Source organism: Gossypium arboreum, chromosome 1 (assembly GCF_025698485.1).
Source record: "Gossypium arboreum isolate Shixiya-1 chromosome 1, ASM2569848v2, whole genome shotgun sequence".
NCBI lineage: Eukaryota > Viridiplantae > Streptophyta > Magnoliopsida > Malvales > Malvaceae > Gossypium > Gossypium arboreum.
The window spans coordinates 117,654,146-117,726,234 of record NC_069070.1 but is presented as its reverse complement, the minus strand read 5'-3'; the positions used below and the strand labels follow the sequence as shown (position 1 = coordinate 117,726,234).

The window sequence follows — 72,089 nt, the reverse complement described above, 5'->3', positions numbered from 1 at the left end:
TAACACTCCACGATTCTTGACCTTGCTTTGCTCGGTTAACGATAAATTAAGGCAAAGCCTCGATGCGTGGACAAGCCACTTTCAGTACTTCCTCGTCAATATCCCGGTCCCATGCATCAGATAATCACAACATGGCATGCGATAAATAACAACAATCAAATATGCATTTAGGTCAATTTAACCCTAGGGGTATTTCGGTAATTTATCTACTAGGGTAAAGCGTAAATTTTCCACTTTTAAAGGTATTTCAGTAATTTATCTATTTTAGGGTTTTTCATGCATATTCCTACTTTTCACGTACTAACGAATCACGTCGAGGTTCTTACCGAATTGGGCAGATTGGCCCATCATTCCAATTTTGGCCCATTAAGCCCAAAAATATCGAGGCACGAAATCATGCACTTTGCGGTCCAAACATTGCAGCTTACCAAAAACATTAATCGATTTACCTCACGAGCATTCGCACACTCGCAAATCTACAAAATACCGGTTTTCGGTATTTGACTTTTCGACTTTTGCCGATCTAGACTAAGAAAGAGGGTGTTAGTTACACACATTTGCGACGATATCTTGTGAGATCCACACACGAACGCCTACAATTGGATTACTAACACGTTAATCTAACTATTCAAATACGAAATACGTATTAACCCCTTACAATATTCGGCCAACCACACCTACAGATCATAGTAAGCTTATAAGAAAACAATAAGCAACTCATTAACAATTTTTTGTCAATGTTTACCACATAATCATAATTTCACTGCAAGCTATCTTCCTGAGCAACAGTCACTAAATCATTTATAACTGGAGCTACGAAACTCCAAATCAAGTTCCGTTAATTTTCTTTGAAAATAGACTCATATATCTTCTATCCATAAAATTTGCAGAATTTTTGGTTTAGCCAATCAATACCAGATTTTTCTCAAAGTTTCCCATGTTTCACTATTTGACTAATCTGACCACTCTTCATTACGAATCAAATTTCTCATTGTACAGAATTCAAAATATGTTCTAGTTTATTCCATTTGAATCTAGACTCATTAAGCTTTAATTACATAATTTATACAGCTTCTAACTCATCTTCCACAATTTATGGTGATTTTCCAAAGTCACGTTACTGCTGTTGTCCCAAGCAGATTTATTACCAAATCACTCTTTCACACATACCTTGCATGCTTGTTATTTAAACATGTATATCACCAATCAATCATCACATATCTATGATTTTACTTAAGTATAATCTCCATTTCATCATTTTAAAGCACAACATGTTAGCTGATTTTTCCTTTAACATCTAAGGCACATGCATGCTTATTTGTTTGGCTCAACTTCACCTATCTTCCATTTTCATCAAAAGAACATGAAACAACAACCATTTCCTTCATTTTAATTCATGACTAAATGCTCACAACACAACTAAAAATCAAAATATACTTCAAGAGTTAAGGTAGAATCAAGAAGAACTCATGAACATCAAGATAGAAGCAAACTACCATGAACTTACCTTCAATTTTCTTCCCCAAGTGACCGAACATTCAAGAGCTTTCTCCTCTCCTTTCTCTTCTCTAACTTTAGGCTATGATGAACAAAGATGGACAAAAATTTGTTCTTTTCACCCCATTTTTTTTAATAAAATTTCATATTTCATCCATTTAATTCTTTAATACAAAAGACATGAAATTCTCATCATGGAACATTTACCTAACCCATTATCATGGAACATTTACCTAACCCATTATCATGAAACATTTACCTAACCCATTATCAATTTGTATCAATTTATACCATAAATTATGGATATCAAGTGCACATTTTGTCTACAACAACATGATGGCTGGCCACTTCATGTAAAATGGGAGGTTTGTCATGCAAATCCTCCTATTTTGCACTCCTATTTATTTGGCCACTTCAATTTAGCCTATAGCATTTTCAAACATTTTCACATAGGTCCTATTTCATAATTTCACTCACAAATGACAAAATCAAAGCATGAAATTTTGCCAACATTCACAGAATTCCCGAAAATTAGAGCGTTACACCCGAACTCGTTCTTTTGATTTCGTAGACCAAAACCGATAACTTTAAAATAAAATTGTATTAAAGGTGATCCAATCACACCTAAAAAGATTGGTGGCGACTCCCGTTTTCGTTTTTCTTAAAGTCGATTCCCATTTCTAAAACTCGATTTGAAAATGGTCTCGACATCCAACACAGGCAATCCTCCTTTCTAAGTCTGCAAATATAGCTCGTTTCGACCAAGGTCTCCTTGTTTTATCTAGAACCCAGTTAAAAACCAACCTCGAGCCCATTTCAACAATTAAAGAGCCTCCCTTCCAATCTAACTCAGAAAAAAATGTCCAATGCTGTAATGACAGCTCCTAATTCAGATGTGACAGCATCACAAGCGTCACAAGGGCCTAAGAATATAGCTCTAACACTACCTACCGCGTCCCTCATCACGTCTCCACAGCCCGAAGCACCCTCAGAAGCAGTTCCACTAACATTAAATAACAACCACCTATGTGGAGGAGAACACCAACCTCTCGAGCCAGATTTAGAGAGTATGCACTTAACTGGACAAAACCACCATAATCTCTCTTGAAACATAAACTCATCGAAAGCAGCTCTTACCCATAATAAAGCCCTCATCTTGGTATGAAAGATCAGCGTAGCTATCGACAACACTTTATTTTCAAACACAATCTCATTCCTCTCAAGCCAAATAGACCAACAAGAAGCCACCATTGCAATCAGCCACAAACTCTTGGAAGAACCAAAAAACTTCACTTTAAAGCATAACGAATAAAATTCTTTGAAGTTGTTCACCTGTTTCCACCCAACGTCCCATCAATTAAAAATCCTCCTCCAAAATCTAGCAATAAAATTACACATAAAAAACAAATGGTCCGCCCTCTCCAGCTCCCTATTACACTAAAGACACGCATTCATAATGGCTTGTATTTTCACCCCTCTCTTTATTAAAAAATCCTTCGTAGGAACTCGATCAATGGCTAGCAACCAAAGAAAGTTACGCACCCTAGGCGGGACTTTTAATTTCCATAATTTATCAAAGGCAAAAATAGAATCATCCCCTTCGCCCTCAAGCAGAAGTTTAGACAATAGCTTCACCGAGAACTCACATTTAGAATCATGCGCCCATAATAATTGATCCTCTACCTCCGGAACCAAGATCACACTACTCACCCTTACAATGAGGTGACCAAGAATCTCCATTTCCCTATCCAATAGAGGCCTTACAAATAACACATCCCATTTAACATTACAAAAACCATTATTGAACGAGTAATCAAAAACAGAACTGTTTTTTGATTTAGCTAAACGAAAAAGCCTAGGGAAATCCTGTTTCAAGATACCATTACCACACCATTTATCCACCCAAAATAACGTGGTCTTTCCATTCCCTAGCTTCCAACTAAAATCTTTATCTCCCATCCATTTAGCCACTCTAACATCCATCGAATTCTCCACTATCCCTCTCCAAACCGTCGACATTTCTTTCAAATTGCTCGCACTAAACCTTCATTATTTCACATTTGAGCCATACTTTGCTAAAATCACTTTTCTCCACAATGCCCTTCTATCAACCATGATACACCATCTCCATGTTCCTAACAGGGCTTTGTTTTTTATCAACAGATTAACCACTCCAGCTCCACCTTTTTCCTTTGGCCTACAAACATGTTCCCAACTAACTTTTGCCATTTTTCGTTTACCATCAAAGCTACCTCATAGGAAGTTTCTCCTTATTTTATCTAATTTTTTAATAACAGACACCAGAGCCTGAAAAAGTGACGTGAAGTAAATGGGCAAATTCAAAAAACACAGCATTAATCAATACAATCCTAGCAGCCCATGACAAAGTTCTACACTTCCATCCCAACAATTTCTTTCTAAATCTCTCAACCACGACCTCCCAAGTAGCAATTCTCCTCGGATTCGCTCCTAACGGTATACCCAAGTAACAGATAGGTAGCTTCCCTATTTTGCATTTGCATAAAGCTGCCAAACGAAACAAAAACTCCTCATTCACTCCAAACCCCACAATACATGATTTTTTGAAGTTTATGCTCAAACCCGAGAAAATCTCAAAGCAACGAAGTATATATTTCATATTTACCACCACCTATTCCTCAGCCTTTAAAAACAGAATCGTATCATCCGCAAATTGTAGAAGCGAAATTCTTTGATCTGGAATGACACCTTGAACACCAGCAATAAGCCTCAACATCTCTACTTTTTCTAACAACAAGTGAAGGACCTCTGTAACTAGAATAAAAAGGAATAGTGAAATAGGATCTCCTTGGCGTAACCTTCTGCCAAACTTAAATTCATTTGTAGACGAACCATTTACGAGTACAGCAGCTCTCGCTGTAGAAACACACTCCATCATCCATCCAATCCATCAATCCCCAAACCCCATCAGACGTAACACTAATTCTAAAAAATCCCAACGAACGCAATCATACGCCTTGGAGAAATCTAGTTTGAAAATCAAATGTCCCCCAATTCCTTCTATTTTTTTAATCGAATGTATCACTTCATTAGCAATTACGATACCATCAAAAATCTGCCTCCCACTAATAAAGGCCCATTAAGTCTCACTCACCAATTCTCCAATAACCACTCTTAATCTTCGAGAGAGAATTTTTGTAACAATTTTATAAAGAGAACTAACCAGACAGATTGGCCGAAAATCAGCTTTTTCGCTCGAATTTTCCATTTTAGGAATTAAAGCAATGAACAAACAATTGATGGATCTTTCGAGCTTGCCAGACCAATAGAAGTCTGTCATCATTCTAAACAGATCCTCTTTAATGGTGTTCCAACAATTTCTGAAAAAGCACATGTTAAACCCATCCGGACCAGGAGCCTTCGATTCCTCACTGTAGAAGCCCAAATTGCCCGGGCCCGATTACATCAAAACTCAACCAAACCTCTAAACCCACTAAAACCCTTAACCCATTACCCATTTACATCTACCCAAACCCATTACAAAACCCAAATATTAAACCCAATTCAAAAGCCCATTAAGCCCCCCCTAAAAAAAAACCTAACCCAAAAAAAAAAAAAAAGAAAAACCTAACCCAAAAAAAAAACTAAGAAACCCTAGCCACCTAGCCACTTTCCCACTTGCCCCATTTTTCCTCCCATTTTTGATATCCATTGTCTACCACCACCACCTACAAAATAGAAAAAGAAATAATAGAAAATCATGTAAAGATGGCTATAAAAGCCATTCAAAAATCATGTAAGGGAGGGAGGATTTTTACAAAGATTGAAAAGGAGACAAACATAAAATCCTTCAAATTTTGAACACAAAAGAAACATCAATAAAAGGTTGCATCTTTTCTTTTTCCTCTTCTTTCGAATCTTTTTTCTTTCTTTTTTTATGTTGTTTTTTTCTTTCTTTATATATACATATATTGTTAAAAAATTTATCTTTTCCGCCACCGTGGTAGTAGCCATGACTGACAGGCGCCGATGATCGACCGGTGACCGCCCCCTTGGCCGATTTCCTTTCCCCCTCCTTCTCTCTTCTTTCCCCTTCTTTTTTTAAGTATTTTATATATATTATGTATATATTTTTAATGTCATTAGTTATATATTTCTTATGTATATATTCTTAAATATTATTATATATACATATATATATATATATATTTTAAATACCATATTGTGTATATATTATTATTACAAATTATTACTATTGCTAGTATTATTATAACTATTATTATATTAGTGTATATTTTATGTACATATGTATATATATATATATATATATATTTTGTACATATCATTATTTTATATTATTGTTGTAAATTTTTTATATACGTTTCCTAATATTTTCTTTTATTGTAGATATTATTATTATTATTATTACATACTTTTATTATATGCATATATATATATATATATATATGTATTTGTATGTACATATTATTATTTTATATTATTATTACCAAATATATCATTTTTCCTATTTTATTATTAGTACATGATTTGTTTTTATTTTGTAAATATCATTATTATTGTTATTCTAATATTCTAGTATTCCATGTTAATATTTTTCATTAATTATTTTTTATTTTTTTATGTTCTTTATCTATTTTAATTTCTCACTTTAGAAATATTTTTCTCATGTTTTAATTAATTTCAAAAATAAGGCAATGTACCAATTTAATATTAAGCCATCGATTTCATCGCTATGTTGGGTGAAATTTGTCGGCTTGTGTTAAAAACAGGACACCCTTTCTAAAAAAATCGAAAACTAAAATTCTCATTTTCAGTCGGATCACGATTAAATATTATATTGAACTCGTATTTTTGAAAATCAAGTCAACACATGTTTATGAGATACCAATTTTGGGCGTCGCGAGGGTGCTAATACCTTCCTCGCGCGTAACTGACTCTCGAACCCCAATTTTTCTCTGGACTTTCACGTAGACCTAAATTTGGCCTTCTTTTTGTTTTAAAATAATTAGGTGTTCGATCACACCTATAAAAAAGGATCGGTGGCGACTCCCTTTGTTAATAAAATTGAAAGTTGGTTTTCAAATGTTTAATAAATCGCCACAATTAGCGACCAAGCGAAACTAAAATTTTTTTTACGTCGCTACAGCTGGCGACTCCACTGGGAACCTCCATTTTTGAGAGTCGAGTTGAATTAAACGCGTGTTGTCAAAATTTTCAAATTTCCGTGTTCAAATTAATATTTAATCATGATCCTTAAGTTTTGTTTTCGAAAAAATCATACATACGTATCTCCTAATTTGTTTTATCTTTCGTTTTAGTTTTGTAGTTTTAAAATAAATGGAAGGATTGCAAGTTTCTCTCACACACGTGCACTTGCATTTTGCATAACATAAGCTCTCTACCCGGCTCGTCTGTTTAAGTGAAAGTAAACGCTATGCCTTCGTGAGTTAACTCGTCCCTCCGCACAAAGCTAGTGAATACTTTCGGTTACATATGACTTATACTTTCGTGAGTTAACTTGTCCCTCCGCATAGGCATAAGTAAATGTAATCCATCGAATTGAACTCGTGAGCCTGTGATGGGTTATGACCGAGGCTTCGTGCTAATCTTAGCAGATGATAGTACGAGCAATTCGAGTATTGTCTAGAACCAAAGCGCATATAGTGAACCATACGAGCCACCCAACTAGAGCCATGCCGAACCTCCGCTCGTTTAGTAGTCACCGAAATAAGTACACGGGAAAAGCACATCTTACCTTCTATTTCTTTTACATTTGTGCTTTCTAAGCAAGGGAATCGAGTCCATTGGACCAAGTAGCTTAATTTGTTAGATTTTCCACAGTTTTTCTTTGTTTATATGTGTTGCGCTAACCAAGGTCGTTTGTCTGTATTTTTATTTTTCATCATGCATCGAAGGCATCTTGTTAGGAATGTGTTGATTAGAGATTGGTTGCCAAAAACGGGTTTCTAATGGAGGAGTCAATTATACGAGTGACCAAAATGTTGTGTAATACTCCTTTGATTAAGGAAATGCCTAAATAGGGGCTATCTTGAAATTAACACCAAATTTTTGCATATTCATTCATGACTGACATTCATTTGACATTCATGCATTCATTCATGCATTCATTCATACATTGCATATCCCATACTCAGTTGCTGAAGATAAAATATATAATTCGCAGTTGTAATACCACAAGACTGGAACCACGTCATCCGTATAAAACACGCCGACAAGCTAGAATAATGGAGGCTGAATTCAATGAGAGAATTGAAAGGATGGAAATGGCTCAAAAGGAATTACAAGACCAACTGGACAAATCGCAACAAGAAACGAGAGACCTAATGGTGAGATCTCGAGAGGAATCACTCGAGCAAAGAGATCAGATGGCCAAAATGATGGAGATGATGACAATTTTGGTCAAAGGAAAAGGACCCATGCAGAACCCCGATGTTATGGAACCTCAGTCAAGAATTCACCACAATCAGGATCCACTCTATCCCCGGATTCACTCCACCACCGCATATACAACACAAAGAGGGTATACTCAAGGGAACCCAGGTCTTGGAACAACGACCTATGCCACTGCTCCACCCACTAACTGGGCAAGGAATATTAAATGTCGAACCCGGGGCAAGCCCTGGCGATCCACTAGTTCCAGATCTGGACGACCCAAGAGAGGTAGCCAAGTTGAAATTGGATAATCATGATGAAAAATATAGAAGTCTAGAGGAAAGACTCAAAGCAATAGAAGGCACTGAAGTCTTCTCCGCACTAGGTGCCAAAGAACTCAGTTTGGTACCTGATTTAATCTTGCCTCCGAAATTCAAAGCACCTGATTTTGAAAAGTATGATGGGACAAGGTGCCTAAAAGTACATCTCATCATGTTCTGTCAAAAAATGACCGGTTATGTGAACGAGGATAAGCTACTTATACATTGCTTTCAAGATAGTCTAACAGGGTCAGCTCTTCGGTGGTACAACCAACTCAGTAGAGAAAAGATTCAATCCTGGAAGGACTTGGCGTCAGCATTTTGCGAGCAATACAAGCATGTGTCGGATATGGTGCCAGACCGGATGACCTTGCAAATGATGGAGAAAAAGCCATCAAAAACCTTCAGACAGTATGCGCAGAGATGGAGAGACGTCTCGGCCCAAGTGAAACCCCCACTAACAAAAACGGAGATAACCGTTCTCTTTATCAACACCTTAAAGGCTTCATTTTATGACAAATTAGTGGGAAGTGCCACGAAAGAGTTTGCGGATATTGTAATATCTGGTGAGCTCATAGAGAATGCCGTCAAGAGAGGTAGAATGGAAGGCTCAGAAGGTTCAAAAAGGGCAGCACCTATGAAGAAGAAAGAACCAGAAGCCCACATGGTGGGAATGGGAAGCCGTTATGCCTCTAATCCATATCGAACCAACCCCGACCTCGAAATTATCCACCCCCGAATTTCTATTATCCCCCTCAAACCCCTTACTACCAAGCACCACATCCGTCCTACCCCGTATACGCCACGAACAACCAAAGACCCATCACCACTTTCCCACAAAACACGGTACCCGCCTAAAGCCAACCCAGAAACGAACCAAGACCAGCAAGGCATAATCCCGAGAGACCGCAATTTATCCCCATCCCTGTGTCGTATGGGGAATTGTACCCAAAACTTTTGGAGAAACAATTGATATCTCCCCATTACATGGCCCCCCTTAAACCTCCATACCCGAAGTGGTACGATCCAAACGCTAGTTGTGCATACCATGCGGGGAACTAGGGGCATTTTACTGAGAACTGTCTTGCTTTCAAAAGGAGAGTTCAAGGGCTTATCGATGCGGGCATTTTGCGATTTGATGGTATTGCCAGTACGACCGGGAATCCATTCCCAAATCACACCGAAGGGAATGTGAGCGCAATAGGAGAGGAGGATAAACGAAAAAGTAGAAGATGGGTTTCTGAAGTAAGAACACCTCTGTAGAGAATCTGGGAGGTACTAAGTGAGAAGGGGTTACTTTGTCGTTTTAACGGAGTATCCAAAGGAAAAGATGCAAAAGGTCACAGTTTTTGCAAGCTCCATGGTATTGGGGAGCATAACATTCAGTCCTGTGAGGACTTCAGAAGTGTACTGCAAAGTATGATGGACAATAAGAAGATTGGGATTTTTTGTAAAGCCAAAGAGGCTGATAGTGGAGAAATATGTGCCTCTCATAATCAATCATCAGGTTTCCCATATAGCACCGACCGACCGTTAATAATCTATTATGACACGAAGAAGGAGCCGGTGAAACCAAAAATGATAATTGAAATACCATCTCCTTTCCTTATAAGGACAATAAAACAAGATCTGGTGGAAGTACGATGTCAACATCGTTACACGAAGGTGAAAAGCTTGAAGCCACTGGCCCGAAGACATTGGGGAAGTAGGTCATTTTACCCGTAGTGGACGGTGCTATTCTAAAGAAGTTGAACCGATAAAGAAAAGTAGCGACTTGAAGCAAAAAGGGAAAGCAGTGATGCACGAAGTCGAAGTCGAGCAAGAAATTCCACCCGTGCAAGAAACTAAAAAGCCTGTGAATGAGGAAGAAGCTCAAGAATTCTTGAAATTTATTAAGCACAGCGAGTATAGTGTGGTGGAACAATTGAGCAAGCAGCCAGCGTGAATCTCAGTTCTATCTCTACTGTTAAATTCAGAGCCATACCGGAATGCTTTATTGAAGGTGTTAAATTAAGCTTATGTGGCCAATAACATATCTGTCGAAAAGCTTGATAGGTGGGTAAACAATCTGAATGCGGACAATTTCATCTCTTTTAGTGACGATGAGATACCGCCAAATGGTAGAGGCTTGGTGAAAACGCTGCATATCACGACTCGTTGCAAGGGATACATAATACCAAATGTACTCATCGATAATGGGTCAGCGTTAAATGTCATGCCATTGGCCACGCTTTCCAGAATACCGATGGATTTATCCTACTTAAGGCCCTGTCATTCCACGGTAAGGGCATTCGACGGGACGAGGCGCGAAGTCATGGGAAAGATCGAAATCCCTTTGGAAGTGGGCCCTTACATTTATGATGTCGAGTTCCAAGTCATGGATATTACACCCTCTTATAACTGCCTTTTGGGAAGGCCCTGGATCCATTCTGCTGGAGCAGTTCCGTCCTCTCTCCATCAAAAAGTAAAGTTCATCATGGATGGCCGTTTGGTCACAGTCGAGGGCGAAGAAGACATTGTTGCATCTATCTCTGCTGATGCGCCATACCTGGAAGTAAGCAAGGACGCAGTGGAATGTTCCTTTCGATCCCTTGAATTCGTCAATGCCATTTTTGTCGCTGAGGGAAACAAAATTCCGATGCCAAAACTATCGAGAAATACCAAAATTGGCGTCAAGTTGACCGTAGGAAAGGGAGCTCGTACGAGAAGAGGTTTAGGGAGACATCTGCAAGGAATAGTTAGGGCTTTAAAGCCAGTGCACCACAAGGTCCGATATGGTTTGGGGTTCCAGCCTGACATACGTCAAAGAAGAAGACAGTGGAAGAAGGATCAAGAAAGAATTATTGCAAGAACTTTGGGCCGAGAACCAGAATGGGAACCAATAGAGTGCCCTCCTTTGTTAAAAACATTTACATCTGCGGGAATGATGTACCCTGGACAAGATGATCCACGAAACATGCTTGAGTTAATTGAAAGGGGTTTTCAGAATGTCAGTATAAATGTCATTGACAAAGGAGCTGGTGCAAGTAAAGATGTCTCGAGGATACGCCCTTGCCTTCCTGGTTTCGTGTTGAACAATTGGACAGCCGAGGAGCTTCTTGTAGTTTATAAGTCTTCAGAGTAATGCTCAACATTAACCTTCTATTGTGTCCTTAGATATAATAGAATTCTTTTGTAAGAACTTGCATTCGCTCTTTATCATGAATATCAATGGAGATGCATTTTGTCACGATTTTTCTCATTATCACTAATCATTTTCTCATTTCATAGTCTATCCTTACATTTGCCTCATTGCCACGACATAATATTTTGTTTGTTATTTCCAATACTTGGATGTCCCTCTATAGCTTCCTTTTCCATTCAACTTTCAGGTGCTCAGATATTGACGACATGAATAAACCCGTTACGAATCTTGAAATTGATTTTGAGAAGGCTGTTTGCTTAGGAGAATTTGAAGCCGAAGAAAATACTAAAGATTACGTCTCGTCTCCTAAATTGTTAAGAATGGTGGAACAAGAGGATAAACAGATTTTGCCTCATGAAGAATCTGTGGAAACAATAAACTTGGGCACTAAAGAAAGGAAACAAGAAGTAAAGATTGGGACTTCTATTTCAGAGAGCACTAGGCATAATATGATCGCTTTGCTCCGTGAGTACAAAGATGTTTTCGCATGGTCATACCGGGATATGCTAGGGCTAGATGAAGATTTAGTGGTCCACAAGCTCCCATTAAAGCCAGAATGCAAGCCTATCCAACAAAAATTAAGACAGATGAGACCCGAAATGCTGTTGAAAATAAAAGAGGAAGTCAAGAAGCAATTTGATGCTGGCTTCCTACAAGCCTCCAAATATCCAGAATGGGTGGCTAACATAGTCCCGGTACCAAAGAAAGATGGCAAAGTACGAATGTGCGTGGATTACCGTGACTTGAATCGAGCAAGCCCAAAAGATAATTTTCCCTTGCCACATATTGATACGTTGGTGGACAACACAACAAAACATTCATTATTTTCTTTCATGGATGGATTCTGGGGTATAATCGGATCAAGATGGCCCCGAGGATATGGAGAAAACTACCTTCATAACAATGTGGGGAACGTTACGCTACAAGGTGATGCCATTCGGGTTAAAGAATCTTTGGGGCAACATATCGGAGGGCTATGGTGACGTTATTCCATGACATGATGCATAAGGAAATAGAGGTCTCGTCGGCGATATGATTGCTAAATCCGAGGAGAAGAAGAGCATGGAGTGAATCTCAAGAAGTTGTTCGACAGTGAGAAAGTTCGATTAAAGCTCAATCCACCAAATGTACGTTTGGGGCTACCTCGGGGAAGTTGCTAGGCTTCATTGTCAGTGAAAGAGGTATCGAGGTTGATCCAGATAAAATAAAAGCCATTCAAGAGTTACCATCTCCGCGCACGCAAAAGGAAGTTAGAGGATTTTTAGGGAGATTAAATTAAATCGCCCGATTTATCGCTCAGCTTACCAACCAATGCGACCCAATCTTTCGACTTCTTCGAAAACATAACCCTGGAGAATGGAATGAGGAATGCCAGGTGGCCTTTGATAAAATAAAGCAATATTTGTCTAGTCCTCCAGTGCTAGTACCACCAACTCCGGGAAGACCATTGATATTGTATTTAACTGTGTTTGAAAATTCGATGGGTTGCGTACTGGGGCAACACGACGAGTCAGGAAAGAAAGAAAATGCGATCTACTACCTCAGTAAAAAGTTCACTGAATATGAGGCAAAGTATTCGTCCATTGAAAAACACTGTTGCGCTCTGGTTTGGGTAGCTCGGAAACTCAGACAATATATGTTGTATCATACGACATGGCTAATTTCAAAGCTAAACCCAATAAAATACATGATGGAATCACCGGCACTCTCAGGAAGAATGGCACGATGGCAGACCCTGCTATCAGAATATGACATTGCCTATGTAAGTCAGAAGTCGATAAAATGGAGCGCAATAGCTGATTTCTTAGTGACTCGAACGACGAAGGAATATGAGCCCTTGAAATTTGATTTCCCAGATGAAGACTTAATATGCATCACAGAAATAGAATCCGAGTCATCAAAAGAGAAGTCATGGAAGATGTGCTTTGATGGTGCGTCAAATGCTTTAGGGCATGAAATTGGAGCAATCTGGTATCACCAGACGGGAATCATTATCCGTTCACTTTGCAAGATGAATTTCTTCGTACCAATAACATAGCGAATATGAGGCTGTATCATAGGACTTGAGCGACTATTGAACGAAACATCGAAATCTTAGAGGTGTACGGGGACTCAGCCCTAGTGGTTTACCAAATCCGTGGAGAGTGGGAAGTGAGGGACCCAAAATTGATTAAGTACAGTGATTTAGTAACTGAATTGATCAAAGAATTCAAAGAAATAACTTTTCATTACTTCCCGCGAGAAGAAAACCAATTGGTCGATGCCCAGCCACCTTGGCTTCAATGTTCAAAGCAAGTAAAGAAGCGAAATAATGCCCTCAAAATGAGCATATCGAGGTCCCTGCACACTGTTGTAGCATTGAGAAAGAGGCAGATGGACGGCCATGGTTCCATGATATCTTAGAATATATCAAGAATCAAAGCTATCCCGAACAAGCAAATGAGAACGATAAAAGAACAATCAGAAGAATGGCAGCGGGATTTGTTCTTGATGGGGATATCTGTATAAAGAGGAAAGGATCAAGTACTTTTGAGATGCGTGGATGATGTTGAAGCGAAAGATACTTGAAGATGTCCATGAAGGAATCTATGGGACACATGCCAATGGTTTCGATATGGCGGAAAGATTATGAGACTCGGTTACTCTTGGTTGTGATGGAAAGCGGCGCATTAGTTTTGCGAGAAAATGCCACAAATGTCAAATCTACGGCGATAAAATTCATTTAGCCCCTTCGCCCCTTCACGTCATGACTTCTCCGTGGCCTTTTTCTATGTGGGGTATGGATGTCATAGGGCCTATTTTCCCGAAAGCTTCTAATGGACATCGATTCATTTTTGTGGTCATTGATTACTTCACAAAATGGATAGAAGCCGCTTGTTTGCCAATGTGACCAAGGCTGCGGTTTTGAGGTTTTGAAGAAGGAAATCATTTGTCGATATGGTTTGCCTAAAAGAATCATTTCAGATAACGCCATGAATCTGAATAACAAGATGATGAAGGATGTATGTGAGCAATTCCAAATAAAGCATCATAACTCCTCGCATCGCCTAAAGATGAGCGAGTCATTTAGCGACCAATAAAAATATTAAGAGGATCATTGGGAAAATGATTGAGACGTTTAAAGATTGGCACGAGAAGCTTCCATTTGCTTTGTTTGCATATCGCACATCTGTACGAATATCTACGGGAGCAACTCCTTTCTCTCTGGTTTATGGAATGGAAGCTGTGCTACCTATCGAGGTTAAGATCCCTTCTCTACGAGCCTTAATGGAATCAAAGTTAGAAGAAGCAGAATGGGTACAAGCTCGATATGATCATTGAACCTCATTGAAGAAAAGCGTCTCGGGGCAATTTGTCACGGCGGATGTACCAAAAAGAATGATAGCGACCCATGACAAGAAGGTACGACCAAGAGAATTCCATGAAGGAGAACTCGTGCTGAGAAAAATTCTCCCAATACAAAAAGATCTGTGAGGGAAATGGGCACCAAACTGGGAAGGACCGTACGTTGTAAAGAAGGCATTCTCAGGAGGATCTTTGATCCTTACCGAGATGGATGGGAAAGAGTTGTCGAATCCGGTGAACTCGGATCTTGTGAAGAAATATTATGCTTAAGATGAAAACCGAAAAGGGCATCTTAAAAAAGGGGGATCAAGGCGAAAACCGAAAAGGCGTCTTGATTAGTACAAAAGATTAGGATGAAAACCCAGAGAGGCGTCTTAATGAAACAAACTGGCGGTCGAGCGATAGGTCAAGCGGTGAGGCAACGATGATTTGAAGCATTTAAAGCTCGAAATCTTCTACAAGAAGCCGCACTCAAAAGATTTTGATTGAGGAGCGAGGAAGAGTTCATGTGTTGAATATCTAGAGCATTTGTATCCGTGGAATACGATCCTTTTTTTCTTTTTGACATTTTTTACTCTCATTGGTTAACTTGCTTTGTTTGCTACATTTGAAATGAATAAATGTGAGGTATCCTTTTGTCCCTACCTGACCATTTTCACGCATCTCATTATGTGATTCATTTACATGATAAATAGTGAAATGACATACTCTAAACAAAAGAAATGTTAAGCATTACCTGGATGAAAATTTGATAAGCACAAGAGTCTCAAAGTAAGAACAAAGTTCAATCGGGGGCAAAAGAATGATATCTGAGAAACGTCGATTACTCGTGAAGCTTGAAGACAGGTACAGGGCCTGAAGAGAAAGTCAAGAGTCAAAACAATGAACACAGATCATCAAAAATCATGACGGAAAGGGACATACGACAAACATGCCTAAGGCGCACTGCATAATCATGTAGGCATAAAAGCATTTAAGACAAACATGTGCATATCATGATAACATCATACATGGCATATCTGGTACTCCAACGAGCAAGAAATCTTGAATGAGAGTCGACTTGAATCAAAGGAAAAGACACCCGAATTCTACCAAAGGACAGGTTTTAGTATTTTGATGTTTTTAATTCATGCTTTTCAAGGAAATTCAACTCATATTGCGAGAAATGAGTTGAGCCTCGAGACACGTTGAGGTATTTTCAATTTCTGTTTTTTTTTTAAAAATTCAACTCATATTGCGAGAGGTGAGTTGAGCCTTTTAATTTCTGTTTTTCAAAAAAAAAAAATCAACTCATATTGCGAGAGGTGAGTTGAGCCTCAGGACACGCTGAGGTAATTTCAATTTCTGTTGTCAAAAAAATCAACTCATATTGCGAGCGGCGAGTTGAGCCTCAGGTCACACACCGAGGTATTTTCAATTTCCGTTTTTCAATTTCTGCCTTTCAAAAAAAAATCAACTCATATTGCGAGAGGTGAGTTGAGCCTCAGGACACGCTGAGGTAATTTCAATTTCTGTTGTCAAAAAAATCAACTCGTATTACGAGCGGCGAGTTGAGCCTCAGGTCACACGCCGAGGTATTTTCAATTTCCGTTTTTCAATTTCTGCCTTTCAAAAAAAAATCGACTCATATTGCGAGAGGTGAGTTAAGCCTTGGCTCACGCTATTGAGCTATTTTCAATTTCGTCTTTCAAAAAAATCAACTCATATTGCGAGAGGTGAGTTGAGCCTCAGATCACACGCCGAGGTATTTTCAATTTTCGTTTTTCAATTTCTGCCTTTCAAAAAAAATCGAATCATATTATGAGAGGTGAGTTGAGCCTTGGCTCACGCGCTGAGCTATTTTCAATTTCTGTCTTTCAAAAAAATCAACTCATATTGCGAGAGGTGAGTTGAGCTTCAGATCACACATTGAGGTATTTTTTTTTTTTCGATTTATATTTTTTAAAAATCAACTCATATTGCGAGAGGTGAGTTGAGCCTTGAGTCACATATCGAGGCATTTTCAAAATCTGCTTTTCAAGTTAAGTTTCAAAAATCAACTCATATTGCGAGAGGCCTCAAGACACGTTGAGGTATTTTCAATTTCTGTCTTTCAAAAAAAATCAGCTCATATTGCGAGAGGTGAGTTGAACCTCAAGACGCTGAGGTGTTTTCCATTTCTGTTCTTCAATTTCTGTGTTTCAAAAAAATCAGCTCATATTGCTAGTGGTGAGTTGAGCCTTGACTCACGCGCTGAGCTATTTTCAATTTCTGTCTTTCAAAAAAAATCAACTCATATTGCGAGAGGTGAGTTGAGCTTCAGATCACACACGAAGGTATTTTTTTCAATTTATATTTTTCAAAAATCAACTCATATTGCGAGAGGTGAGTTGAGCCTTGAGTCACATATCGAGGTATTTTCAAAATCTGCTTTTCAAGTTAAGTTTCAAAAATCAACTCATATTGCGAGAGGTGAGTTGAGCCTTGGCTCACGCACTGAGCAATTTTCAATTTATGTTTTTAATGTCTATTTTAGAGAGTCAATTCATATTGCGAAAATGAGTTGAGCTCAGGAGCACATGCCGAGTAGAGAATAAAGATTGAAGCTGATTGAAGACGTCAGATTCTGTCTCCTTAAAGTTGCAGTGGAGTTGATCGAGGGCATCAGATCTTGCCTTTCTGAAGTCGCAGAAGAAAAGACCACAAACCTTATCTCACTGAAGCGATAGAAGAGCAGATTGAAGTTGTAGATCTCATCTTTCTGAAGTTACAGTGAAGTAGATCGAAGCCATAAATTTCATATCCATGAAGTTACATTGGAATAGATTGAAGCTACAAGGCGCATATCATAAGATGCAGTGGAGTGAACCAAAGCTACAAAATGCGGTGGACTGAAAAGGGACTAACTAAATAAGAAGAGTTCCAAAGCAAGTCAAGACCTAGCAAGACCGGGCAAATTTGGTCTTCCTTGAAAATCTTTGCTCTATTCCCGTTGCACGACAATGAGCAAAGAGGGGCAGCTGTAGAAGCCCAAATTGCCCGGGCCCGATTACATCAAAACTCAACCAAACCTCTAAACCTACTAAAACCCTTAACCCATAACCCATTTACATCTACCCAAACCCATTACAAAACCCAAATATTAAACCCAATTCAAAAGCCCATTAAGCCCCCCCAAAAAAAAGAAAAAAAAAAGAAAAACCTAACCCAAAAAAAAAAACTTAAGAAACCCTAGCCACCTAGCCACTTTTCCACTTGCCCCATTTTTCCTCCCATTTTTGATATCCATTGTCTACCACCACCACCTGCAAAATAGAAAAGAAATAATAGAAAATCATGTAAAGATGGCTATAAAAGCCATTCAAAAATCATGTAAGGGAGGGAGGATTTTTACAAAGATTGAAAAGGAGACAAACACAAAAATCCTTCAAATTTTGAACACAAAAGAAACATCAATAAAAGGTTGCATCTTTTCTTTTTCCTCTTCTTTCGAATCTTTTTTCTTTCTTTTTTGTGTTGTTTTTTCTTTCTTTATATATACATATATTGTTAAAAAATTTATCTTTTCCGGTCACTGTGGGCGTTCATGATGACAGCGACCGACAATCGACCGTGACCGCCCCCTTTGGCCGGATTTCCTTTCCCCCTCCCTCTCTCTTCTTTCCCCTTCTTTTTTTAAGTATTTTATATATATTATGTATATATTTTTAATGTCATTAGTTATATATTTCTTATGTATATATTCTTAAATACTATTATATATACATATATATATATATATATTTTAAATACCATATTGTGTATATATTATTATTACAAATTATTACTATTGCTAGTATTATTATAACTATTATTATATTAGTGTATATTTTATGTACATATGTATATATATATATATTTTGTACATATCATTATTTTATATTATTGTTGTAAATTTTTATGTATGTTTCCTAATATTTTCTTTTATTGTAGATATTATTATTATTACATACTTTTATTATATGCATATATATATATATGTATTTGTATGTACATATTATTATTTTATATTATTATTACCAAATATATTATTTTTCCTATTTTATTATTAGTACATGATTTGTTTTTATTTTGTAAATATCATTATTATTGTTATTCTAATATTCTAGTATTTCATGTTAATATTTTTCATTAATGATATCATTTTTTTTGCGTTCTTTATCTATTTTAATTTCTCACTTTAAAATATTTTTCTCATGTTTTAATTAATTTCAAAAATAAGGCAATGTACCGATTTAATATTAAGCCATCGATTTCATCGCTATGTTGGGTGAAATTAAATCGACTTGTGTTAAAAAGCAGGACACCCTTTCTAAAAAAATCGAAAACTAAAATTCTCATTTTTCAGTCGGATCATGATTAAATATTATATTGAACTCGTATTTTTGAAAATCAAGTCAACACATGTTTATGAGATACCAATTTTGGGCGTCGCGAGGGTGCTAATACCTTCCTCGCGCGTAACTGACTCTCGAACCCTAATTTTTCTTTGGACTTTCACGTAGACCTAAATTTGGCCTTCTTTTTGTTTTAAAATAATTAGGTGTCCGATCACACCTATAAAAAAGGATCGGTGGCGACTCCCTTTGTTAATAAAATCGAAAATTGGTTTTCAAATGTTTAATAAATCGCCACAATTAGCGACCAAGGGAAACTAAAATTTTTTTTACGTCGCTACACTCACAACTTCAAACTACCTCTCTAATTTCCTCTCTTGAAAAATGTTCCTCCAACTGCTCTACTTTAGTACCCTTTAATATCTTAAAATTAAGATCTATCTCCATCCTCCATCTCCTCTAACGCCCTTTGAAATGATTTTTAAAAAATTCATACACTCTCTTTTTTAACTCTCTCGGATTATTACACCAAGCATTCCCAATTTTCATTCTGTAAATCGTTCTTCGCTTTGCTTTTATTTTAACAGCTCTGTGGAAAAACTTTGTGTTCGCATCTCCTTCTTTCAACCACATCATTCTAGATTTCTGACGCCATAACAATTCTTTGAATTTCAATTCGTTCCAAACATCTGAATTCAATCTCGTAAGCTCCTCCATTTCACCCTCACTCAGTCTTCTTTGTTCACTAATTACATCTAATTCCTTGATCCTTTCTTCATGTTCTACAATGTTATCTTCCAACATATTACAATTGTTCCCATTCCACTTTCTCAAGACCCCTTTAAGCTTTCTCAACTTTCTAGCAATTTGACCATCCAAACATTTCATATTAATCCATTCCTTCTCAATCAAGTCTGTACATCCCTTTTTCTTTAACCACTCATTTATAAACTTAAAAGGCCTGGGATCCCAATCGAATTCTGCGTCTGCTAACAGGATTGGAATGTGATCAGAAACTGATCTCTTTAAACCCAGCTGTTGAAGATCCTTGATCTTAATCAGCCAAAAATCTTCCAGTTAAGAACCTATCGAGTTTGTTTTTTTTGTTGTCCTGTCCATACCATGTAAATTTCTTTCCCAACAAAGGCAAATCAATGATATTACAGTTATTGATAAAATTAACAAACTCTCTAGACCCCTTTTCTGACCCCAAACAGTTGCTCCTTTCACTTCTACAAACGAACCACATTAAAGTCGCCTCCCATGATCCAAGGGCTTGCAAACTGATTTCTTAACTCCATTATCACCCCCATAAGGTACACTGTTCCGAAACGATATTAGGAGCATAAACGTTAATTAGAACCACATCTAAATCCTTTTTAACCCATTTACCTTCAATGGCTATCACTCTGTCATCACTCCAGTCTTTAAAAAGAATGAATTCGTTTTTATCCCACATTCTCAACAGACCACCCGACCTACCTACAGCTGCAACGAATCTAAACTCACAATTATCATCCCCCATAATTTCCTCACATCATCCTTAATAATCACCTCTAGTTTTGTTTCCTGTATAAAACAAACGAACGCTCTAGACAAGCGACATAATCTTTTGACAGCTTCCCTTTTCACCTCCGACCCCAACCTTCTAATATTCCATGATAAGATTCTCATACCCTCAATTAAATTTACTACACAACCAGAACAAGAGAGATTTTTAAAGACAAGAATAACTCACCGACATATCTGCCTCTGGCCTAATCGACTCCCTCGATTTCCTCCCTCTACTGCCCCTCCAATCTTCTAATTTCATCAATAACTTCTTCCTCATCTCCCCTCACACTAAGCCCCATCATCTTCCCTACTTCCCAAGTTTTCTTTGTCTCCCTTAAAATTAGTAATCTTTTAAAAAGATAAACAACATACTTTTTTTTATTTTTAGCATTTAAAATTATTTTTGAAAACATGTAAGGTGGTTAGAAATATTATTTTTAAAAATATCTAAATATGTTGTATATATTTTAAATATATATTTAAAAATATTATATATATATATATATATATATATTTCTTATTCGTACGTAATTAAATATTATGTATATTTTAAATTCTATTAATAAAATTAAAAGAGATTACTTATTCTTGTCAGAAGCTCTACCACATGCATGTTAGTGACCTTTTAAGAAAACATATAAATATTGTTTTTATTAATTTTTATTACTTTTAAATTTTGTAGTATTCTATTGATCTTCTAAGGAGGTATGTATTTTTTATTTTAGTATTTTAAATTTTTGAAAACTTTTAAGGCTCTGCCACTTGCTTAACTATTTATTCTATTAGAAAAATTATTAAATTAAAAATTCAATGTAATACTCAACTTCACTTGTAAATATTAAATAGTTAATATTTATGGACTCTTATGTTGGTTTTGTCGTCCCAAAATAATTATTTCTGATACTATGGAAAAATGGATTGTTACAAAAGTTCGCACTATAATTTAACTACATATAAGCATCAAAATATTGTTTCTTAAAGGAGAAGAGATTGTATGAAACTGTGATTCCACGTCATCTTTATCAAGAATGACAAATCAGATTTTTTTCTCTGATTTTCAGCTTTTTCCTCTTGAACAAAATTAACCAATTTAAAATACTAAAAATTAAGAGGAAAAGTCTAATTTGTTATTCTCGATAAAGATGACGTGAAATGTAACACCCCAAAATTCATATTTCTATTTCTGGATAAATTTGACACAATTGTGTATCTGCTTCAGTGGTTAAGTGTTTTGGTTGTGTCTGAGAGGTCCTAAGTTCAAGCCTTACCTTTAGAAATTTTGATTATTTTGGAATTAAACCTTATACTAGTTCAACAGGCTTATATCTAATTACTTGTAATTTTATATCAGAATGGATCTACTGGTCTAGTGGAGTGTTGGTTTGCTGGAGGTTTTGTGTTCGAATCCTTACGCGAGCAAGGGAGTTTTATTTTTGTTCAACTCTACGCAAGAGTTCCAGTAGAGATTAAAGTTTGAGGGAGTTATGAGTAGTGGGGTTAAGGGGAGAAAAATAAAGGATTTCAATAGTGGGGGGTTTTGATTTTATCTTTTTATTTTAGTTTATTTTTTCTTGTTTTCAAAATTTTTGCTCCATTTTTTGACGTTTTGGTTCCCTTCCCCCTATCGAATTTTCTTTGCTTTTCCCTATTGATTTTAGCTTAGTTTTCTAAACCGTTCATTCGATTCGTGCTTGTTCGATAAGTAATTGTTTTTGCTGCAGTGATATCGTTTGTGATTGGTTTCTGAATGGGGGTTTTGTTTTGGTCTCTTGGTTTAGGTGAAGGATAAGTTTGTATCTGTGCTTCTAAGGCGTTTCAACATTAAGGTTCCTGCTCGTTACCGGTAAGTAGCAAAGGCGTTAGTGATATTGTGAGTTCCTGTTTGTGGAATTTTTCCATTAAGGTTTTGATGATAATACTAAAATTGAGTGTTGTTATAGTAATATATAGGTTTTGGGAGGCTCGAGAGTGATTTCGTATCGAATCGATATCAGGTGTGTACCCGAAAACGTAGAAAATAGGGTTTCGACGAAAACCGAAAACCCACTGTCGACACTACATGGGTGTGTAGTCGCCCGTGTGGTAGGCTGTGTGCCATAACACGGGTATGTGATTGACGAGACCAAGCCATGCGCTCTAGACACGACCGTGTAATGGCTAGGTAGGTTGTGTGTGACACACGGGCTAGACAGGTTTGGGCCGTGTGGGCCATGTGGGCCACACAGGCAAGCCACATGGGCGTGTGAGCCCATTTATCTGAAATGATTCCTAGGGTTGCACGAGTCGCCCAAGTCGACTGTGAACTTACTGTAGGGTCGGTAAGCATTACCTAGACCCCTAAATGTATGATCTGAGTGAATGTGATGCATGATTACTGATATATATATATATATATATATATATATATATATATATATATATATACGTATGAATGATGGTTGCATAAAAACATGACATATTCTATATTTGTATTGCATTGGGTTGGGATGATGATATTTGGAGGAAGTGTACTGAAAGGCTTTAAGTCTATTATCTGGCAGCTCAGCTGCAATATACTGATTAAGTGCCGCATTGGTACTACTTGGAGTATAAGGATGGGTGAGTGTTTTAAACCCCATATGGAGTGTAGGGATAGACGAAGATGGTGTGTAGAGGCTGGTGGGTAGAACTCTGTTACTGATTACTGTTTGCATTTACTGATATTGTGATGGGCTAAAGCCCTAATGATACTGGACTGAAATGGGCTAAGGCCCACACTACTGCTAAAATTGTAATGGACTTAGGCCCCAGACTGCATTTGACTGTTTACTGCTAATTGACTGTATGCATGTTTTCTGTGGGGATTATACACTGAGTTTACGTAAACTCACCCTTTTTGTTTAATGTGTACAGGTAATCTCCAAACTTGACGGTTCGGTGTGGCGGAGGACTCGATGGTGGCCACACATATTTTAAACTATTTTTCTTTCGTTTATGGTTTTACTTGATTATGGGGTATTTTTATGTAGTTGGACTTTATGTACTGTTTTGTTTTAACTTTGGGGATTTTACCTGCTTTCACAGACTTACAATGCCACTTAACAAAAATACGGATTTCCTAAAAACTAAGGTTTTCCATAAAATAAACGAATCTACTTAAAATAAATAATTTCCAAAGCTTCTGCTAAAAAGATACGTTTGAGTCAAAATAAAGGACACACGTACGTTTGAGTCAAAATAAAGGACACACGGTTTTTTTTTTAGTTAATCAAATGTTTATAGACGAAAATGGTTTTATCATCAACTTAGTTTTCAGTCACTCTATCATGTGATATCACCAGATTTAACCGTAACGTCCAGGCCGGGTTTGGGGTGTGACATGAAATCATAATTTCCTATTAAATTCTTAGCAGCTGAATAGAAGTATAATTATCCACGTATCTTACCTTATTTGGAATCTAGAAGGTGGTTGAGTATAGAAAAATAAATAGCAAATCCTGATAATGTAATTCATGCAAGGGTTCACTACTTCCTATTTAGTGGTCCAATAACAGCCTTAATCTTGCCCTCATCACCCATTGGAAAAAGAGATTTAAAGCAGCTAGCCTGCATGCATTATGTTTACTATTTTCAAGATGCTTAGTTATTGTCAAAATGCTCACAAATTTTACTAGCAAAATCAGTGGATAACATATGATTTTACAAAATTGCATGTCTCTAGGGTTCCGCTGGCATGACTTGAAATTGTACATGCTTTCTCTGAATTTCTTCAAAGACAAGAATTATATATGTATGCAACTTAATTGGCTAGAACAATGTATTTGTACACTGAATAACAGCTTTTTCTAGCTCCTAAAAATTTGTTAGGTCATTTAAGGCCTATATCCATTGGCAGACTTGGTTTTCTGATCTCCTGTAGTCCTGTAGACCACTGAACTGTGGAAGTAAAAGCTTTCTTGTAGTGAGTGGGAAAAATAACAAACTTTAACTATTAGCACCGGCAAAGAAAAAATGAGGGAAATGGTGTTTGACCCTACTAACCGTGGTGATATAAGTGTATGGACATTGCATGAAGTTACTTAAAACACATGCAAGCTCGCTGTAGAGTTTAGTTAATTTGCACCTAACCCAATTTCAATGAATCTTGACAACATCCCATGCAGAAAATTAGTCAGTTATCCTTTGACTCATTGCAGACATTGGGGTCCCTCGATTATTATATATATGGCTCACAATACCAACTAATTTGTCATACAACGCCTCACTTCTCCAACAACAGGAAGAGAGAATATATTCTAAAATGGCTCGTTTAAGCCTTGTTTTGTTTATTGCTATTGTCGCTTTGTTCTTCCATCCAACATGTTTTGAAGCTAGAAAGCTTTTGAATAACTTTGAGAAGCAACAAATTCCTTCATTTAAGGGTAATTTTGCTGGAATCACACTTTCCAAGGAGCCCACAAAAATGCTTCTTGCTAGTGATGATGGTAAAGGGCATGCAAACGCTAATAATGGAAGGCAATCCACCATTCATGTAGGCAAAGTTGATAGAATATTACAGAAGTCTTCCCCAAGTCCTGGAAACGGTCACCACTGAAATGGAATTATTCTCCCATTGTCCCCCCAATTATATGTAGCTTTATCAAACAGTCATGGTTATGATTTCTATGCTTTGCCTCTTTACAACACAGATTGTATGTCTTTCTATTTGATTTGCTAGGGGTTTTACTTGTGACTTGGGGTTGGGGCCCTAGTTTTATATTTATATATATATATATATATATACAGTTAAGCTTGCTCTGAATAATAAATAAAATTCATGATCACATGTTTCACAATGTTCATCTCCATATATTGCTTTCACGTTCTTGATTCTCTCTCTTTTGTAAGCCAAAATATGAATATTTATTGTATAAGATGTACTAATAATTAAAAAATTAAAAGAAAATTTATATTTAAGCACTTTATTAAGTAAACATCATTCTTAATCATGTCATCAACTTAATTATAAAATTATATAAATATACCTTATATTAAATTATAATTTTATCTTTTCATACTTTTGTATTATCTTTGAATAAAGGAATTATAAATTATAAATCTAATAATCGATAACATGTTAAATAATATTAAGATATGAGTTTCATGACCATAATGAATAAACTCTAAAATAACATATTATCTTCTATTCACACAGTGGTTGTTACAAACTCTAATTCATTATTAGGGTTTTAAAAGTAGAATATTCCGAATAGAAAGAGAAAAGGACCCACTAAAATGTAAGTTGCACGATGGAACTGCTCAATCACAGCATGCAGTTTATATCCATTATTGGTTCCACCAAGCCAAGGTCCTTTTTAGCCATAATGAAGGACAATAGGATCTACCATCTGAATAGTCCCCTCAAACCCCCATTCAGTGGCGGAGGCAGGTTGAGGCCCAAAGGGGACCATCGCCCCCTAAAGTTTAATTTTTTTTCAATTTAGTTCTTTATAAATTTACACTATGATACTCCTAAAAATATAAGTAGGTCCATCAAAGTTATAGATTTTTGTAATTTTCCCTTTATATATATATTGTAGCTCTCCTAAAAATATAAGTAGACCCTTCCAATATTTTTATAAGATTAAAATAATATTAAAAAATTTATTCTTGATAAAAATAAAATAAAAATCTTCTTAAAGAAGTTAAATTACTGATGATGACTTTTGAATGATAATTTTGTTAAATGATAATAAAATAATATTTATTTAATAGTTTACTTAACATAATAATATTTTATAAGTAATATATTAATATATATAAAAGAAAAGAAAAATGAAGAGACATTTATCATCTTTTTCTTCATATTGGTGCTTAGCAAGAAAAGAAGAAAAACAATTTCTTTATCATTTTTCCTTCAAATTTGAAGTATAAGGTATGTTTTTCTTCAAACTTTTCATAGATTTTGAATATTTGAAACTTGTTTTACACATATGTACCAATAGTTTTTTGTTTTATCAAGTATATTAAAAGTTGTCATTAAAGGACATTGATAGAACTTGGAAGCTTATAAAGTGAAATGTGTATGTTTTTTTATGGAAAATGATTAATAGGAGACGGTTTCTAACTTGTTAGAAGTGAAAAAATGAAACAAAAATAGTTTGATAATGTTATAGTAAATTTCGGCCAAAGTGAAGGGGAGGAAGAAAACCTTGGTCACTTTGTTTAAATTTATGTCAAATGATAGCTTGTAAAGTAATGAGCATTCCTGTGAAAATAGAATAAAAATAATTAACCGAGTCAAATGATAGCTATTTCATCTTAATTGTTGGAATATTATTTCTTTTGAATTTATTTTTTATATGTTTAAATTGATTGTCATGTTGAAATACTGCTTCTTTTGAATCGATTATTTATATATTTAAATTGACTGTTACATAAAACTTCTAATTTTAACTTGATCCCTCAAAATTAATATATTGGCTCCGCCACTAGCCCCATTGATATGTTATCTAGTGCCTAAGGGCTACCCTCTATCAAGCTTGAAGCTGCCAATAATACCATAACCCAAGGTCATTCAGCATCTAATGTTTAATAGTAGTAAGTTGACTATTGCTCGGAGGCTCAAATGAGTGATCTTTGGGTATTGTTTATTTGAAAATGGCCTACACACGCAACAGGCAGTGCTTTCAATAATGTGGCTTCTATGTGTACCATACGATACATTGAATCAAGAACTGCCTTGAAAAGTTTGAAGTGCAAATCAGAAACTAACCCAATGTCTCCCCATCATCATGATGTCTCCATTTTATACCTAGTACTGCTTTTGATGAATAGAGTCCAAGTAGGCTCCCAGGTTAATGGAAAAAGCTAAAAAGAAAACAACATTGGTGGTTCTTTCAGTTCATATGTACCTAACCCAATGCCTCGAGAGGCTTTTCTATCTGGTTTTCAATTGTACATATAATCTAAACCACTTTAACTTCACCCTCACGTCTCTACTTCATCATTCACTGGCTTGTGTGTAAGATGAGTTTATAAGCGAATCCAGTTATCCCAAAACTTGTAGCCTAAGCATTACTTCCTAGCCTATCCTTTCTTGCCACTCTTAATGGCTCATTTCAACAAAACCAAAATAGTTATATATATATATATATATTAGAAATTTCTTCATACTCTTTTCAAGTTTGATATCTAAATTTGGCACTATTTCTTAATTTAGTACATAAGTTTTTTTTTTAAATTCAATTTGGTACTTAAATTTTTTTGTCAAATTTGATACCTCAACTTGTCAAACAATATTCAAATTACTCAAATATACTAACAGTGTTATTTTTTACGAGTTAGCAAAAATAATCAATGTATGACCAATATGTGGTAGATGATATGGAAACTTTTGTATTTTATATGTTCAATTACTTTTAACTCAACTTATTTATTTTAATTTTAATTTTTTAATATAATAAATTTCTTTTATTTTGAGTTTTAAAATTCTTGTTCATTTTTTCATATCCATTTGTTAAGCATGACTCAAAGCACAAATTTTAACACAAATTTCCTCTGATACTAATGATTTTTTTTTTTGTGAAAATAAGGGCTTTAAGAAGATTAAGTCATCCTTTAAGCATGTGGTCCTTTTGAATCATACATGCCATTAACAGTCAAAGCAATCTAACATTTGGGCATATTATTTAGCGAAATAAAGGAAACTTCAAATAAATGTAATCAAAATAAATGTAATCATTCTTACCATTAAATTCCATGTCATTTACCACATGTCGATCATACATTAACTATTTCTATTCCCTTATTAAAAATTGGCACCATTGCTTTTTACAATAATTGTTAAATATGACTCCTATTTTCAGTCAAATTTGAAAAATAGTCTTTCATTTAAACTCTATTTACTTATTTCAATCAAACACTGATTAGTTTAGATTATTTTATTATTATTTGATCTATGAATTTAGCCTATAAATAGGCTCTTTTACAACCTTAGAAAAAATACCCATTAGAGATTAGAACTTATAACACATTTAGAGAATTTTGTGTTTACGTTTTGTGGGTTCTTTGTTTTCGGGTTTTCGGGGTTTAGTTTTTATCTCCATCTTTTGTACTCTTCGTTCTTTTGCCATTATAGTAAAATTATCTTTGCCCGTGGTTTTTTTATCCTCTTTGGAGGGGTTTTTTCACGTTAAATTTGTGTGTTCAATTTCTTAATTTATTCTGCTATTTTCTTGTTCATTACTTAATCGGGTTAAAATCCTTACAAGTGGTATCAGAGCTAGTTCAATTTTCATAGATCAGCCCATTCAGATATGGCAACAACAAGGTTGAAATTGAGAAGTTCGATGGTGAGACAAATTTTAATCTGTGGCAAGTTCGGATGATGGCAATTCTAGTTCAATCAAGCTTGAAAAAGGTTGTTATCAGGAAAAAGCCTGAGAATCTAAATAAAACAGAATGGGAAGAGCTTGATAAAAAGGCTTTATCTGCAATCCAGTTGTGCCTCACGAATACAGTATTGCAGGAGGTATTGATGGAGAAGACCTCATCTGCCTTGTGGAAAAGGTTAGAAACTCTTTATGCGACTAAGTTTCTGGCTAATAGTTTAGTGTTGAAACAACGTCTATTTACGTTTCACATGAACGAAGGTAAGCTTCTTAGAGATCACATCAGTCAACTCATTACTCTTTTAAATGATTTAAAGAATGTTGAGGTTCATATTGACGATGAAGATCAGGCTATGCTATTATTGTGCTCTTTACCCCCTTTATACAATCTTTCAGGGAGACCCTGATTTATGGCAGAGACAAACTCTCGTTCGAAGATGTGAAGGGTCATTTGTTGAGTAGAGATAAACTCGACAATGAGCTTCATTTGGATAGCAAGACAGATACGCAAGCTTCCATTTTGGTAGCATCAAAGAAACAAGATAAAAGGTGTCGCTATTGTAAAAAGTTAGGTCACGTCAAAGCAGATTGTTATAAATTGCGAAATAAAAAAGCTGCTAAGAGTAATGAGGAAGATGTAGCTGGTGCTAATTTGGCCGATGAAAATGGGGATGATTTCTTATTAGTGTCAACAAGTGATAACACCAAGCTCACGTCCGAGTGGATCCTAGATTCAGGATGTTCTTTCCACATGTGTCCCAATAGAGAATGGTTCTCCACATACAGTTCGATTGAAGGTGGAGTTGTGCGCATGGGAAACGATTTATCTAGTAAGGTAATTGGTATTGGTACTCTTAAAATTAAGATGCACGATGGGACGATTAGGACACTCTCAGATGTCAGGTATGTACCTGAATTACGAAAGAATCTCATCTCCTTAAGTATTTTAGACTTGAAAGGATGCAAAATCAACATCGAGTCGAGCGGTATTAAAGTATCTCATGGAGCTCTCATTTTGTTAAAAGGTAAAAGAATTGGCAGTCTTTATATTTTGGAAGGTTCTACAGTGATCGGTGAAATCGGATGTCCCTCATCTGTTACGGAGTTAAAGTCAACTTGTTTGGGGTGGAGGCAACTTGGTCATAGGAGGGAAAAAGGTATGACCGTTTTGTTGAAGATAGGTTCTCTTTTGGATGCAGGTTTTGAAAAGTTAGGGCACTGTATTCATGAAAATCAGACCCGGGTTAGTTTTGATTTGGCAGTGTACAAGTCGAAGGCTAGAAGTCTTCCAGTTTCTAAGTACAAATTCGACTCAGTTAATTCCCTGCATAGTCCAAGATAGGCTCGTGGCAGGCTTTGGCAAAGATGGCATTGTGGAAATATGAGTCAAGGTGGAGATTTGTTAAATATGACTCCTATTTTCAGTCAAATTTGAAAAATAGTCTTTCAGTTAAACTCTGTTTACTTGTTTCAATCAAACACTGATTAGTTTAGATTATTTTATTATTATTTGATCTATGAATTTAGCCTATAAATAGGCTCTTTTACAACCTTAGAAAAAACACCCATGAGAGATTAGAACTCATAATACATTTAGAGAATTTTGTGTTTACGTTTTGTGGGTTCTTTGTTTTCGGGTTTTCGGGGTTTAATTTTTATCTCCATCTTTTGTACTCTTCGTTCTTTTGCCATTATAGTAAAATTATCTTTGCCCGTAGTTTTTTATCCTCTTTGGAGGGGTTTTTCCACGTTAAATTTGTATGTTCAATTTCTTAATTTATTCTGCTATTTTCTTATTCGTTACTTAATCGGGTTAAAATCCTTACAATAATTTGTATAAAATTTGTCAAGTTTGGGTATCAAAATTGGACAAAAAACTTAGGTATCAAATTAAAAAAAATGACAAGTACAACTGTCAAATTAAAAAAAAAATTAAGTACTAAATTAGAGAAAAAAATGCAAGTTCAGATATTAAATTAAACCAAAACTTAAATACCAAATTTTGTAAAAATGTAAAATTTAAATACTAAATATTATTTTAAGCCTTTAAAAGTTTGGGCCGAAGTCCAGATAACTTCTTAAAAATATGGGCCCGCCAGAGATTGCAAATTGGATTACATTCGCATTCGGTTTCGACCTCCAAATTTGAAGTGTCTATATTTTAATGCTATTCTGGTTCTACTCAAATAAATAAACAGTTCTCATAAGCAATTTTAATTTAGGGTATTACAACATATATATATATATAGATATAGATATATTCAGTTTTTTATATATTCGGAAGGGTCTTAAAAAACACATATTTCTATATGTTGGACAGAGACTACAACAAGAATAAGTGGTTCAACTATTATCATATCAACTCCTACCTCTAAACATGTTTGATTCGAATAGTTTTAGAGGATTCAATTTTTCATTAGTGCCCAAAAATTTCAGCCAACTTAACAAACCTTCTTCACCTAAATCAGCCATTCAAAATGAAAATGAGATCCCATTTACAAATCACATGAGGCTACTTCACCCAAGCCTTTAAGCCCAATTATATTACTGAACAACACAAATGAAGGATCAAGTGCTCAACTTTCAAGGTTTTCCAAAATAAATAAATGATGCCATTGTCGGGTCTTACAACAACGTGCAATGGGGATCATCATTCATAATCACTGGGGATCAAATGCCAAAGCAATACAATATAATATAATATAATTTTAGAGTCATGCTCATTTATTTTTATCCAAAAATCTCATAAACTCTAATCAAGGACGAAGATCGGGGGAGGGGTCATTTCCGCGGGATAATTACTCTCATTCATAAAATAAAAGAGGAAAACTTGAAACTCCGTAACTGGGCTTGAGATCCAATCCTCGGAACAAGCATTGTGGAAAGTGTTGTTAAGAGTTCCTCATGGGAGCATTGTTGATGACCTTGTTGCCATTGATGATGAAGAATGAGAGAAGAACCAAGCATTGTGTATGTGTATATGTATGTATACATATAAATAAATATTTGGTATAATTTACAATGAAAAATTTTGAAGTTGAGATATTATAATGTATTCTTAATTTGTACTTAAAAATAAATAATTAAACAAGTGGCAAAATCTCTGCTACCTATATACTGAACAATTATTCTATATAATCTTAGCATAGAAAACAATTAATCGACTTGTAAATACAATTAATTTTTACAAGTGATAAGGGAGCAGTTAACAATTGAGGAGCAACGAATAATTTGTTACAGAGTTCGATAATTACCTATGTTTGTGCATCCTTACTCAAAGAGTTAATATGCAATCTTCAATCTCGTATAAAGAATTGTTTAAGTCCTATAACTCACAATGTAGCAATCTTACATCTATACTAAAGTTTTAAATTACTCTACACTAAGTTTTTCTTTAAAAATTTAGTTGTAAAACCAAGTGACTCACTTGTTTTACTTGCAAAATATACACACTAAACAAGTTCATAAAGTACAAAAACTCTCTACCTTCTAACTTATATATGTCTCACATATATAAGTATTCTTGACTTCTTAATATACAGATCAAGTCCCACCATAGTAGGCAGTAATACAAAACTATCAATATCCTAATAAAATTTAGGAAAAATCAAAGATTTTCAGGGTATTCTTTCAAGTCACTTGTCCCAATCTTCATAAAACAAGCAATTCAATTTGTATGATCCGAACCGATACAATCTTTAATGATTTGTTCCTCCATTAGAATGATATTCATAGATGAGCTAACATACTTTCACGAAGTTATATTAGTCATAACTCAACAATTTTGGTTCAAAAAATTACCAACAACAAATATGTTATGTTATAGTTACGAAGAATTATAGGCACAATTGTTACTATTGTTGTAACTGCAACCATAATATAGCTCCAACATGATTAATCCAACCTTTATAGATCATTGAATTTGCCATTTTAAATATTACCTGTTATTTATAAGATTTATCATATTTATAAAAAATATTTTAATTTTATTAAATTATTTATTTAAATAAATTTACTTGATAAATAAGAAGTCTTATTATATTAAAATATTCTCATTAAATGAATTTCTGTAATAATAAAGATAAAAATATTAATTATTTAAAATTTTAAATAATTAAATAAATTAATATATTATTATAGTTAAATTATTAAAGAAATTAATATATTTTAATTATGTCTAAATATTTGAATAAAGAATTAAAAATATTAGTTAAAAATCTGATACAATAATTTAAAATCTATTATTTGAAAATTAAGTACAAAATCATATATAATAAATGTGATATTAAAATTATATATCAAACCTACTCTAATTCATAGAAGCCCGACATAGAGTTCAAGAAACCAAGAGCACCCCACGTTGAGATTCTTAAGATGGCTCCTATACTTTGAAAAATTAAAAATGGCTCCTACTATGATATAACACTTATGTCCCACTTATTTTTGGAAATGATTCTCACAATGTACCAATTAACTCTACTTTGATATATATTATATTTCTTCAAAATCAATATCTTACAATTTTATCTAACAAACATAAATTTGAATTTTTACATAATTTATTTCAAAGAAAATTTAACTATGGTTTTTTGCTTATATTATATATTTATGAAAGTGTGAATATGCCATTTATACTTTATATTAACATACAAAATAAATTTTAATTATAAAATGAACCAAATTTTTATCAAAAAATTTAAATATATATACTAATTTTCTAATTTTTAATAAACTTCCATTCAACTTTTACTGGCTTGTCTACATCTGATTCTGCAATCAGAGTTTAATTTCTTACATCATACAAACCAGATATGAACTTCAGTTCCTCTCAAAGCAATGAACAGCTAAGATGGCTTTCTGTTTTGTGGCAGTTGAAACCACTAATTATGACAAAACAAGAATCAAGCAACAGATCATCCAGCAGCTTCTTGTCATGGACCCTTGTCTGATTTCGGCCTTACTTTCCCTAGTGACTCAATCCGAATATAAATCCGCTTGAAAACCTCTTGTCGATTATGATTTAAAACCAACTTTCCTCACCTGTACCAAAAATCACCCCATAAGAACTGTAGGTGAACGTACTGTTTTTATTTCACTTTTTTTTTCAATTAATTATTAACATGTTTTTGATATATGATTCGAGTTTAATGATATTTTTAAATATTTCAGTATTATATATATACATATAAATATATCTCAATTATATTTGTATAAATATGTCTATATGTAAATATAAATATTAAATTTATTAGTTAATTCAAGAACTTTATTTAATAACTACTAATTTTAAATATAATTATATAAAAATTAAAATAGTTAAGATAAATAAATTTAAAATTGATTTAAATACCAAAATTTGTATTAATCGGAACATGACGACACAAGTTGATATTGATCAAAACACACTAAAATTTTAACTGAAATGAAATTTAAGACTAAAACGATACATAACTATTTTACTAGAATCGATGCATCCAGAAAATTTTTAAAAATAAATAAATAGAGGCGAAAGATAAAAATTCATGCATAAACTAAAAGGCACGTGGTTGATCTTGATAATGAATTGGAAAAAAAAAATGGTCCACAAAATTAAATTCCTGCAGAGAAAGATGAATGTCTCTCCCATTGAATGCTTACCCGATATTAATGCCACCACTGTCCAATTTTCTGGTCCTCTTCCACCCTCATAAACTCTGATGTGGTTTCCATTTCATTGCCAACATTTGAAACTTTGAATTGGTGTACATTTTTGTTTTCTTTTACCCTAAGACAAGATCCCCATTGTCAGCTGATACATACCCATCTTATTTACGTTTTTTCACATAATTATATTATATTTGTATTAGGTTTCATAGCTTACATTTTTTTAATTATGAAGTGTCAAATCTACCATCAACACAACCCATGCTTTCATTTTAAGCACACTATTTTATTTTATTTTCTTTCATTCCATTCCATAACCGACCACATTGATTTTTTTTTATAATTTCTTGCTGCCCAAACAACTAATTATAATGTTTGTACTTTTTCCAAGTCCAACACACTCTTTTGATAATACCTAAAAAGGTTGGTAATATTGCTTCAAGTCAATCCCTGGGTTCAGTTTGTTGGAACTCAAATGTATAAAATTACTTTGGGTTAAAATTTTAGACCAATTTCATCAAAATAATATGGTGGAAGATTCCAACACAAATCTTGGAACAAGAAATCAGACATCATGATAAAATACAGAGACAAAAAGATAAGACAAACCCTTCTGGCAATACGCGGCATGGCACCACAAAAGCTTTTACATACCGATGATATTCCCCAAACCTATATAATTATGTACATATTATATATAAAAAGCATCAGACTAAGGCAATAATGTCAAACAGCTAAAACATCATTGGCCTTAAGATTAACAAAATTGGGGGAATGTGTCTTTTACATTACAAATTACCTGTCAAATGACCCTTTCATTATCATTAAGGCCATACAAACTATGGGACAAATTCCCCAGCTAACCACATGTTCCAATTCCCCCCCACAACAACCAGCCAATGCCATTCCTTCAAACCTAACTCACTACCTTGATTTGGATTGTGAGAGATAGACTTGGCATTGTATTACTGTTTTGCCGACCCTGAATCCCGGAATGACAGTGAATGCGACTCGGGGTTCCGATTCAGGTCCGATATCAGCCGAAAGGAAGGCTTCATCTGCTACACTTTCCATATACACTTCTGAGAATCTACAGCCTTTGGTTATTTGAAAGATTGATGCTTCGGGCTGGAAAGCAAAGGCTAAGCAATGCAAGAGCCAAACCCTTCTTGCCATTTCAGCAAACAAGGTGAAAAATGTTGTGTCTGGTAACTGATAGGAGCTCACCATGTCTCTAGTGTTCAAATTGCCAAAAAATGATGATTCCATCTTGGGATGAACAACTTGTAAGTACTTGTTGCGGCAAAATTTGGCAAATGTTGACTTCGGTTTTATCTCCAGATATTCCTTAACTTTCATGGATTTCAATTCCATAAACCTATCGAAGAACACTTGAGGATGTTTCTTCCCTTGTGGTACTGATCTACCAAAAAGGGAGAAATAAGGCAGGTGGAAAGCCTTGAACATTTCCCTGCAAATGAAGGACTCAAATGCAAAACATTTATCATCTTCTTTCCAATACATAACACCACTCTGTATTGAACTTGCTGCAGCATTGATATCCCAATCGGCTAACTTCATTTCATCGATCATCAGCCGGATGAAACCCCGAATCGACTTCATGGTTTGTCGGAGAACCGTAATGAAATGAGTCGGGTTTAAGGTGGAGAGGTGTAGATTGTCGAGCACAAATAGCTGACCACTTTGGTTTAATCTCTTCTCAAGCAACCTGTTTTGCTTATTGGATTCATCAAGCTTTTCTTTAAGGAAAATGATCTCGGATTCCTTGAGTCTCGTCTGAGATTCCAGCTTCTTTCCCATGATCTTAAACGTGGTTGAAAGGCTTTTCAGTTCTTGGATTTCGCCTAAGGCCATTGCTTGTTCTGGTGAAAAATCATACTGTTTCTTCAAGAAACATTGCTTCAGTTCTGATAATTTCTTCAAATCAGAAACGATTAATTGATCAGCTCCTTGAATCCCTTCAGCATCATAAGGAGATTGAGCATGCTGCAACTGAGCATAACCTGCTTTAACGGCTGAAACAGTAGCAAAGATTTTGGCTATCAGTGCTTCCAAGGCCACCTTTGTTTCAAGCTCTTCATGATGTAACCTGTCAAATTTCTGGGATAATCTCTTGGTGGTCTTACTGTCATTCCATTCTTCAGTTCCCTTAGGTTTAACCTTATGAACCCCATCATCATCCGGGACAACCCCAGCTGCCGTCGCGTGCCTTTGAAGAACTTTCGATAAAGTTCGAGCCCATTTACTCTTTGATGGAGTAACAGCCGATGGCCTCACCGCTTCCATCTGCATAGTATAATCACAAACGATGCCAACGGCTATAAGCAAAACAAGGGAAAGAGATTTGGTTTGGGGGGGGGGGGAGACAGTAAAGAAGTATGAAGACAATGACAATGATGACCGGTTATATGAAAAGAGAAAAAAAAAAAAGCAAAAGACTTTAACAGGAAACCAAGGTCTTTAATGGAGCATGCTTTAACCTCGTTGTGAAAGGAATAAAAATATACAGGACTTTTTTAACATAGCGGGAAAAAAGAGAAAAGACCAAATACAGAGGAACGGGTAGAAGAAGATGACGATTAAGAAGAAGAAGAAGAGCAAATTGCAATGATTCAATGAGAGGCTCGAAAGATGCGTTTAACGTTAACAAAGTTCAAAAAGCTATAAACCCTTCTTTGGAGAAAGCAAATAGATTAATAAAATAAACATATAGACAAACTTCCCAAATATTCCTATTATATATTTCTTACACATTCCATAAGCTTAAAATATATGGCCAAAAGTTTTATTTAGGCATCGACATAAAATTATTAAGAATTTTGTATTAAAATATTTAAATTAAATTATTAATTTTTCTATTTAATCAAACTTTAAAAAATTAAATTAAATTTTTAATTTTAAACAAATTTTCTATTAAATTTTGACTATGCTCCTATTTAGTACCAAACTTGCATGAAATTTAAGACTCGACATCTGTATTTGTAAATTCTTTCTCTTTATAATATTAAAGATTTAATTCCACTCATTCAAATTAAAAATTTAATCGAGATTTAATGTAATTATATAACATATAGCTTATTTAATTTTTCATATAAATAAACTATTCAAGAATTTTGTCTAACAACTTCCATTATTGTACATTTAAGAACTGCAACTTCATTTGAAAATATAAAAAAAATGTCAGAAGCACATGGAAGGATGAAAAAATGTCCAAGAGGGTTTCCAAGAAAAATAATGCCAGAAAACTCAATTAATCTGAAAGGGGTTTTTTATAAGAAGATTGTGGGAAAAGAACCAAAGGTATTATTAAATCCAAAAAGTATAGAAGATGATCTATATACACACCATAAAAAGTTCCTATAAAATGGTAAAAGAACACTTATAAAATTTCAGCACAAACCCATATCAGGATGTGCTCTATTTCGTTAAATTACACAAGCAAAACTACAAAAACACACATAATACTTTTGTTTTATATATACAAAAAACACACCCCACAAGCAAAACAATACACCATCCACACAATAATCTACAAGTATATAATGTCAGAAAAATTAAAAAATATTAATTTCTACACATTTTAAAATTATTTGATAAAAATACAAATTTAAAACTAAAATAACGAAAAATTAAATTAAAAATTAAAATGATTTTTATAAAAATTTAAAAAAAAAAAACCCCACAATGTGGTCCATAACCACTTGAAAAATTTTTCCAACATGGGTTCCACATTTTTTTTCATAAATGACCCCACAAGTTCCTCAAAAGTACAAAAATGAAAACCCCAAAAAAAGTGAATAATGAGCCGTTTATAAACTCATAGGATTCTTTAGGGGTCTATACGTTCAAACCCTATAAGACCTTCTCCTATATAATGTAAACTAAGTTTTAAAGGGGGAGATCCACCCAAGTGAAAAAAATCTGATATGGGACAATAACTGCATATTCATTTACTCATATGAGGCTTTCTTTTTTGCATATTCACGTGGCTAAACCAGTGAGTGCTCTGCACTGTGATGCAATCAGCCAATGATTCTATTTTTTATTTTTTGTAGTATTTCTAAAACATCTTCACTGGCCAGTACTCAAGGATCACATCACCATATGTATATATAATTGCTCTAACACTTTCAATGTACTGAATAGTCATTTTTATGCAGTGGGAGGAGATTCGTATATCCGTTGGATTTCTGAAGCAGCATTTAGATTTTACTGAGATTCGTGCCATTTTGTACTACTAATAGCTAGATAAGGCTAAATCTAAATCTAGCTTCAATCTTCACTTTTAAATGTATTAAAATACTTTTTCCCCTAGAATAAAATATTATAAATAGGTAATGTGAAAAGAAGGTTTTTTTAAACAATTATAAAAAATTAATTAAATACAAAAATTGGGTTAGAAAGGAATTATTTACAAAAACGGTTTTTTTAATGTCGACGGTGTGCAAATAACACCACCTCACTTTTTGCCTCGTCATAGAGTAAACATGACTTTTTTTTTTAAATAATTTTTTTTCGTACCGTCACTGTGTATCAACTTGCTCAGATTAAAATTTAATATTTATAAAAATAACTGTAATTCAAAAATAATTACGATAATAACTTAAAATGAATAGTATATGACAGTGCCAACACCAAAGTCAATTACATGGCAATCGTTACTTGATTTTTTTTGGTGCCAGCACTACAATGGTAATTTTTTGTTCCAACACTATCAAGAAAATTTAGCTGCTCAAGCATATTTCCTACTAATGATTATTTGGTGTCGATATTTTTTCTTAGATAAGAAAATTTTGACAATCCCGCTGAGTCTAAGATTATTTTCGCTACTCGACTGTATATTCTATTGATGATAGGTGGGATACTAATGACGGACTTTAATCAGAATAAAGTCCATATTATGTATTTGTCGTTACTGGAAGATCTTAACAATGCTTGGGCCTATAATTGGGGGTTAGTAATTTTGACGGCACTGTACTGTGAGCTTTGTCGAGCGACAAATCACAACACGAAGCACATAAACGGTTGCCTTCTTTTGCTGTAGTCTTAGGGTTTTATATTGGATGTCATTTCTACCATTAAAGAGTCATCAACCACCCGTGTGGTCACATATTAATGTGTGAAAAAATTAATTTTTTTAAAAAACAATTCAATATAATTATATTTTGAGCATGCGAACCAAAAAATTACAAATTATTTTTCAGATAGGTAACTACCCTGGGAATCAGGAGGACAGAGACAATGCCTGTATACCGCCAAATGATTGAGGCACACTCCGAGGAACCCGTAGAACACTATTATGAATTTTATTTTTTAAAATTACAATATTTAAGTACTATAAATATTTTTTTATTGTAACATTTGAAATAGATTTACTTCACTATATAGATTGTCATACTATGAAGTTTGTGTAGATACTGTATTTGGGAGAAGGCGTTACAACAGTCATTCCATTGTGGGACAACCAACAACAACTAGTGTTGACAACCAACGCCCCATTGCTTAGTTTTTCAATGGTTGAGTGGCACGATACTAATCAGGTTTTGAGACAATTTGGGTGAATTCAATATATTCCAGACCCTCCACAAAACCTTGATAACAATCACGACATTGACAAAAGGAGTAAAGACAGCAAGAATTAGGCTGTCGTACATGGTTAATACCTCGCTTTGTGGAACGCCCGACTTGAGAGGAGAGGCGACCATACATGTCTATGTTAGAGGTTTCATGCCTTCACCCAAGTACCGAAGTTAGTACATGGCCAATGCAAAATCATTTATATATAATAGTCAATTTATAATGGAACTGCCACATATGCACTGGCAGAGGTCTCGGAAACAAGAAGCCTTGACTCGACTGCATCGTCGTCGAGGTCTATTGTCCAATGTAAACCAACCTGTCTCAAATCCCGATCCTAAACCCCAACATTCGACTTTCGAAACATACTCATACCTTTCCTACCCTTAACAACCACCATCTTTTTTTGAGGACATCTTTGGCGTAGACCCCGATCCCAAGCCCCAACATTCAACCTTTGAAACGTAATCATACTATCCCAATCCCAAACAGTAACCACCTTCCTTCGAAGACATCTTTAGCTCAACACTTCCAATTTTGCAATACCCCACCACTCCCGATGATAGGACATACGATTTTAACAGTTCCTTTAGTACACTTGTAGGAACACCAGAAGCCAATCCAAGCACTTATGATTTGCCATACGACAGTGCACCCCTCACCAATGAAAGTCGTCTGATCGTTACATGACGAGGTCAGAGACAACGCTCGAGTTCACACAATTTTGGTTTATGTCTACCTTTCATAAATTTAAGTTGAATGATTTTTTTTTACATTGGAAAATAAAAAATATTTTGTAAAATGTTAACCGATGTAATTCAAAAAATAAATATTAACATGTTAGACAAATGTTATACGGATAAAACAAATATTACACAAATAGTATACCGATACTTGCATCAATGCTCAAGTTTGCCCATATATCTGACATCAATGTCACCACGAATTCTCGTTATATGTGGTCGATCTTTAGGATGCCTACGGAATTGTTGGTCTAGCAACATCAAGAATGAAGGCGATGGTACTTCCAATTCGAGACATCCAACATTATTGAAACTCGTTTTATTAAATACACAATGTGCATTGCAACTTGTAGGTTTCATCTAAAATTGTTCGACATTCAAATTAATAGTCGCACATGCTATGTGGACATGCTCACACATATATCGAAGGGTCAAAATCTTACCGCACTCACAACGCATGTTACGGATATCAACTATGTAGGACCTTGACAAAATTCTCAAGCAACGACCAATGTAGTCTTGCAACCGAAAATATTTCATATCCTAAGAATATAGTTCTGCATTCATCAACTGCGCCCTTAAAGCGTTGATTTCTATAGCCTTTCTGACTTCCTAAACATATACATGCTCGATTGTCATCTGCTTCGCTTGTCTCAGCCCCATTCTTCGCATCAATGTCGTAAGCCTATAAAAAGTTACCGAGAAAATAATTGAAATTGGCAAACGACGGATACAATTCAAGACGGAGTTAACAACCTCTACGAGGTTGGTCGTCATATGATCATATCGATACCCATCATTATACTATTAAATCCATTGTAATGGCTCCATGTTACCTAATCACTGTCGGAAAAGATTCGGTACCCCCATCCTACGTAGGAATTTCAATATGACAATGTTTCAAAATGTTTAAAAAATTAAAAACAAGAATAAAAATAATATATTTGAGAATATCCATAAATAAATTTAAAAATGAGATTTTTTACCCATGTTCACGAGTTGTTTGTGCCATTATTTATTTTCATACTCCGTGTGAAAGTTGATAGTGATGTATCGAATGTAGTAGACAAACCTCCATAAAACCCCGAAACACCTAATAGCAACAAATAGTCCTTTTGATCTACCGAATATAATGCAAATTTTGTTTTATATTACAACATGCCTTCACAAGTTCTTCAAAAAAAATTCCCACGACTCAAAGTTCTTCGACTCCCCAGTGGCAAAAAGCAATTGACACTATGTATCGATTGTCATCTTATGCACCCGCAATCAGAAGTATTTGTGTATATTTCCCTTCAAGTTAGGTACCATCAACCTGCACCAATGGCTAGCAATAGAAGAAGGCCCTAACACATGGATCGAGCATCCAAAACAATCGATAAAAAATTCGTCTCTTCAATTGTAGTTCATTGTTCGAGCCATTGCAAAGTAATGTTTGGAAACCAACTAGAATATTAGACACGTACTCTTGTATCGCAACTATCCACCCTTAAAGTTTATTTTATAACGCATCCTAATCACCATACAACTGTTCCATCACTATTTGTTTCATCCACTATTCTTTTATGTCAAATATCCTATAGTTGAATCGAGCTTGCATGTTGGCAATAAGGACCAATACAAAAATAGTGGGCATGCTTTTTACCACCAGCATGATGCAGTTGCAGATTATTTTTCACATCTAGTTTGTGATTGTCTCGCGTCATACATGTAGCCATTCATGTATATGGCCCTTCTAATCTTCTAATTGTCTACATTAAAGTCATTTGCATTAATACAGCCCAAACTCGCCACTTGCACTCGTCTTCAACCCTTCAACATTCCCCAATATATAAAATCGATAAAGATTTTGATACTTTGTATTCCACCAACAACTTAATATTCTATCAATTTATAACAAATACATAATTCACCTTATTATCAAAATTTTTATCTACAAATAACTCTCCAAACTCCGAATCTGCCCAATCAGGTGAACAAGTACTATATCTGAGTATTCAGGGAACTTGGGTACAAACACTACTCAAGGTCTACACTTAATATGTGAGCCCCAAGATCATTCCATATAACTACACCACGACTCATGCTCCGGACCAAATGGAGTGCACATCTTAACCATTAATTGCGCCTTAATCATCAATATCTTTCGAAACCTTATCCACAACGGGGTCACTGAATTCTTAAACATCATTCTAGGACTTCATTATCGAACTCTTCATCACCATATGCTATGGTGCCCAACATTTCTAGTTGTATTTTTAAATGGGGACTCGAGATTAGGTTATTATACGCACTCCCACCATAATTTGGATTTTCGCACGTTTGCAATATCCATCAACAACTTGATTGATCTTCCCATTTGACATTCAGATGAAAGTCAAACTTGTGATGTTGACTTATTAGAAGGACAACTTGAACAAGTTCGAGATCAACTAACTTTGCGCATAACTCAACTAGTCGAGGATTCTCGATCTTAGGTGGGCAATAAATTGTGATAATTGTAGCTATATCATCATCATTTATAAGTTCCATATCCGAGAACTTCAAGAATATGTTGAAATTGAAAATTTGTAGAACAATATCGGTATCTACTTCTCACAATGTGTAACTATCTTTACACTGCTCTTCCGTTTCAGTTTCGCCAGCATTACATGCTCATTGAATCTCATCGCTACTTTTTGACAACTTTAAAATACACAACTTTTTTCAATTGTATTTTATCATTTCTCCATCGAAATAAATATACAATAACATATGGTTGTTCACTTTTAACAAAACACATACATTTTTTTTTCTTTTAAACTGTTAAAGCAAAGAAAAACTCAAGCAAAACACAAAAATATTCAATATATAACCTGCTGGTGCTAGCAACGAGATAATTGATACCCAAAAAAATTCATTTTTCTTGAACACGGGTGCCGACAGATGGAAGGTCAACAAAAAAAAATCCTAACAAAATACCATTACCAACAACGAGAAGGCCGACACAAAAAAAAAATATTTTTTTCGCAAAAATTCTACGCAAAAAATATTCTAGTATCGACATGGGAAAGACTGACACCAAAAAAAACTTTTTTACACGAGTCCTGATCTCGAGAAACACGAGATGAAAGAAATTTTACCTGACACGGGTGCCAACCACAGTACTGTTGACACCAAAATATACTGATAAAAAATTTTAATTTTTTTTTTCAAGTGCCGACCACCTAGACGTCAGCACCTAATAAAAATTATTTTTTTAATCGAAAAATATCCGTATTTTTAAAAAAATACTCAAAAAAATACATACAAGTGCCGACAATTATAGTGCCAACACCAAAAAATTATTTTTTCCCCAACCGAATTATATTGTAATGATTAGACGAATCAAACATTTTGATGCTAGCACCGATCCACACTATAGACTTCAAATCATTTTCGTTACACATTTTGAATCTAAGCCATTTTCATAAAACAGACTAAAATACATGCCACTAGGCCATAATTAAACGGGTAAAGAAATTCTGCAGCTAAAAGGGGGAAAAAAAAAAAAAAAAAACTCCTACAAAACAAACACAAAATTTCACCTCTATATTGTTTCGTCACTTCTTTATTGTTTCGTTTGCGTGAATCGATATGACAACTGAAAGCTCCCACTCTTTTTAATTTACACAACAATTCCTGTAATATTATAAAATCATTAAAAAAGTTGCTAAAGAAAACTAATAACAACGGAATAAAAACCCCAGAAAGTGTGAGAAAGAAGAAGAGAAAATTTTGAAAAAAGAAAGGATATTTGGGAAGGAAGAAAAGCGAGAAGCTAAATCCCGAGAAACAAACAGAAAATAGTGACATTCAAATATAAATTTGTATATAAAATAAACATAAAAAATAAGGAAAATACACTAACTCACTAACCTATCAACTCTCTACTGAAACAAAGATGAGCAAGCCAAAGAACACCATAGAAAGTTAACATTATATAACCTCAAAAAAAAAAATAGTTTAAAATCAAGACAAATACAAAAACCTTTATTTATAGTAGCATTACATTGAACAACTTCAAACTTCTTTTTCTGAGATAAACAAAAAAATGTATATATCAAACAATATAAAGGAAAGCATTACTAAGATTCCCCACTTACCCCAAAAAGAAGGTTCGTGGATAGTATAATTTCGCACAAGAAGTAAAATGAATCAGACTTCTTCAATGCAAATTCTCTCCTTTTAAAATATATGTTAATTAATATTGCTGAAATAAAATGGAGGAAGCTTGCTTGGTAAGTTGAAAAGACGGAAAAGGACAAAAGAAGCAACTTTTTGTTAAGACACGAAATGGCATTCTGGGAAGTGAGAAGGTGGATAAGATTGAGTTATTTTGGATGATTTTATTTTTGTTTCATCTAAAATATGGGTATCAATGGTTTTTGAGTCAAAATAAAATTACTCTTTTATTTCTGTAAAATATTACTAATTTTTTTCTAAATTGATAAGCCTTGTTCACTTTAGCACCCTCCCGAATATCAGGTCAATGTTACATTTCTACGTTCTCAGCTTATCAAATATTTTCTTATAAACTTTCATAATTTTTCAATTTAGTCCTTTTTGTCATAAAAGTTTATCATTTACTAATTAATCATATTAAATTAATTTTCTTTCTTATTACACTTTAATGACATAATTTATCTCTGTATATTGTTTCACATATCAAATTTCTATATTTTTCACTTGATTATTTCATCCACATACTTTATCAAATTTCACAATTTAATTCTTGTCATCATAAAATTTCATATTTTCATAATTTCACTTTTACAATATTTTATACATATTTCATCATCTCATAACACATTCATTAAACTTTAATCATAATTTTCATATTCACATATTAAATTGTTTCACACTTTTGTATATTTTTCAATTTAGTCCCTATTACGATGTAATTTATTTTTCACCATATAAGCACTTTAGTCAAATAATTCATTATAATATCTTATTTCACATGACAAATAATATTCATTATTTACTATAATTTTACCTTAACATCACTTTGTAATTCATTCACTACTTATTTAAAACTCTTCATCGTAAATCTCAAATGTATATTTCTTTCATTAAAATAATTTTTATAAAATATTTTTAAAAATCTATCAAATAATAAAAATATTTTATATAAATTTATCTAAACATACAAAATAAATTATTTTCTAAAATCAAATTTCAGTGAACAAACTGAACCTTAATTTTAGTTTATATTTAGTTGCCGGTAAAGCACGAGAAGGGTAATTTTGGGAGTAACGTATGATTTTTCATCAAAAGGGGAATGCAGGTTGGGGATTTGAAGTCGGTAGGACGGTGAGACGTGGATATGGTGGGGTCGAAGCAAAGGACGGTAGATTCTGGGACAGCCAAATGAGTCCAACTGGTACATCTGAGTCTTGAGAGTTGTGTCCTGTCTTCTTGCACGTTGGTAAGAAATTGAATCTCAACTCATTCACTTTACTTTATAAAATAAATATCCAATTCACAAGGGTTTCTTTGGATCAGTGAGCTGATGATGGTAGGAGCTTACCATTAACAGTATTTCTACATATCTTGGAAACCTTTCATTTTAGTCCTATGCATTAATTTTGATGTTAATGGAATGATATGGTTGTTATGTAGTATTAAATTAAAAGTTCAGGAGTAAGAATTTTTTTTTACCTTAAAATATTTTTCGATTTTATTTATCTTTATTTTAAAGTTATTAAATTCGATTTAGTAGATATCTTAAAAATATATTTAAAAATAGAGAAAATAAGTCATGAAAGTTACACAAATTTCGCTATTTATTATTTGTTGAGAAAAATCAAACTTAATTAATAATCACTTAATGGAAAATCTTCAAAATGGGAGTAGGTTGGTGATGTGTAACATTATAAAACTAATAATTGATTGCATTTTCAGCTGGTCTTAAGTCAATTTCACTATACATAACAATGGAAAATGAATAAACATGCACAATATTTAATTCTGATAATGAAATATTCAAAAGATGCATCTATACTTAATATTCAAGTATTTTTTCTTTCTCAATTTGTCACGATTTTAGATTATTTCATTATTAATATAGAATAATTTAAAGATTTAATGCTTTCCTTTTCCAACCCAAAAATAATAAGGTAAAATTAGCCTCTTTCAAAAATTTAGTATATTAGAGTTTTTTTCTTTTATATTATTTAAGAAAATAGATAGGCAATTAATCAGTAAAATCACACCCTATTTAAAAATTACTTCATATAAAATATATTTTTTTGTTAAGAGAAATAACTACAATTTCGAACATGCATAATATATAAAGAAAAAAAACATATAACTTTCATTAACATGCCATTTTCTTTATTTAGATAATTAAATGTTAACGTTTTTTTTATAAGCGACTCAAGTTTGAATTTGAATTTTATTCTAAGCTTATTTGATTCTCTTTCTAATTTATGCTGTTTCATGCTTTTATTTTATGTTATTTTTAATTGATAAACATCTTGTTTTCAAGTTTTTTATTTTATTTTTGATTCAAGTTTTTATTTAATAATTTCTTTATTTATACAAATAAAATATATATTTATATATATCATTATATTAAATATGTTTTAAAAACATCAACTTATTTTTTTATATGTAATTTTATATATCAAATATTTATTTTTTCACTTACATTATGGGTATGATTATAAAATTAAATAATTATTTTAAATACTTCACATATAAAAATAATGGTATTTAAAATAATTATTTAAAAATTATTATTTTTAACCTAAATTGTGGGTCTGATAAATTATTATAAAATTAATTAATTATTTCAAAAATCACTATTTTTAGTAAACAGTTTTTTATATGTAAAATATTTATTTTTCATCCATATAATGGGTGTGAAAAAATTAAGACTATATATATTTTTGTATGTGTATTTGAAATAATTATTTGAAATATTTCACATATAAAAATAATGGTATTTGAAATAATTATTTTTAGAATATTAAAATTTACCATACCCACAATGTAGGTTAAAATATAATGATATTTAAAATATTTCACATATAAAAGAATGATATTTTGAAATAGTTTACACATAATAATAATATGATATTTTGAAATAATTTACACATAATAATAATGGTATTTGAAATAATTGAAATATTAATTAAAAATAAATATTTAACGTATAAAATTTATATATAAGTAAAATATATAAAAAATAGTTGATATTTTTAAAAATAAAATATTTTAACATAATTATATATATATAATATATTTTTGTTATATAATTACACATTTATTATTTTGTCTATATAAATAAAGAAGTTATTAATTAAAACATAAATTCAAAATAAAATAAAATTTTAAAAACAATATGTTTGTTAATTGAAATATTAATTAAAAATAAGCTTGAAAGCAAGAAAAATAAAAAGGTTGGGAAAATATTCAAACCTTGGTCACATTGATAAAAAAATACTAACATTTAACCATTCAATAAAAGAAGATGACATATTAAAAATATGTATTTTTGTATAATGTGCTTTTTAAAAAGCTCGTTCAATCAACAAAAACGACTTATTTCTTTAAATAATGTAAAAAATAACTTAAACTCGCTATTTAAAAAAAAAACTACTAATTTTGTCTAGAAATGACAATGGAACGGGGTGAGAGTGAATGTTGCTCAATCCACCACCGCTCTACAGTTGGTACACTCTACTCCACCACCTGCCTTGTTTCATTATGAATGTATAGTTTTAAAAATTATTATCACTTTCATGAATGTGGATGCATCCGTCCCTACCCCACCATATCCTACTAATAGGTTTTGCATTCTAAATATGCATGATGCTATGAAATCTAGCTCTAGCCCAACTTCGGCTGATGGTCTAATAAGAGATGAAAATGTCGATTGAATTGGTGGGTTCATGATGAAAATCAGTACTACTAATGGTGCTTAAGTGGAGTTATGGGGAGTTCGAGCTGGTTTGCTTCTGGTGAAGAATTCGGACTTGCGTGCTTAATCGTTGAATACAATTATTTATTGGTGGTGGATTTTTTTAAACGACCAAAGGAATTCCAGCATCCTTTGAACACTTTAATTTCAGATTGTTTGGATTTAATCAGTGAAGGTTAGTAGTGGAAGTTAGACATATTTTTAGAGAAGATAGTAGATGTGCGGATCATTTGGTAAATTTAGTGCAAGGTTTGGGTATTGGGGAGGTGTGGTTGGATGAGCCACCTTGGACTCGTAGACCTTTGCCACAAGCGGATGCTAGTGGTAAAGGAAGCATTAGATTATAGTTTTGATTATTATAAAAAAAATATAAATATATAAATTTTTTATAATACATTATTACATTTTATTATTTTAATTATTTTATATATATAAAGAAAATTAATATTTTTTATAATGAGAAAGGTGAAGTGAGACAAATAATTATTATAATTGTTTTTTATTCATTGTTAACTTACATCGTCCCAGATCTATTTTTTAAAAAATTATTTTTTCAAAACAAATTAATTGAAAATCTAAAGGGATCAAATTTTGACATCTTATATCTATTTTAGATCATTATTAATAAAAAAACAGAAACTATGATCATCAACCAAGAAAAATAAAAGGTAAAAAGGAATTAACATCAATGTCTTGTCAAAGCACAAGAATAGCAAAAATGATGTTATGTTTTAATGATAATTAACCACTTAATATCATGATCATAATTTACATTTATGGTGTCTTAATCATTCACTGTCTTTACATTTTTTTAATCATGTCATTTGGAACATGCATTAACTTCAAATCATGGTATAAAAATCTTTAGATATCTTTGCTTTACATTGTTGATTATGATTAGCTTTGGTCAATCTAAGACCACCCAAAAATCATTTCTTTTTGTTAATATTACCGACCACAAATCTTGTATGAGAAAATTGCAGGTCTTTCACATCATTAAAGAGGGCCCAACAAATTTATGCCAAAATTTTTAAAAAAAAAAGTATTATCTTTTTGCTTTTCTTGTTAGATTTTTTAAAACATTTTGTATTCACTCTCAATTTTCAATCTTAGCTTACTTCTTTTTTCCTATTGAAAATGACATTAAAGGGCCAATCAAAGAGGTGGAAGATCTATTGTTTTAGTTTTGGGGATTTGACTCTTCTTTCTTCTTCTTTTGTAATATATAAATTGTAAGTAGAGTTTTTAAATTAAATGATATAAGTTTTTATTTATAAAATTTGTTTGTAAAAGTAAAAAATAATTATTAAAAAATAAACATATGATAATATTTAAAATTTGCTCTTGAACTTGAAGTATGTCACTATAAAAATTAAAAGTATAAATTTTAAAATTAGACATGAATTTTAATTTAATGTATAATTATATATTCGTCTTGTAATTATTGTTCAAATGTATATTTGAAACTTCAATTTTGATTTGATCATACACAATTAAATAAATACATCAAATTATTTTTTATCTTGGATAAATATAATTATTTATGTATATAATATATAAACATAAAATGATGTTATATAGATAATTGTGTTAATAATTTATCTGAATTGAATCAAATCAAAATTTCGTTTATAAAATTACACAAAATCAAAATTTATGTACAAAATTACACATTAAACCATAATTTATGTATAATTTTAATATTTATCCTTAAACTAAAAGAATTAAACAAAAATACTTAAAAGGCATGGTAATAAGAGAATTAAACAAAAGAATATTAGACATTTATGAAAGTTACCTAATCTTTGAATGCATTGGATGATCCATGTTTCACGATTTCTCCCTGTTTGTCATTTCTAATTTTTTTTAAACTAATCATGCTTTTTGGATAGAAAAGACAAACACGAATCAAATACCAGTAATTATACGTCAATATATCAAAAACTAGTAGTAAATTAGTGATTATTATATATATTATAGGCACTTCACGTGGAATTCGTTTTATTATAATTTTAAAATTATTTATTCGTAAATTTTGCGTGATCATAATATAAATTAAAAGCATTTTTCTAGATTTAAAATTGGAATTGAAATTAATTTGGAAAAAATTACAAATAACATAATTATCGATGTCCTGAATGTGTGCCACAATTAGGTAGGTGTCGGGCATGCCTAGGGTTTCTTCGCATTGTTTAGGTTGGTGGCTCCTCATCGTCCTCGTCTTCATCTTCACGTGCACATCTATGTTGATCGCCAACTTCATCTCCTTCCTTCGTGCTTGATTGCGTCTGGGTCCTAGTTGCCCATCGTACATCCCCTCTTATATGTGTCGGCAGTTGCGAGGATGACCCACCTTGGTAGAAAAACGTTGTTGAGGGTATTTGTGACACTATCAGAGGATAATTATATGGTGTCGCATAGGCCGACTGCGGATAAAAGGTGAGAATTGTAGACAATACCGGATACATCGATTTTGTTGGCGGTATCGGCACATAATACGGTATGGTGGGTGGTGGTTGTACGAAATATGCACCTAGGGAAGGTGTTAATGCAATGAATGATGGTGTGTGCTATGGTGCTTGTGTAAAATAAATTGAGTTAGCACAAAAAATATATGAACCATACTGACCGGGTGGTTGCACGACAATCGAGTCCTCGTGTGGAGCTGGAGCAGATGTTGTTCTCCCCGCGACATGTTCTCCTGACCTAGGATTGATGGGCCCTCGTCTTTGCCTCCTACGGCGACGTTGCCTACTCCTTTCTAAAGCCGACAGTAGATACGGCTTGCCGTTATGCCTGAACCAATCCATGTAATCTGGAGATGTTGCCAACTCTGGTGTGAGAAATGGTTCACGTGATGGCAAGTAATCATACCTACGCTGCCAAATCTCGATATACTTTTGGTGGAATGTTGGCCAATCTTCCTCGAGTCTCCCCCGCAAGTCGATATTGTGCAGGTCATCGAGCTTTTGGGGTGATGACGGAATACGTTGCATACACCCGAACTGTCGCATCACTCGGTTGGATTCATGCATCTCAACTGTTGCAAAAACGATTAATGGCACTTTAACGTGCCAGATGTTGCGATTGGCCAAAAATTCAGTCGGGACGCATTCTTGAATTCTCGGATCCGCATATGGCATCCATACAAACTGCATTACGAATTTACAAATTTTAGCACGTGCCTAACGTTTAATTTTAAATTTTAGAATTAAAAACCGATAACTTTGAAATTCATAAACTAACCTCCTCTTCAGTTTGTTGATCTAAAGCTAGTCGAATATCCTCGAGCTCGGTCGGTATACCGCTATGTCTAGCGGGATTGTTCCACCTATTCAAATAACATGTTATTTCAAAATTAAAACAATGAAAAATTAAAACAATAAAAATATTATCAAATGAATTTTACCATATTACGAGTGGGAATTCATAAGGGAGGTCCACTCGGGGGCGTAAAAATGGTAATCGATACCATGCCCACGATTGAAGAAGAAGCATGCAACCGCTTATTTTAGCTTTTTCTGGTTGTGTTGCTCTACACATTTCTCGGTACAATGTCGCCAACACTGCTGATCCCCAACTAAGTCGTCCCGCTTCTTTTAAGTCGGCTAGTAGTAGCAGCCACCTTAAATGTACCAGATTTCGAGATTTATCTGGCATGAGCAAACCCCCGATCAATTTTAAGATGAACGCGCGAGCGAATTGTTCTTTTTCAACATCACTCGCTGAAGCCTTGATAGTTTTGAAGTTGTCCTCCAACCATTTCATCTCGATCCGGCTACCCTTAAACTTGTTCGGCACCTTCCCTAATAATTGCTCGCATGTTTCACTCCAATCGGCACTAAGCACTGGCCCCGTAACAACTTCCCCATCAACCGGTAGACCGAGTTGTAAACTAACGTCCTCGAGTGTAATTGTACACTCACCACAGGGAAGATGGAATGTGTGTGTCTCCGGTCTCCATCTTTCGACCAAAGCACTGATAAGTGTGGGATCCAATTTAGTCCCCCCGAGCATGCGAGCCACGTATAAAAATCCTGCATCTCGTAAGTGTCCATAAATGACATCTGATGCGCCTTCGCTTAAATTGTTTATGTACGTCTCCAATATCCGATCTTCAGCCTAAGTATATAATCATAAAAAAATTAATAATGTTAACAGCATAATAATTAACTAATTAAAATTAAATAATTTAATAATATTTTTTAACAATATAATAATTAACTAATTAAAATTAAATAATTAAATAATATTTTGTTACCATTTGTAATTGAATGGCGGAGATGTGCTTACCATCCAAACGAATAAGCTGATTTGCCATCTTACAAATTATAAGAAATAAAATAAAATCGGTGAATTTTGAAAAGAACTAAAAAAAATTAGAATTGAGAATTTAGAATAAAAAATTGAGAATTAACAATTGAGAATCAAAAAGTAAGAATTGAAAATTGAGTTGAAAAGAATGAGTTTATATAAGAAAAAAAATATGGTTATTGGATTCCTACAACTGTTGGAATTGTGACCATTCGAGGATTTATTACCATTGACTTGAAAACGCGTCCTATAGAGCACATTTTCACTATCACATAAATCGATAAATTTCAAAATTTTCGGCATCTATCAACAAATTAGCCTAATTAAATGGCAAACAAATTCTGCAGCTAAAAGAAAAAAAAATGGTCGACAAATGTACGTACCTCTTACAAAACAAACACAAAATTTCACCTCTGTTAACTTCTTCCTCACTTCTTATTGTTTCGTTTGCGTGAATCGATATGACAATTGAAAGCTCCCACTCTTTCTAATTTACACAACAACTCCTGTAATATTATAAAATCATTAAAAAAAGTTGATAAAGAAAATTGATAACAACGGAATAAAAATCCCAGAAAGTGTGAGGAAGAAGAAGAGAAAATTTTGAAAAAGGAAAGGATATTTGGAAAGGAAGAAAATCGAGAAGCTAAATCGTGAAATTCAAATATAAATTTATATATAAAATGAACATAAAAAAAAATACACTCACTCACTAACCTATCAGCTCTCCAATGAAACAAAGATGAACAAACCAAAGAATGCCATCGAAAGTTAACATTATATAACCCCCAAAAAAGAGTTTAAAATCAATACAAATACAGAAACCTTTATTTATAGTAGCATTACATTGAACAACTTCAAACTTCTTTTTCTGTGATAAAAAAAAACATAAAAAAAAAAAACGTATATATCAAACAATAAATGGAAACACAATAAAAAGGAAAGCATTACTAAGATTTCCGACTTACCTTAAAAAGAAGATTCGTTTATAGTATAATTTCGCAGAAGAAGTAATATTAATTAATATTGCTAAAAAGGACAAAAGAGGGAGATTTTTGTTGAGACACGAAATGGCATTTTGGGGGAGTGAGGAGGTGAATAAGATTGGGTTAGTTTATTTTAAAAATTATTATATGATAACTAATGTTATTAATTTATTAAATTGTGATCATTTACGGCATAATAATAAATTGATGTGCGAACCATTTAGAATCATCAAATTATTTAAATTTAAATTCAACCTCGACAATTTTTAAAGTTAGAAGTACTTTTTAAAAGCACTTTTGAACCCAAAAGCAAAAGTAATTTAAAATCAAATAACAATTTTAACTATTATAATATATTTTATATAATATTTATATTGAATATGTAATTATTTTTCTATTAAAATTTATTTTAAATAAATAATATTATATGTTTAAAATTTTATTGGTTATATTTTATATTTAAAACATTGTTTATATATTCAATTAAATTTTATAAATAATTAATATTAGTTATTTAAAAAATTTAAAATTTATTTTCGTATTTTAAAATATTAACAAAAATTATAAGAAATTATTTTCTATATTCTTATTAAAATATCATATTATTAATCAATTTGAACATTATTTAAATGTTTATTTGTTATTTTAACACCATATCTAAAATGAATATTTTATTTTTTAAAATGCTTTTTAACAGCAATACTAAATACTTAAATTTTAAACTAAACTTTTTAAAACATTTCTCAAAATCAGTTCTCCACGACAATTTTTAAAACATTTCTCAAAAGTAACGATAAACTAACCATTCGACTTTAACTTCACAATAATAAATAATATTAAAAATATTTCAAAATCAGACCTGAAAATTTTAGCATATTTGATTTGTTTACATAGTCACTTATAATATATTATAGATGGTATAAGAACTTATATAGTTATACATATATGTCACGATTGGATCCAAGCTTAGAGGCATGGACTGTTCTGTAAAAGTATAATTTGAAATTACCATCTTTGAGCTTCACAAGTCCTTCACAATTTTGTCAAAAATTGGAATTCATGTCACAAACATAGAAATTTGCAGAATGGAAGAAAATTTGAGGTAAGTTGGATGGTAACATTATGCAAAAACAAAACAAAGGGAAAGAAATAAAAATTTAAAATTACGAAAAGAGAGTTATAATGATGGAGAATTATATATTCTTTTCCTTTTGGATTATTAGAAATATGGACGGTTCTTTGCCAAAATAATTGAATTTTTTGATTTTTTTTAGAAAAGATAAATTTATTAATTCATTTAATGAATAGAACCATATAATCTAAGGGAAAAAATAGTAAACATTCGCCGTAGATGATGAATGACAAACTCTATTAACACAATAAAGGCTTTAGCCTCAGTATCAATAGAGTATTATTACATGTTGACAATTGGTTTTGTCACAACTCAAGCACGACATATCTAGAGTGATTGCAAACACTTAATACGATAAGGAAATCAGTTTCGGATGGTTTGAAATGGCGAGTAAAAATCGACAAAAGAATCGAGCGTTCACCAAACTAAAGAAGATGATAACAAAATCATTTCGAAAATCACTTGTAAAACTAAAATTACATGTATAAGCAAGACTGAAAAATGTGCTACAAGAGCAGAAAAAAACTTCTAAAGCGGAAGACTTATTAAATAATGAAAACACAAACAAAAAACATATAAAACTTAAGACAACACGGGTCCAAATCGACTCGTAATTATTTATTATTATGAAATACTCTCAAATAAATTAAGGAGTTAATGAAAAGCTACCCACTTTCTAAGAAAAATTATTAGTGACTGGTGGAGTTTTAGTGATAACAGACACTGTCATCTGTTCATCACAACTTGTGAAAATAATAAAATACTCATAAAATAAAATTATAAACTGAAAAGAGAGGAGACATGCGTGATAAATGAAAAGAAGAAAGAAAAAAAAATATTGATGGGAGAACTAATCTAGAGATTGCTATTGTGGTTAGACAAAACAAAAGATAAATAGCAAACAATTTGTGAAATATTTTTTTTAGGGTTTTTTACAGTCTCAACTTTTTATTTCTCTCTTTGAAATGCAATTTTGGGATTTTATGGTCTTAAAATGGAATACTTCATGCAAAAGAAATAATTGTTGACCCTTTATTATTGTTTTCTTTTTTCATTCGATATGAATTTATATTAAAGAAATAGTGGAGTAACTAATATCTCTTTTTATTTAAAAAGATATGAAACATAAAATAAAGATATTATGAAATAAATAATGTATAAATTATTTAGCAAAATACATGTAAAGTCCACATTTGAAGGAACCAACTTCACCATTATATATTATATATATATATTTTCATTTGCATTACCTGCTCAACTTTGTGGTTAAATAGATCATGTAAGTTAAAAAAAATATTAATTGTTTAAATAGGTCAGTTTTTTAAAAGTTTAGAGGAATTAGTCGTTTTTCGAGAAAGTGTGTAAAAGCTCGTCTAGTTAAGTGAATTTTTTGTTGACATATTGAGAAAGCAAACTTAACTAGAAACGTTTTCTTAAAATTTCAAAGAAAATGTGTCTAATTAATCACGCTTTTCTTAATATGTTGGTAGAAATTCTATCTAGCTGATCGAATTTTCCTCTCAACTATGTAGAAAGTACATCGAGATGAATATGCTTTCATATATTTTCTTCAAAAATAATTTATTTTTCTAAATTTTTAAAAAACCGTACCAATTAAATTTTTTTTTCAATGGCTAATTTTAGCTCAACTTTGTTGACGTAAAACCCTGACAATTGAATCTACCCGTGAAGCCAAACAGAATATTGAAATTACTGCAACCCTAAACAACTGAAAAATGAAAGAAAGAGAAAAAAAAAGACCCGTGAAGCTTGAAAATTGATCGTTGCAAAGCAAAAATTGAGAAAAATACGTACTTATAAAGCTGGCAGCTGGAAGAGCCGAAAGCCCCATCAATTTCCATGATATATATATATATATATTTTTTATCTCATACAAACGAAAAAAGACTTGAGTAATTATTCAAATAAATATATAATTAAAAACTAATTTTTTAATTAAAAAATAGATTTTAGTAATTTTTGAGTAGATATATTTGCAAGAGAAAGTGAATAAACAAGTGTTGAAAAAGTGAGAAATAAATTCAAGTGCGTAAAGCATTAAAGCTGAAGCCAGTAATTTGATTCAAAGCTGATAATGAGTGAGTGAGAGATGAGATAGGAAGTAGGAAGGTGGTGTATAGCATAGCGCCAGTATTTATTGTCCTCGATTTGGATCTGTCAACTCAGCTCACCTCTACCTACCTTGCTTTTTCATAGCCCTACACAATTTGTGTACTTACAATAATTCTTTATGTGTATATATATATATACATAAAGAATTTTTGAGAATTTTTTATATGTATATAAAAATTTAAAAATAAAAAAATTTAAAATGAACTTATTATAAGGCAAAAGAAACTTAACCGGTAGATAAAAAGAAAACAATCTAAGTCATTGATAAGGAAAAACCTTAAACATTGAAGTAATTGAATTATCAAATTATTATTTACACGTTAAGAATTATTTAATTTCCTACAAATCTTTTAATGTTTCAATTAACCTTTAATAATTTTTTCATTATTTATGAGTTACTTAACTTTTAGAAACCTTTTAATGTATTAAAATAAAATTTTAAGATATAGGAATTATTTAATTTTTAAAAACCTTTTCATGGTTTATGACACCTTTCATATTTTAAGTAATTATTATTATTATTTATGAGTCTAATGTTTCAAGTAACTTTTAATGTAATAACTCATAAATAAAGAAAAATAATTTCAAGCAATTAAGTAATAGTGAAAATTAGAAGATTTTTAGAAAATAAGTGACTCATAAATAGTGGAAATTAAAGACTATTAATAAAATAAGTACTTGTTAAATCATGAAAAATTACTCGAGATTGCTTAAAACATTAAAAGACTTTTAGAAATATTAAATTATAAATAATAGAAAATTACTTAACACAGTAAAGATAAAAAATGAAATAATTTAACCAATAACCTATAAAATAGGTTTCATTACCCACTTTGTTCGCTCATTTGATGGAAATTAAACTCAATATTTCATTGTAAATCTTGCTATCTAACCTGTTAGTCGAGTCTAAACTAGGATGATGCAAAATGGGAAATGAAAGAAAGCCTACTTCCTTTCCATTTTTCATCATACATATTTGCATTACTGCAAATTATAACCAAAACAAAGGATAAATATCACTTTCCACATCTCAAGTTTACCATATCTTCGAATTAATTCCCAAAACAATAACTAAAGCAGATTAGTTTTGGAATTCCTAAATAAATCAACGTCTGTAGCAAGATATAAATAATAGAAAATTACTTAATACATTAAAGATAAAAATGAAATAATTCAACCGATGACCTATAAAATAGGTTGCACCCATGGAATTGGAGGGTAGTAGATCCTGGAAATCCAGTCGGTTTCATTACCCATTTTGTTGGTTCATATGATGGAAATTAAACTCAATATTCATCGTAAATCTTTCTATCTAACCTGTTAGTCCAGTCTAAACTAGGATGATGCAAAATGGGAAATGAAAGAAAGAATGCAAATTTTGGCCTACTTCCTTTCCATTTTTCATCAAACATATTGCATTACTGCAAATTATAACCAAAACGAAGGATAAAGATCACTTTCCACATCTCAAGTTTACCATATAAGAACTAAAGCAGATTAGTCTTGGAATTCCTAAATAAATCAATGTCTGTAGCAAGATATATAAGATAAGTTCACCATGCTATTGCTTCGAGCCATGAGACAAAACACAGAACTAATACCAGGCTGTTTAAACTGATGGTTGATAGAGTTTTAACATTTGAACCTATCACACTCCAAGGCAAAGTTCTAAAGGCTCTCCTCAAGCAACTAAAGATACACAAGATATAAGAGGCGTTGTCATTGCGTGTGCGTCCAACCATAGAACAAACTTATATATTGCGAGGTATACTAGACAAAAGCAGCACTGATTTCAGGCAATACCCTTTTTCTGTAATTTCTCAAAACAAAATGTGTAAACAAAACATATTGAACTAACTAAATTGTAAACTCTTTTGTCAAAAGTAGGCCTGAAATGAATCCCTCAGCTTACCCAAAATTGCGAAAGCTAAGAAGCACAAGCATCCCTCCAGTCAAAGCCTAAGCTCACAGTCCAAAGAAGCCAAGCTCACTGGCCTTCTCCTTCTCAAAAGTCTCAAAATACTGATAGATGATTGTGACTGCGAGAAGAATACCCGTCCCTGACCCAATTGCTCCCATAAGATCAGCCAATACTGTGAGTGCACCAATGCACATGCCTCCGAATGCAGCAGCTGTGGGAATGTAACGGTTTAGCTCTTTCTGTAAGCTTCCCTCACGATGGCCAGGCATAACCATTTGTTGTTCCTGCAAAATAGCAGAAGAAAATGATTCATAAAATTTCCGATGATGCCTAATGCTCCCTCAGCTGATGATCTACATGCACAGCTTTACTCATAACTTTGGTATCACAGCTTAAACCTTCGATGTTTAAGGAAAAACTAAAAGAACCATAGGGGGAAGCATGCACATCCAAATATTGAACTAGAGTCCACGTAGTATATAGATATCAATCATATAAAATTGACAATTACAACACCACTGAGGTGTAAAATACCTCCAAACAAATACTTGACTATGTAATTTAAAGAATATTCAGGAATGATATGATACTTTTTAAATAATCTAACATAAAATAAAAGTTGCTCAGAAGCATAGATGGTGTTGATAGTGACCAAGGATACGGGTGATGTATAAAATTTTTCAGGTATGATGTGGACATTTCAGTCCTTCCCAATTTTTGGATTCCTTAGTTGGCAAGCTGGATATAGGTAATAGGGGTTTGGCTCTAGGCGGGACATGGGTTGCTAATTGATGGAAGAGTTGAGGTGGGTTCAACTTATGCATTCTAGTATCTTTTGGTTTACATAAAAAATATCTTATGTTATATCCATCTACTAAGTTACTAGCTATATCAGTTTTGATTTACCATAAAAATACATTATCTCATGAAAAGAGAAATACAACAAAGTGCAGATTTCATATTAGGTATAACTATAATTGTAGTGTTTTGATCAAATAAAACAAGGTAGGATAAATATGCTTTCTGCAAAAAGGGTTACTTCGAGTTTTTAGCCCATAAGTAAAACCAAAACATGAAATTGCACAGTGAAAACACAAGTCAGTCTACAGAAACAAAGTAAATCTAAAGACAGATTTTTAGAGAAGATCACATACCCTGAGCTGCTTGGCAACATCTCTAGCAGATGACCCTGAGACTTCAATCCAAGTTTTTGAGAACAATGCACATGCTGATAACATAAACACAAGATAGAACAACGCATGGAAAGGATTGGCAGCCATCTCAGCTAAGCTGCAAGACATTATAGCTAGGAATGTCAGCATAAGTTGATAAGGAAGATTCCCAAATTACATAGTTATTGACTTAACCAACTAAAGTGTTAGCAGTAGAGACCAAGCTGGAGAAAATAATTGCTCGAAAATAGGAAAGGTTCAAATCACCTTGATGGTGCAGTGATATAATATGCAAGGCCACCAACAGGAATGGATTGACCATTTGAATATTCAGACTCCTTCCACTTGCCCAAGAGATTCACAAAAAAATTTCCACTGTACCTTCTGTACAGTAACTGCAGAGGGACACATGATTAGATGCATTATATTAGAAGGCAACAGATATGGATACTCATGTAAACAAGTAAACTCCACTACCTGAGAGATGAAGTAAAGGTTTGAAACAAGAGCAGAATGTAGAATGATGGGCATGTTAGAGGTGTAGAACAGCTTGATAGGATATGAACCCTGCTGTCCACGGGCATTCTTTGACCTCACGGGCAAAACCACACGGAACCCTTGGAAGTAGATAACAATTAGAAAAATCAAGACTGTAGCAAGCAAATTTGTCACGTTTGGTAGATTCTGTCGATAAAAGGCTTCTCGGAGAGCACGAATCTTGTTTTCTCGAGTTAAAAGATTATGGACAAATGCAATAACAGCTCCTTCAAACTCAGCACCTCTGCCACTGTTAATTGTCGTGGGGCTAAATGCCTTCCAGATTATGTTTTCACTGCAACTCAATCAAACCTCTTTTTAGTGCTAGCAATTGTAATTCTACCAATGGTTACGTCATGGAACCACAAACTCTGCTATATAATATTAGTGGTAAGACAATAAGAATCCTTAGCAACTTCTTTAGTAGATTAAGAAAGCACAGATAAAAATAAAAAGCTACAAATGCTCACCAGATATTTGTTGCTATGAAGAGGGAAATTCCAGAACCGAGACCATATCCTTTCTGAAGAAGTTCATCCAGACATATGACGATGATACCAGCAAAGCAAAGCTGAAGGATGATGAGAATGGCATTTCCTACTCCAAGCTGGCCGACGCTACCATACATCCCAGAGAGAACATAGGCAACTGCCTCACCAATAGCTATCAAGATACCCAACAATTTTTGGGCACCATTTCTGGAAAGAAAGAGTACTCATCATACAAAATTATACATCTTGGAAACTAAAGAAGCAATTTGCAGCTTAAAGAAAATATAAAGCCACCTGATGATTGCTTAGCAAAAACTCAAAGAGGTAAAGCATGAACACAGGTGTAAGCATGCATGAGCAATGCAAACCAAAAGAAGCTCCCCTGCATGGAAACAATATTACATGTTCCAAGAAACTATCACAATAGCATTTTACAGCACAACCATGAAGGGAAAAAAAAATTCAAGCTGCTACCCTAGCAAAATTACTGATTCCACAGTCTGACAACCAATAACATTAAAAGTCTAATGGAACACATGAAGCCATCCAATATTGAGCAACAGAAAGCCAGCAACAAAAAATAGCCGATCTTCATTCAGTGACTATAGTTACTTGAATAATGTAAAAGACAGAATCATAGTTTACACCCTTGAAAGATACTTACAGAAGGGCACGATCTTCGCGGACATTGTTGTCCACTTCAATGATTTTAGAACCAGCAAGAAGTTGTATCACCAGTCCAGACGTCACAATGGGAGTGATTCCAAGTTCCATGACAGTCCCACGATTTGAGGCAAGAATAACACGCATCCAATAGAATGGATCTGCACCAGTAGTAGAATGTATGCCATACAGAGGGAGCTGGCTACAAACCAAGAAGATGAAAAGAGAGATCACAGTGTATATGACCTTCTCTCTGAAGGGAACTTTCTTGTCAGCACTCTGAACTTCAGGCAGAAATGAAAGAAACGGTCTTACAAGATGAAGCACTCTAAACCCACCCCCCATCTTGTTTTATTCAACTGTAAAAAAAAAAAAATAATAATTTGGACCAACAATTTAGAGATATAAATAAGTTGATAAAAATGATAGAATACGGCTCTAGTAGTCGTAGCAAAATACAACACTTGCACCAAAAGAACTGTCACAGATGGACTGATGGAGTTTATAGTTCTAACTCTTCAAGCAATGAATCACAAAAAAAGAAAAAACAGAAATGATATGGATGATTTCTAACCCTATAAAATCATCATTAAGGGCAAGTGCCTGTTAAAACTGAACAACATTGTCAAAAATCTCAAAGTAGAAGAGTTTCTAACAAGACAACAACGGAGAAGTTAAAGCACTCTAGCAAAGTTTACTCTAGTTGGAAACAGAAAAGAGAAAGATTCAAATACTGCTGACAAAACCTCATCTTTGATTACTCATTTCTTAAATCCATAAAAACAAATTTCTCCTCTCAATTTTATTTGAAAGAAACAAGTTTTCAGAGTTGAAACGAACCTCAAAACAGAAAAAATCCGCAACTAAATTGAAGGACCGAGCCTCTCCAATTATTTCCAATAAACTTCAATGAATTCATCAACATCTTTACCTAAACGAGAGGTAACAACCGATCTAAAGGTTCCCCAAGTAGATTAACCTAAATTCCTAAAGGATATTTATTCAAAATAAAAAATCATAATGGATGCACGGGGAAGAAAATATAGGTTTGAAAAACACTAAAGGGGATCTAAACTCAGAAAACTGAGTCAAATCACCACTTCCTTAAAACAATTCATCCTTAAATTAGCAAAAAATAATCCAATTTTCAGTGAACATTACATTAAAAATAAATTTCGTCAAGATTCACAAAACCCTAATCAATATCCATCAGCAAATCAAATCTTTAAAACAGACACAAAGCACGATTCAAATATCATTAAAGAAAGCTAAAAAAAAAAAAAAACAAAGTAAGACAATAATTACGAATTGGAAATCATAATCATCATCATCATCATCAAAGATCTAAAAATGGAAAGGAGATGAACCGTACGCACTGGAAAGCCGGAACCGTACCGTATAGAGTAGGTGAATTCTGAGGAGGAACTGTATGTGGTTTGGCTGGGTTTTAAGAGTCCCTTCCGTAAACTGCTCCGTTTTTTCTGCTCTGGTAGATAAACTTCTCCGTTTTTCAAATCTTAAATAGAGACACGACGTCGGGCAAATGAGGACAAGACACGTGGGTTGTGAGAGTGACGTGGATAAGGAGACGGCAAGTTTGACCGGGGATTGCTGTCATATCTGTCAACGGGGGTACTACTTGGCACGACCATCCATTTCTGGATAATATGATTAGAGTTGATCATGGGCCGGGTGGCCCGGCCTGAAGGTTCGTCCGAAAAATAGAAGGGTTTGGGTAAAAATATAGGCTTGAAAAATGGATTTGGGCAAAAAAACGAGACCCGTTTAGAAAACAGGCCGGGCCTCGGGTAAGAGTTTTTTAGCCCGGGCCCGGCCCAATTATATATTAATATATATATATTTTTATTTTTTAAATTATTTTAAATTTTAATATAACTATTTTTATTATATTGTTAATTTGTGTATTGTTTTAAGAATTGTTTTAGTATTATTTTATTTGTTTTAATATTTGTTTTTATGTTTTTAAATATATTTGATTTATTATATTTTTAAATTTTTTTATTTAATAAAATAAGAAAAAAAATTAATATGGGCCGGGCCGGGCCGGGCTCAGACTTAGTAATTTTATTTCGGGCCGGGCTTGGACAAAATTTTAGGCCCATATTTCGGGTCGGGCCGGACCTGAGCCTAGTAGACTGGCCTAAAATTTTATCTTGGCCCGGCCCGACCCGAACTCGGCCCGGCCCGGCCCATGATCACCTCTAAATATGACCCCAAATTGGGATTTTTTTGTTAAACGAATTTTGAGATATGAATTTAAACTAAAAACGTGTGAAGCTCGATTCGGAATTTGAGATGATTTTGAAAAAAAATTTAGATTTATAAAATGGATATAGATAAAAATAAGTTTATTTAAAAATATGAGATGTGCTTAGACTTAAATATTCAATGTTCGATCTCGAATCAATCGACTTGTTTTTAAATTTATAATATTTTATATTATATTATTTTTATGTATTGTGTAATTGAGAACACATTAAAAAATAAACCTATACTAAATATATAATGCTACTCTAATGTAAATATTAAAATAACTATATAAAATTTTAATAAATAAAAATATATAAAATTATTAAATATTAAAATAAAAAATATAAATACATTTTTAAAGAAATTTAAAAGATAATATGAGCGGTCTAAAATGAACTTAAGTTTATCTTTACAAATATGAGTTAGTTTGGGAAAATTTTTAGGTCTATATTTTAATTTGGGCTAGACTTAAATAAATATAAAGCATGTTAATATTATATTTAGGCTACATTCACTATTTGGTCGAAATGAATTCATGTGTTATAGGGATTAGAGATAAAATTTTAAAATAAAAATAAAATTCAAGTTAAATATTTTGTATCAAAATGGTTTAAATTGATTTTTAAAACTTTTATTTGACAAAGAAGGTAAAAGAGATTAAATTGACTTTATTAATATTTATAAAGGACTAAAGTTAGAATTATACCATTGAACAAAAAATGGTCAATCTCATTGCCCCTATTCCATCGAGCTGGAAAAAGATTAAAGGAAAATTTATATTTTAAACAGACAAAAGGGATAATATACTTGGTAAGTCCCTCTTTTATAATAATTAGAACAAATTAGTTTCTTTACTGTTAAATGGATCAATTTAATCATTGTACTTATAAAAAGAATCAAATAATACCAAATCTCAACAGAGTCGTTAGGCTCACTTGAGCGGATTAGTCATAGTGTAAAAACTTTTTATGATTCTTTAAATGAAATATTTTGTTTAAAGTTGAACTATAAGTAAAAAAAAAAGTAATTTCCATGTCGTGTAAATGTTAACTCTATTTTAATTTAACCTTATTAGACTCTTATTAATAATATAGAGGTTGATCAAATCCATTTAATAATAGGGCTAATTTAATCTAGTTTGACTTTGTAAATTTTAAATTAAAATATGGTAAAATTGCATATTTACCTCTCAAGAAAAATATACTTTTATTTAATTCTTATTAAAATAATAAAATTATAAGTTAATACAGTGATAAAATTACATTTTTAACTTTAATAAAATTTATAATTTATAATTTAAATTTATCGCCCGGAAGAGTGACTGCATGTAAAGGGTGATGCGTGGTATACCCAAGTTCACGTTTACCCACAGTATATGGAGATCAGTGGCCTACATGTATGCTCTTCTCTATTTATTTTTTCTTTTCTGCAGTTGCTGATTCGAGGCTTGCTTTCTATGTCAACTCATTATATGTCAAAGTTTGGTATTACTGCTATGTTTTTTTCTTGAATGCAAGCAGGGAATGCATACCTTAGACCTCAGAAACCTGCTAATGAGCACGAAGCTTCCACAAAGAGGCTTATTTGGAAAGTATATTTTCATCCAATAAAGCCTACCTTAGCAAAAACTTTTAACTTTCTCCTCCTTTTCCTTCATTGCAGTAACCACCCAACTAAGCTATTATATATCCCTTCCAATTTGCACGTATGCTCAGGGAACACCTAAACCAAACATGAACACCCCCGTCACTGAAACCGTAACTGCCCAATTGTTTCAGCTTTCTCTCTGCACACTATACAAATCGGAGAATCAACAAGTTCCCTTCTCCATCAATTCTCTCTTGTACCAATTGTTTGTATTATTACAAGCCATCTAAATGAAGTTCCTAGTCTTAGCAGGAACCTTCATTTCCCTTATAATTTTCTAAATGCCCACATTACCAGCTCTGTCACTTTGTCCCCCGCCCCCCGGCTCTAATTTGAGGTCTATTTTGAGTACTTTCACCATTCCCACCTCCAATCCACTTGTATGAAGAATTAGATGGCAGCTTCGACGTATTCACATGTCTCTTAATTTATTCAGCTAGTTTGCAACACTACCTAAAAAAATGGTGCTAATAAGTGGGAGCATACCCAAGAAGTGCAATGCCACAGAAATCTTTTTGAAGATGCAAAGGCAAACTTCCAACCACATGCATCAAAAAGAACTTTTGCAAATAGCTTATACCTCCTTTTAGTGACTGCATTCAACGCACAATTTGATGCGGTCGTTGAGAGCACCAAAAATATCCTATTCTCTGTAAAATAACGAAAAAGAAATAATAAAGGGGAAGTAGGGTCGAATCCTCAGGGACCGGATTATACGAATGCTTGTTTCTTGAAATCTTAGGCAGAATCGTGCCCAAGAAAACCTGCGTTCCTAGAAAAAAAAAAGAATTTAAGAATTGATTTTGGAAGCGAAAAATAAAATAAAAACAGAATTTAAAATTTACTGAAATTATGATTACGAAAAAACTAAAAAAAATAAAAAGAGTTTTAAGAGAAAAAAAATTCTTATGGGAAAGTTCCAGCCTCCGGTTGTCTCATTCCGCCTTGGGCTCAATCCTTGGCTTTTGGATGATCCTTCTCGACTCAAGTAAGCCAGTTATAGTGGAAGAGGACGCCTACGACCACCAGCTCCAAAGATTAGACTTACGATTTTTAGGGAACTTGACTCTAGCCAGTAATCTATGCTAGATCAACGCTTCTCAATGGCGAATCCCACGCCATTTTGTCTCTTTGGCTCAAGAACTCTCGACGAGAAGTTAACGAACCGACTATGCAATCCTTCCAGAACATACAAAGCGGCCGCCTTTGCATATGCTGAAAAACTTACTTCTTAAGGGTCATGGACGGAAGCGTCAGCCCGGAGTGCGGAGAAACGATGAATACTTGGTGAGAAGGCTAAGTACGGATTCTAGGCCTCAAGAACCCTTTTTGGGAAAATATTGACAACTTTTGGCTAGAAGGGTTTTAGTGACTCATGATAATGGTGGAAAAGAAAATAAATATTAAAATGGAAAAGGGAATTTTATTGAAAGAAAATATGAAGAAACAAAAGCCTAGACTTTTAGGGGGAGAGTGTTTACAGAAAAAGATGCCTTCAAATAGAGTCACTTCACCCCCTATTTATAGTGCTAGGGAGATAGTCTAATTGAACTTAAATTCTAAAAAGATAAATACATTTAATTAAAGATAAACAAAGATAATTAAAATAAAATCCTAAATTTGAATAATCCTAATAATTATCTTAATATTAATTATCCTAATAAAATAAAATAAAATAGAGTCTTCCAAAATAAAATCTCTTCTATTTGCTTTTAAGTCCTTGTGCCTTCCATGTTCGCACTTTTGGCACCATATTTGTCCCACGTTGCATATTGGCCTATTTAATCTCCAAATTGGCGCTTTTTCCCTTGAATTTACTTTTCGCCTCCAATTTAGTCCCTAAAAGATAAAAAGACATAAATAGTTCAAATTAGTAAGCTCAAACTCAAAATAAACACATGATTAATATATAAAAACACATCATTTTAGAGTACTATCACAATTACTTCCATTAAATATATTAATTAACATCTAACAATTAGAAAGAACCAATCTTTACTTTGTCTAACACATTAATTAGCTACCCTGTTTTGAATTTTGAAAAAGCTTCGGTTTGCACTTTATTCCAACTTTAATGTTCAAACTACTATTGGAAAAAAATAATTTAGTTTGCAATTGGAAAACATTTTCGTTCTAAATTTTGTTAGAATAGAGAATGGGACAGAACAAATTATGATAGAACATTTTTAAGACAAAGTGAAACAAGAAGCAAAGTAAGGAGAGAATTAATACGTAATATTTGTTAATGAAGTATGGATTCATCAATCTTACTCTGTGGAGTTCTGTTTAGAGAATGATTTTATTTTACAATTCGTCCAGATCAACTATTGGCTAAAGCTCAAACTACCCTTACACCAATGGATATTCACAACCCAAAAATTGAACCAAATTTGTTATAAATCATTCTGCCAAATACCTCACAATACAACCAAATTAATCTCTTGAGAAAAATACCTAAAAGACTGTCATTAATTTACCTAATAAAATAGCAAAATTCAAATGCTAAAGACACTAAAAATACAGTCCACCAAGTGCGACACAAAGAACCTATACAAACAACCTCTTCAATAGTGTCTTGATAAACTTTATTCTTTCATTTAAAAATTAAATTTATCACTTCAAATATCTTGAGTAATTATCCATAACAACCTTCATAAAAAAAACTTCTTTTAACAATTTCAAATACTCTGAAAGATAAGGATAAGGATGAGTATCCACAAAAATTCAAACTCATTGAAAGATAATGATCATCGTATATTGTAACTCAAAATTACTCCTTATTTGTTACTCCACAAGATAAAAATTATAGGTTATGTCATTATAAAATCAAACATGTCCACACAAAAACTTTGATTGCACCAAAGCTGTTGTTCTATATTGTCGAAACCATCTTTCAATTTTTTTTTTAAAAAAAATGGAGGATCGACTTTTTGAAAAACGGAAATGGAGTAGCCACCAATCCTTTTTGTTTAGGTGTGATCGGATCACCTAAGAATTTGGTTATTTTAATAAAATATTTCTTTTTACTAAAACAACGATTTTGGCCTACATAAATATAAGAAAACGGGTTCGGGAGTTGGTTACGTATGAGGAAGGGTTAGCACCCTCATTACGCCCAAAAATTGGTACCAAATCGATTAGATACTATCCTTATGTCTGAGATTTAAAAACGTTTTTGAAATGTGGTTCCTTTTAATAACATTTGAATAACCCGAGTTGGTCATCAAAATTCTCTTGCTTAAGAGGAATATAGCATCACATCCAGCGCGATAGGACATGACCCTTTCTGCCCTCTAAAACATGATAAATTTTGACTTCCAAAAGTTTGTGTTGAAAAACCATAAAAGGATGCCCAATTATTTAGTCCAACAAAAAAATCGAAACCCAGCACAGTAGGGCACGATTCCTCGAATTTCTAGACATCGGACCTTTCTTATTTTAGCATTTAAAGAACATGAGTGAAATTCTAAAGGAATATTCGATTATTTTGAACAAATGAGAAATCGCAACCCAGCACGATAGGGCACGATTCTCGAATTGCCAAACATCGAGTATTACCTTGGTTTTAAAGAGTTTTTAAAGACATGAGTGAGATTTCAAAGGAATATTCAATTATTTTGAACAAACGAGAAATTGCAACCCAACATGATAGGGCACGATTCCCGAATTGCCAAACATCAAGTATTGCCTTGTTTTGGGGGAGTCCCTTTCATTGTAGTTTTAAAATTGATGATTAAAAGTTAATTGATTGAGCTAAAACATTTAAATAGCCACTCATAGTAGAAATATGCATGAAAATAATGACATATTATCCTATCAAAACAATTTGCCAAAGCATTCACGGATTGTGAGGTTGCAAGGCACAAACAGTCGGATATGAGCAATATAAAAGTAATGAATTTACAATACGACCAACAAAACAAATAATCGTACACTATTCTAACATTTATACAAATTTTAAGGGATATCAACAACATATTTATAATCTATAATAGAAAATAAACGTAAGGCAAAATATATAAAAAAAAAGTAAATAGAATCTGAATAATTATGCATAAATTTAAAACAATCGATGTGAGAGAGTAGTTCTAAGAATCAATTGATATACAACAATTTAAAACGAATGATATGTAAGATATTTGGATGTATATATATATAAGTGTGAAAATAACGTTAAAACACTTATGAATGAATAAGTAGAATTTAAAACAAAATCAGTAAAATAATTTGATCTTAAAATAAATCACAAAATAAGAACCACATAAAATCGTATATAGCATAGTAATATATAGATTAATTTTTTTAAAAAATGAACATTACGCAAATAAAGAAATAAGTAATATACAAAATAATATATATATCAATATGTTAATCTAGATAGATAGTATACATAAAATACAAATAATTTACTCCATAAGAAAAATATTTGGTAGTGTTTGAAATAAACAAATTTATATATAAATAATACTAGATGAATGTTTAAAGGATAAAAACATGCATTGAAATAGGACCTCAAAAGGAGTACATTATATACATGAATAGATTTAACAAAAAACATATATACATATGTGTAACCGTATAAAATAAATAACATATTTAAAATAATGTAGGGAAGCCTTAGGTCAATAATGAAACAATTTAAAAGTAAAGGCACAACAAATTTTAAATTAATATGGAAAAATGGCTAGAACTTAAATATGTACATGTAGTGAAAGATAATTTAAATAATATGTAAAATATGAAAGGTCCTAAAAATATATATATAACAGGATATATTCTTGAGATGTGAATTATATACATAATGGGTTAAAACACATACACAAATATATATATATATATATATATATATATATATATATATATATATATATATAAATAGGTTTAAAAGGAATTATGTGTGTAAAAGTAACCATGGAATTAATAATATATTGAATAAAAACTAATTTGGCCATGGACTATGTATGCATAATATTATATATGAATATTTAAATGAAGTAATACACAAAATTTTTAAAACAATATGATAAAAACTTTAAAATAAAGACTTTATATAAAAAAGGGGTAATATTATCATGATAATTCAAAAAGGTATGTATATACATATATATATAAAAAAATATTAAGTCGATTTAAAAATAATAAACTATACAAATCAAATGGACTCAATTAAAATAAAATTAAATTAAAAGGATATTTAATAAATAAAATGCACTGCTGAAATTAAAGGGAGGACTAAAGCGCAATGCGCGCAGACGCGCGGGGACCAATACTGGCAATATACCAGATCCCAAAACATTGCGTTTAGGCGTGGGTTACATTGAAATGCTACGCGAATTCTAGGAAAAATTTAAAAATAAAGAAAATGTGAACGGGGCCTAATTGAACACTAACGCGAAAGGGGAAGGACCAACGCGCAAAAATCCCCATTTTTGCAGAAACGCGCGGATCCTAGGAGAATCCGGGTCGGGTCATCGGGTCACACACCAAACGGTGTCATTTTGAGGCATTATGGAATTGAACGAAACGACGTCGTTTCCTGGTTACCATAAATGCCTAAAATTTTTTTACCCTCATTTGAACCCTAGATCTAAAAAAAATGAGAGCTCTCCCACTCTTCTCTGCCTAGCCGACTCCAAGGATTCATCAGTGCCAAATGCACCTCCTCCCCGTCACAGTTCAAGGCTCGAGAATAAAGGAAGCAAGATGCGCCCCTCGGTCCGAATCCACGCAGGAGAAAGGGTCTCCGATGGCCGAAACCGAAGGTAGGTTCCTTCCTAGGGGTGAGCAAAACTCGATTCGATTCGAAAAAATCGAAAAAAAATTCGAATTTCGAATTATTCGAATCGAGTTAATCGAGTTAATCGAATTAATCGAATCAACTCAATTTTTTT

General features: G+C 33.0%; 4 protein-coding genes and 1 long non-coding RNA gene across 14 annotated transcripts; all 5 read right to left on the bottom strand.

Annotated features, from left to right (window-relative positions):
• Window positions 1-33,712: 33,712 nt before the first annotated feature.
• On the bottom strand, window positions 33,713-34,815 carry LOC128290172 (uncharacterized). Its single transcript, XR_008279815.1, has 2 exons — window positions 34,637-34,815; window positions 33,713-34,039 (listed from the first exon to the last, which is right to left on the bottom strand). It is a non-coding gene; the product is annotated as an uncharacterized LOC128290172 (long non-coding RNA).
• Window positions 34,816-35,194: 379 nt separating this feature from the next.
• Window positions 35,195-45,340, bottom strand: LOC108480408 (protein GRAVITROPIC IN THE LIGHT 1-like). 6 transcript variants are annotated; one of them, XM_053031054.1, is made up of 3 exons: window positions 44,881-45,322; window positions 44,550-44,643; window positions 35,195-36,949 (listed from the first exon to the last, which is right to left on the bottom strand). In XM_053031054.1, the coding sequence occupies exon 3, from the start codon at window positions 36,947-36,949 to the stop codon at window positions 35,567-35,569; it is 1,383 nt and encodes a 460-aa protein (XP_052887014.1). In that variant the 5' UTR covers window positions 44,550-44,643; window positions 44,881-45,322; the 3' UTR covers window positions 35,195-35,566. The 6 variants fall into 6 exon arrangements, 4 of the variants coding, with proteins under 4 accessions (XP_052887014.1, XP_052887017.1, XP_052887010.1 ...); XM_053031057.1 differs by having other exon boundaries at window positions 44,993-45,322; XM_053031050.1 differs by having other exon boundaries at window positions 45,108-45,322.
• A 5,655-nt stretch (window positions 45,341-50,995) lies between these two features.
• LOC128289362 (serine/threonine-protein phosphatase 7 long form homolog) lies at window positions 50,996-51,972 on the bottom strand. Its single transcript, XM_053025097.1, has 2 exons — window positions 51,561-51,972; window positions 50,996-51,357 (listed from the first exon to the last, which is right to left on the bottom strand). Exons 1-2 carry the CDS (start codon window positions 51,964-51,966, stop codon window positions 51,335-51,337), a joined length of 429 nt encoding a protein of 142 aa, XP_052881057.1. The 5' UTR covers window positions 51,967-51,972; the 3' UTR covers window positions 50,996-51,334.
• Window positions 51,973-52,165: 193 nt separating this feature from the next.
• LOC108482350 (serine/threonine-protein phosphatase 7 long form homolog) lies at window positions 52,166-53,252 on the bottom strand. The gene is made up of 3 exons (XM_053019412.1): window positions 53,193-53,252; window positions 52,404-53,053; window positions 52,166-52,262 (listed from the first exon to the last, which is right to left on the bottom strand). The coding sequence occupies exons 1-3, from the start codon at window positions 53,250-53,252 to the stop codon at window positions 52,166-52,168; spliced, it is 807 nt and encodes a 268-aa protein (XP_052875372.1).
• A 5,641-nt stretch (window positions 53,253-58,893) lies between these two features.
• LOC108483171 (uncharacterized) lies at window positions 58,894-63,903 on the bottom strand. Of its 5 annotated transcripts, none has more exons than XR_001871019.2 (8): window positions 63,676-63,819; window positions 62,282-62,639; window positions 61,597-61,824; window positions 61,067-61,421; window positions 60,857-60,984; window positions 60,572-60,707; window positions 59,409-59,701; window positions 58,894-59,306 (listed from the first exon to the last, which is right to left on the bottom strand). XR_001871019.2 is itself a non-coding variant. In XM_017786415.2 (7 exons), exons 2-7 carry the CDS (start codon window positions 62,623-62,625, stop codon window positions 59,462-59,464), a joined length of 1,431 nt encoding a protein of 476 aa, XP_017641904.1. In that variant the 5' UTR covers window positions 62,626-62,639; window positions 63,676-63,903; the 3' UTR covers window positions 58,969-59,461. The 5 variants fall into 5 exon arrangements, 3 of the variants coding, with proteins under 3 accessions (XP_017641904.1, XP_017641905.1, XP_052887007.1); XR_008285884.1 differs by having other exon boundaries at window positions 63,653-63,794; XM_017786415.2 differs by having other exon boundaries at window positions 58,969-59,701; window positions 63,676-63,903.
• Between the last annotated feature and the right edge of the window lie 8,186 nt (window positions 63,904-72,089).

Excerpts from the sequence above, each read along its gene's own strand:
- LOC108483171 (XM_017786415.2), bottom strand. The coding sequence starts at position 62,625 with ATGGGGGGTGGGTTTAGAGTGCTTCATCTTGTAAGACCGTTTCTTTCA. Across the intron at positions 61,422-61,596 it reads TTCATAGCAACAAATATCTG|TGAAAACATAATCTGGAAGG; the intron begins GTGAGCATTTGT and ends ATTGAGTTGCAG. Across the intron at positions 60,708-60,856 it reads TATATCACTGCACCATCAAG|CTTAGCTGAGATGGCTGCCA; the intron begins GTGATTTGAACC and ends AATGTCTTGCAG.
- LOC108480408 (XM_053031054.1), bottom strand. The coding sequence starts at position 36,949 with ATGGAAGCGGTGAGGCCATCGGCTGTTACTCCATCAAAGAGTAAATGG.
- LOC108482350 (XM_053019412.1), bottom strand. The coding sequence starts at position 53,252 with ATGGCAAATCAGCTTATTCGTTTGGATGGTAAGCACATCTCCGCCATT. Across the intron at positions 53,054-53,192 it reads CCGCCATTCAATTACAAATG|GCTGAAGATCGGATATTGGA; the intron begins GTAACAAAATAT and ends TTATATACTTAG. Across the intron at positions 52,263-52,403 it reads CTTCTTCAATCGTGGGCATG|GTGGAACAATCCCGCTAGAC; the intron begins GTATCGATTACC and ends TTATTTGAATAG.
- LOC128289362 (XM_053025097.1), bottom strand. The coding sequence starts at position 51,966 with ATGCATGAATCCAACCGAGTGATGCGACAGTTCGGGTGTATGCAACGT. Across the intron at positions 51,358-51,560 it reads GATTGTCGTGCAACCACCCG|TCGGCCTATGCGACACCATA; the intron begins GTCAGTATGGTT and ends TTTTATCCGCAG.